We start from the raw sequence: 72,089 nt of genomic DNA on the forward strand, positions 1-72,089 counted from the left end.
GGGAATGTAAATTGCTGCAACCATTATGGAAAGCAGTATGGTGGTTTCTCAAAAAACTAAATATCGAAAGAGCATGGGCCCAGTAACTCCTCTTCTAGGGATTTACACAAAGAAAACAAATTCTCCAATTCAAAAAGATATACGCACCAATATACTTACTGCTACAAATAGCCAATATGGGAGCAACCAATGTGTCCATTGACAGATGAGTACAGGAAGAAGATGTACATACGCACAATGGAATGTAGTTCAGCTATCACATAGGATGAAATCCTGCCATTACAGAACACATGGATGGATCTAGTGGGTATTATGCTAAGTGGCACATGCCAGGTGGAGAAAGACAAAAAACAAATGACTTTACTTATAAATGGAATCTGAAATCAAAACAACATAATAGCAAAAAATAGCAGCAGACTCATAGACACTGAGATGAGTCTGGTGGTTACTATTGAAGAGGTTTGGGTTGGACAGGAGATATTTGTAATGTGGATAAACAGGCACAAATACCTAAATCATAATATAAATTAACCATGGCAATGAAAGTACAGCATAGAGAATATGTTCAATAGTTCTGCAATATCTTTCTATGTTGACAGGTAGTAACTACACTAGTTGGGGTGAGGATTTAATAAATTTTGTAACTGTTGAATCACTGTGTTGTCCAATATAATATTGCATATCAACTATACTTCAATGAAAATATAAATAAAGAAATTATATTATTGAAAAAAGAGAAATGATATTTTTATTTCAGAATGTTTGTTCTGCAAGTCTACATTTAATTTATCTCTTGGCTTTGAGAACCCAGTTGGAATCTTGCAAAAACCTTCAATGAGTATTCCATGTAAGAATTATCTACACCCAATAGTTGAATTATTCTCCCATAAGTATAGGGCTGTTCATTTAATCTCTTTTGTGTGGAGTAAGGCACACACTCTCAGGAGCAGGTAAGAGTCCTCACACATGACTGGCCTCTTTTTCACCTGAGGGTTATTGAGTCAGGAGCCCAGTATCTCACTGACCAGTGATGGACATAGATTCTCCTTTACCTGTGTCTTCAGCTTGTGTTTGTGTTAGACATGAATGTGAATAAAGTAAACTATAACTTCATTAAACTTAAGGAGGTTATGGTCTCTACTCAGGGACAGTAATTACATAAATGTTATTTAAATTAGAATTTTGAAACAACTAAAAATGACCAATGAAACAAAATATCTGACTTTTCTGAAGACAATTGGTAGTAGTTTCTTCTACATAATCTCTTCCAGAATTAAACCTTTCTACCTCTTCATTTTCTGACATGTTGAATGTTAAATTTTAAAGACTCTTACCAACAGGAGGTAAAACAAAATGATTGACTTCTCTTTCTGTGAAGAGTTTAGAAGGGCTAATAAACTGGGATATTTCAGGAGGAAATTGCACATATCAAATACCTTGTATATTCTTGTAATCATCATGGAGGCTAATTATTATATTCAAGTTATTACAGTCCCATGTTCTGGCGCACTGTAAGATTAGACAACATGCCTTCCTGTGTGTATCCAACTAGTCTGGAACACAATGAAACAATAATTTTTCTATCAAGTTTCACCCTCACTAGTGGATGGAGCTGAGCTCTATGCAATATTCAAAAGCTGTCCAATATGCTCCAGACACCCCTGCCCACCCAGCTCCTATTTGACGTCAAAGTGAAGCTAGACCCACACAGTGGTCAGAGCACTGAGGGCCTGGGAGCTGTTTTTCGAGCGAATGGAGGAAATGCAGGAGGTGCCAGAGTCCTGGGCAAACTGCTGATGCACTTTGATAAGTTGGCGTGACTGTGCTGGAGCCCCACTGAACAGCCCACCAAGCACTCCTGACACGAGGACCTGCTGTCTGTGCCTGTGAGGAAACTGCCTCCCGGCTTGTCCCGACTTCCCTGCCCAGGTGATGGAGACTGACGTGGGTGGCTCAGTGTGTGTTTAACTTGCAGAATCATTGACGGCGGCGGTAGAATAATGAGCCTTGATTGTCTTGATTGAAAGCATCCCAGCAAGTTTTTAATGCTGCACCACATATAATGTTCCCCAACAGTCTAGGTCCAAATTTTTTCTTTTATCATATTACAGATCTTTAAAAATGAAGTTTTCATGGTAAGTGCCTAACATCCCAGACTACCCTAAGGACACTGCCTCAGCAGGAGTGGGACCCACAGTCTGTACCAGCCTCATTTCTGCTGGGTACGCAGGCCTCACTCCACAGTCTCAACAGGAAAACACAAATATGACTAAGACTTTTGTTTCAAGCCTGTAATTACCAGAAATAGTCCCCCTCAGTTAAATTAAGTCACTCTTCTTTTGCAAAGTTTCACTCTCATGAAGATGAACACATCATCTGGTAATATAGAAATCATATATATTGTTTTATTCCGTAAGAATTTGGAAACATATCCATTTCCACATATTAGAAATTATAAGATTTATGTAAAGTTTCAAAACAAAAAAGACATTTACTTTTCTCAATAAAACTAATGGGCAAAATAATTGAGAAAATAGCATCCAGAACTAATAGAATGGACAGAAGAATAAGCCAAGGATAATAATTACCCTTTTGTCCTGCAGTTCTGTCTGCCTGTCTGGTTGAACCCACCATCCAATGATTTTTCAGAGCCTCATGCACCTGGGCAAATAGAGTGTGGCCAGTTTAAGTGAATAAAGAGAAGGGAGATGACATCACCCCTTGTTTCATGGTGCCTGTCGGAGGAGCTGATACAGTGTGTGTTGACCAGTCCCCTTGGAACCTTGAGGAGGCATGCAGCCAACAGACCTAAGCAAGGCAATCAATATTTCAGTGGCAGTAATCTGGTTTTCTCCTTATGCCTTTTAAAAAGTCTCCTTTTGTTATTGAATGCAATGCATATGACATTTTAATCAATATTTAAATTTAAATTAATCTCAAAATCCCCAATGTTAATGAATTCTTATCTGAAATATATGACCTAGTTTACATGTTGGCTTTTGTTCTACAAAAGAAATATATATGTTTGAGATATGTGGACATAATCTCTAAAAATTGTTGAAATATTTTAAAATATTCTTTCTTATCATTCACAGCTACAGACTGAAGTTGTGAGAATAATTAGTGTATTCAAGAGAGCACCAGTAATTAGTACTGTGGTGGAGATTTACACTGAGGTTGTCTGCTTCATATCATTGTCTTTATCTATCCTCATGACATGATTGTACTTTTCTTCATTCACTTACAATCTATGCTATATTATGCATGTAATTTTCCATTTTTCAATTTGTCTTGTGGTAGACACACATAAACTATATCATCTCAACCATTTTAAGTGTACAGTTCAAAGGTATGATGTGCATTCATATGAAGAGTTGATATTTGTATATTTATTTATTTATCATGGGTCCCATTCACTAGAATATATGGTCCGAAAGATGAGATATTGTTGATGCATCTCTAGCTCCCAGACCAGTGGGTCACAACCAATAGTTGAATGCATGAATAAATTAATTAGTACAGGCTACTTTCTGGTTCTTCCTAATTTTCTATTCTATGTAAATGGAATCTGTTTTATGCAGATTATTTGTATTATATTTTCAGGCCTTGGTGTATAACTTGGTGAAGAATTATTTTGAATTTCGTACAATTTTGCAGTCATATTTACATTCTAAATAAGTCTATTTAAACTGAGTTCAGTGTTGACTGTTAGTGATAATATATAGCTTCTTCTTTATTCTTATTTCTCAATTTTGTTTCATCTATACTAATAATGGGGATGGGGATTAATATTTTCCCCATAACTCAACTCAAGTGTCTAACAATACTGACAATAATGTTTAGCAAACACTTAGCATATTCTAGATAATAGCTTGACAAGTTGATGTGAACTAATTGACACAGTCCTTGCATCTATGTTGTTTCCCTTATTACAGAGCAGATGGGGAAACTGAGGCAAAAAAGGTAAGTAAATTGCCTGCCGTACACATTTGTGCAGTGAAGAAAAGAGGAAAATATTCAAGAAGACTTTTTTCCTTCTTTACTCCTTCCTTCTCATTCTCCCTCTCTTTTTTCTTCCTTTCTTTCCCCTCCTCTTTCCCTTTGTTTTATATTGTTCTTCCTTAAAATAATTTACCAGGATACATGTAAGTGTATGTATCATTTTATTAGTGAAATATCCAAACACACAGTCTTTTTGTTCATTTTACATAATTTTCTTCTCTTTGATTTGCTATTAATTATCTTCCACTGGTGGAATCACTATTTGAAAAGCCAATGACTATTTATAGTTTGCTTTCATATTGTCATTATTCCATATCTACTACTTTCTTTCTTATCATTTAATCGCTGTCCTTCTACATTCCCAGAGAGCTAGTCAAGCTTTATTCTCCACACTTGTGATGCAGATTTGCACAGCCAGCACTGTTCATTCCCACCTCACCTGTACCTCCTCATCTTGGCACCGTGCTTTGAACCGTGATGGGTAACCTTTCCTTCCCTTCCAGGAAGTAGCCGTGCACTCACCCTCTCCTGGAGAGCCACCTAGCACTGTTGGTTTTCTTGCTCTCCTTGGATTTCCGCTGGGCCCCTACTGTTTCTGAAGGTCATCACTAGGAATTCATTAGACCAAGACCCTCTCCAGAGCAGCCCCACTGACATCAGACACAGCCTGAATAAGCCATCATCCTCTCCTTCCTTCTCACCTCCCAATCAACTCACCTTTCCCAAACTGGTGAGAAAACAGCAGTTATGTTTCAATTTTTGTTCAAAGATTAGGAAACGTAGAAGGGAAAAGGTTAATGTTCTAGTTGGCTTCTATTTTGCCTTGAGTCTGCCCATTTCTTACTGCCCTAAATCTAATCTCCATTCACTGTGCTGAGACTATGCCTCCAAACACCTCCCCTGTTGGTCTTTCTGCAAAACGCTATCCATCTTCTACACAGCTGCATGAGGAAATTATTTCCAGGTGGTGGGGCTGGGAATATTCCCCAGACACTACCCGTGAGTAGAGGCTGACTCAGTGAGGAACAGCCCATACTTGCACTGAGTGGATCATTGCCCAAAGGCCTCTTGAAATTTGGTAGCCAAAGCTAGAGAGACCTTTCCCAGCCAGTTAATAACTAGTATCTATCTTTTACCATTTCCCAAGATTATTTTGTTTTTAATATTTTTTAAGCTATGATCGATATGCACTCTTATGATGGTTTCACATGAAAAAACAATGTGGTTACTACATTTACCTATATTATCAAGGCCCCACCCATACCCCAATGCAGTCACTGTCCATCAGTGCAGCAAGTTGCCAGAGATTCACTGTGTCCCTTCTCTGTGATACACTGTTCTCCCCGTGATCCCCCACACCATGTGTACTAAACATAAAACCCCTTCAATCCCCTTTCCCCTCCCTCCCCACCCCCTCACACATCCCTCCCCTTTGGTAATCACTAGTACATTCTTCGAGTCTGTGAGTCTGCTGCCATTTTGTTCCTTCAGTTTTGCCTCATTGTTATACTCCATAAATGAGGGGAATCACTTGGCATTTGTCTTTCTCCACCTGGCTTATTTCACTGAGCCTAATGTCCTCCATCTTCATCCATGTTGTTGCAAATGGTAGGATTTGTTTCTTTCTTATGGCTGAATAGTATTACATTGTATATATGTACCACATCTTCTTTATTCATTCATATACAGAAGGACACTTGGGTTGCTTCCATATCTTGGCTATTGTAAAAAGTGCTGCAATAAACATAGGGGTGCATATGTATTTTGAATCTGAGAAGTTGTATTCTTTGAGTATATTCCAAGGAGTGGGATTCCTGGGTCAAATAGTATTTCTATTTTTAGTTTTTTGAGGAACCTCCATATTGCTTTCCACAATGGTTGAACTAGTTTACATTCCCACCAGCAGTGTAGGCGGGTTCCCCTTTCTCCGCATCCTCATCAACATTTGTTGTTCTTAGTCTTTTCAATGCTGGCCATCCTTACTGGTATGAGATGATATCTCATTGTGGTTTCAATTTGCATTTCCCTGATGATTAGTGATGTGGAGCATCTTCTCATGTGTCTGTTGGCCATCTGAATTTCTTCTTTGGAGAACCATCTCTTCATATCCTCTGCCCATTTGTTAATTGTGTTATTTGCCTTTTGGGTGCTGAGGCGTGTAAGTTCTTTATATATTTTGGATGTTAATCCCTTGTCAGATATGTTATTTACAAATATATTCTCCCATACTGTAGGATGCTTTTTTGTTTTGTTGATGATGTCCTTTGCCATAAAAAACTTTTTAGTTTGATGTAGTCCCATGAGTTCATTTTTGCTTTTGTTTCCCTTTCTCAAGGAGATGGGTTCAGGAAGAAATTGCTCATGCTTATATTCAGGAGATGTTTTCCTATGTTCTCTTCTAAGAGTTTTATGGTTTCATGACTTACATTCAAGTCAAATCCATTTCGAGTTTACTTTTGTGTATGGGGTTAAACAATAATCCAGTTTCATTCTCTTGCATGTAGCTGTCCAGTTTTGCCAACACCAGCTGTTGAAGAGGCTGTCATTTCCCCATTGTATGTCCATGACTCCTTTATTATATATTAATTGACCATATATGGTTGGGTTTATATCTGGGCTCTCTAGTCTATTCCATTTGTCTATGGGTCTGTTCTTGTGCCAGTACCAAATTGTCTTGATTACTGTGACTTTGTAGTAGAGCTTGAAGTTGGGGAGCATAATTCCCCCTGCTTTATTCTTCCTTATCAGGATTGCTTTGGCTATTTGAGGTCTTTTGTGGCTCCATATGAATTTTAGGATGATTTTCTCTAGTTCATTGAAGAATGCTGTTGGTATTTTGATAGGAATTGCATTGAATCTATAGATTGCTTTAGGCAGGATGGCCATTTTGACAATAATAATTCTTCCTATCCATGAGCACAGAATATGTTACCATTTATTCATATCTTCTTTAATTTCTCTCTTGAGTGTCTTGCAGTTTTCAGAGTATAGGTCTTTTACTTCCTGGGTTAGGTTTATTCCTAGGTATTTTATTCTTTTTGATGCAATTGTGAAAGGAATTGTTTTCCTGATTTCTCTCTCTGCTAGTTCATTGTTAGTGTATAGGAATGCCACAGATTTCTGTGTATTAATTTTGTATCCTGCAACTTTGCTGAATTCAGATATTAGATCTAGTAGTTTTGGAGTGGATTCTTTAGGGTTTTTTATGTACAATATCATGTCATCTGCAAACAGGGACAGTTTAACTTCTTCCTTGCCAATCTGGATGCCTTTTATTTCTTTGTGTTGTCTGATTGCTGTGGCTAGGACCTCCAGTACTGTGTTGAATAGAAGTGGGAGAATGGGCATCCTTGTCTTGTTCCCAATCTCAGAGATAAAGCTTTCAGCTTCTCGTTGTCGAGTATGATGTTGTCTGTGGGTTTGTCATATATGGTCTTTATAATGTTGAGGTACTTGCCCTGTATACTCATTTTGTTGAGAGTTTTTATCATGAATAGATGTTGAATTTTGTCAAATGCTTTTTCAGCTTCTGTGGAGACGATTATGTGGTTTTTGTCCTTCTTTTGGTTGATGTGGTGGATGATGTTGATGGATTTTTGAATGTTTTACCATCCTTGCATCCCTGGCATAAATCCTACTTGATCATGATGGACGATCTTTTTGATGTATTTCTGAATATCATTTGATAATATTTTGTTGAGTATTTTTGCATCTATTTTCATCAGGGATATTGGTCTGTAATTTTCTTTTTTTGTGGTGTCTTTGCCTGGTTTTGGTATTAGATTGATGCTGGCCTCATAGAATGAGTTTGGAAGTATTCCCTCCTCTTCTATTTTTTGGAAAACTTTAAGGAGAATGGGTATTATGTCCTCACTAAATGTTTGATGAAATTCAGTGGTGAAGTCCAGGAGTTTTGTTCTTGGGTAGGTTTTTGATTGCCAGTTCAATTTTGTTGCTGGTAATTGGTCTGTTCACATTTTCTGTTTCTTCCTTGGTCAGCCTTGGAAGGTTGTATTTTTCTAGAAAGTTGTCCATTTCTTCTAGGTTATCCAGTTTGTTAGCATATAATTTTTCATAGTATTCTCTAATAACTGTTTGTATTTCTATGGTGTCTGTAGTGATTTTTACTTTCTCATTTCTGATTCTGTTTATGTGTATAGACTCTTTTTTTTCTTTATAAGTCTGGCTAGGGGTTTGTATATTTTGTTTATTTTCTTGAAGAACAACTCTTGCTTTCATTGATTCTTTCTATGTTTTGTTCTTCTCAATTTTATTTTTTTCTGCTGCAATCTTTATTATGTCCCACCTTCTACTGACTTTGGGCCTCACTTATTGTTCTTTTTCTAGTTTCATTAACTGTGAGTTTAGACTGTTTATATGGGATTGTTCTTCTTTCTTGAGATAGGCCTGTATTGCAATATACTTTCCTCTTAGCACAGCCTTTGCTGCATCCCACAGATTTTGCGGTGTTGAACTATTGTTGTCATTTGTCTCCATATATTGCTTGATCTCAGTTTTTATTTGGTCATTGATCCATTGGTTATTTAGAAGCATGTTGTGAAGCCTCCAAGTGTTTGTGGGATTTTTCATTTCCTTTGCGTAATTTATTCCTAGTTTCATAGCTTTGTGATCTGAGAAACTGGTTGGTACAATTTCAATGTTTTTGAATTTACTGAGGCTCCTTTTGTGACCTAGTATATGATCTATTCTTGAAAATGTTCCATGTGCACTTGAGAAGAATGTGTATTCTGTTGCTTTTGGGTGTTGAGTTCTGTAGATATCTGTTAGGTCCATCTTTTCTATTGTGTTGTTCAATGCTTCTGTCTCCTTACTTATCTTCTGTCTGGTTGATCTGTCCTTCAGAATGAGTGGGGTGTTGAAGTCTCCTAGAATAAATGCATTGCATTCTTTTAATTCTGTTAGTATTAGTTTCACATATGTGGGTTCTCCTGTGTTGGGAGCATACATATTTATAATGATTATATCTTCTTGTTGGATTGACCCCTTATCATTATGTAATGTCCTTCTTTGTCTCCTGTTACTTTCTGTGTTTTGAAGTCTATTGTGTCTGATACAAGTACTGCAACTCTAGCTTTTTTCTCTCTGTTAGTGGCATGAAATATCTTTTTCCATCCTTTCACTTTTAGTCTGTGTATGTCTTTGGGTTTAAAGTGAGTCTCTTGTAGGTAGCATACAGATGGGTCTTGTTTTTTTATCCATTCAGTGACTCTATATCTTTTGACTGGTGCATTCAGTCCATTTACATTTAGGGTGATTATTGATAGGTATGTACTTATTTCCATTGCAGGCTTTAGATTCATGGTTCCAATGGTTCAACGTTAACTTCCTTACTGTCTAAGAGTCTAACTTAACTCACTTAGTATGCTGTTACAAACAGAATCTAAAGGTTCTTTTCTTTTTCTCCTCCTTTCTCTTCCTCCACTATTCTTTATATATTAGGTATCATATTCTGTATTCTTTGTCTATCCCTTGATTGACTTTGGGGATAGTTAATTTAAATTTGCATTTGCTTAGTAATTAGCTGTTCTACTTTCTTTACGTGGTTTTATTTCCTCTGGTGACAGCTACTCAACCTTAGGAACACTTCCATCTATAGCAGTCCCTCCAAAATAGACTGTAAAGATGGTTTGTGGGAGGTAAATTCTATCAGCTTTTGCTTATCTGGAAATTGTTTAATCCCCCCTTCAAATTTAAATGATAATCTTGCCTGATAAAGTAATCTTGGTTCCAGGCCCTTCTGTTTCATTGCATTAAACACATCATGCCAATCCCTTCTGACCTGTACGGTTTCTGCTGAGAAGACTGATGTTAGCCTGACAGGCTTTCCTTTGTATGTGATCTTTTTTCTCTCTCTGGCTGCTTTTAATAGTCTGTCCTTATCCTTGATCTTTGCCAATTTTATTGCTATATGTCTTGGTGTTGTCTTCCTAAAGTCCCTTGTGTTGGGAGATCTGTGGATCTCCATGGCCTGAGAGACTATCTCCTTCCCCAAAATGGGGAAGTTTTCAGCAACTAAATCATCAAAGACACTTTCTATCCATTTCTGTCTCTCTTCTTCTTCTGGTTTCCCTATAATGTGAATATTTTTCCGTTTGGATTGGTCACCCAGTTCTCTCAATATTCTTTCATTCTTAGAGATCCTTTCTTCTCTCTGTGCCTCAGCTTCTTTGTATTCCTCTTATCTAGTTTCTATTTCACTTATCATCTCCTCCACTGTATCCAACCTGCTTTAAATACCCTCCCTCATGCTCTTCAGTGATTGGATCTCTGACCTGAATTCATTCCTGAGTTATTGGATGTGTTTCCATACCTCCATTAGCATGTTGATGATTTTTATTTTGAATTCCCTTTCAGGAAGAGTCACGAGGTCCATATCATTTAAATCTTTCTCCAGAGTTATATTAATTTTACTCTGGACCAGGTTCCTTTGGCATTTCATATTTGTATAATGCACCCTCTAGTGTCCAGAAGCTCTACTATGAAGCTGCTCAGCCCCTGAAGCAATGTTTGGGGACACAGGGGAGTGGTATTGGTGCCTGGGGGAAGGAAAGAGCTGTTCCCTGCTTCCTGGATGCTGCGCCTGTCTCCACTGCCTTAACCAGTGGGCCAAGCACACAGGTATAAGCTTTTTTCTCAGAGCAGCCGGATATGGATCCCTGCTTTCCACAAGTGGCTGGAATCTCAGTCTCTCCAGGTATTTTGCCTGTACTAGCTTTCCAACCTGGTAATCATGTGAGTATCATGAGAGCACCATGAAATGTAAGTTTGTGCTCCCAGAGCAGATCTCCGAAGCTAGGTATACAGCAGTCTCAAGCCTTCCACTCCCTCCCTGCTCCATTTCTCTTCCTCCCACTGGTGAGCTGGGGTGGGGGAAGGGCTTGGGTCCCACCTGGCCACAGCTTTGGTACGTTACCCTGTTCCATGACGTTTGCTCTTTTCTCCAGGTCTATGCAGTCTGGCACCGTCCTCTTTCCTGTTGCTCTCTCAGGATTAGTTGTGCCAACTATATTTTCCAATTGTATACAGGTTTAGGAGGAAGCCTCTGTCTCTCCTCTCACGCCATCATGTTTAATCCTGAGTTCCATCCCTCCATTTCCCAAGGTTCTTAATGTTCAGCATTGTTGAGAGGTTAAGCTGTTTTTTTAGTTTCATGGCATGTAGAAATAAATTTGAGATGTACTCCGTGGGGAGCATGTAGGCATCAATAAATTATTTCTTATGTCCTGCCTCATCATGCAATGCTCTTACCTAGTGTCTTGCTGCACAGTGACTAGCCAGAGAATTAAATTTAGAAATGTGTCTCTTTCTGAAATGAATTTTCATAGAATCTAGTCTTCCATGAGTCCCAGTGTCCTGCTGAACATCCCTACTAACAAGAGTCAGCATTGCGACCACGAGGAATGTCCTGAGAGCCTGCCCTGTTGAGCGGCTTGGAAGACAGCACACGTGAGAAGCATGGGTCCCCTCTGCCAGAGCCCTGTCTGTGGTCCTACAATGCTGTGTGCTTATCCACATGTGCCCCTTCGGCTGTGTTTGCAGGGCATGGAGCATTGCCCATGCCGACAGGTTGTGTTTCTATAACACCAGAATTAGCTCACAGCCACAGCAGCTAATACTAGATTAGCATTTAAATATACTCAGCTCTGGTCCTCTGCACATATAATAGGGTTTTTAATCATCACAACAACCCATAAGGTTTCTGTGGTATCTTTAATTGTATATTAGGGAACTGGCACCACAGACACAGTTTGCTATCCAAAATGTTCCTAGGCCAGAAAACTGGCTGCCAATTTGATTCCATTATAACCACATAAACTGCCTGTCTCTGTGGTACAATAGCTCTGTGTGTGCAATGGTTAATATTATGTCCCAATAATTCAAAGCTGATATTTGGCCTTGAAGAATAATAAAACTAATGAGGAATTTTTGGAAAGGTTTCTCTTATTTTCATCGTCTGTGCAAGATACAAATTCTCCACCTCTGGCGTGGATGCCCCCCTTCTCCAAGGCTTTGAAGGATCTCCTGTTGTCCTCTAACCTACATGGTCCTTCAGATACTCCATCCATGCACATTAATGCTTATCACCACAAAAGTCAGGATACTCTGTTGTGTGAATTGAAACATGCTAAGCCAGATGAGCCTCTGAACAGGAGGCAAAACTTGGGCTTCCCCCAACAAGGTGTTTCCCCTCTTGCAAAGCCTTCAATGCCCACAAAAATGCAGAATCGATGGGGGAAGTCATTGGTTCAATAGCATAAAGGAACATCTACAAAAATCAGGATGAACATTTTTTTAAATGTGCAACCAAATGTTACAAGTTGTCAACTGCACCTCAATTCTACTGATGCTTAGAAAATAATTTTGACCTCCTTACTTGGTCCACATGCCTTAATATCTGACTTCCAACATCTCACTTACCCCGTCATTCACAATGCTGTGCCTGAAGAGTCCTGAATAGAGCAAGCTCCTTTCTGCCTTGGGGATCTTCAACTCGCTATTCATTCTTCAAGGACACCTTTCCCACAAATCTCCACATGGCTGCTATTTTGTCATCCATCATTATGCACATTAACCCTTTCCTCATGGCATTTATTAGCACTATTCAGAACTACCATCATCCTTTAGTTGTTTCTTTCTCCCACAACTAAAGCTGTAAGTCACAGGAGACATCTCTCTTTTTTTTACAACAGTATCCCAAGAGCGGAGAACACTGTACAGGTATCTGCATACAAATAAAATTTGGTGTGTGAATTATTGAGAAATAAACATAGAAGTGAAGGAACAAACAAGGGTGATCAATGATCAGATACACAATGCAATGGTGCAATTCATTATAGTTTATTATTGTTTTAAGCTGTGACTACAACTTAATGGTTATATCTAAATGAGACTGATCAATTTTAAGGTTGTTACAAAAATCCCATATTCAATAAATCAACTTACTGAATTGTTCAGCTATTTGAGCTGATTTTTCAAATAAAGAGGGTCAGCTCCCGGTGAGGAATCCTCTCTGGGGCTGAGATGATCTGCCATAATCAATGAGCTCCCTTAAACTAATCATCAGTTGCCAAACATCTGTTCCTCTTCATTCTGTGGAGACTTACCTTTGGAACTTCTCTTTAACAAGTAGAAATAGACAAGAATGAAGTGGCTGCAAAATTCAACCCACAACACAACATGCCCCCAAATGCTTGCTATTAGTTTTCTAGATAATTTTAGTTTAATAATGCTGAAACAGACGTTCTTAAATGATTTATTTTAATGTACTGAAGCTTTCATTAACACCACATTTCTCCTCACAGGCCTCCAGGTCCAGCTGTACGCCATGGATGGAGACAGCGAGACCTTCGCCAGGGGCCTCACCCTCGCGGCCCTGAGAGCCGACGGGTCGTGGCCTTCCTCGACTCCCACGGACCCTCCCCTGCAAGCCCCCACGTACTTCCCGCCCCACCACCTGTCCTTTATCCCATCCGCATGCTGCACACCACCATCCGTCGTGCGCAGACGCTGGCGCAGGGCCTAGCGGGCAGGGACCACCTCCTGGTAGGCCTGATCAGCTTGCACTCCCCCTGCCTCCCGCTGGGGACACCAGGCTCTTCCCGTGGGGCTCCTGGTCCAGGAGCGCCCCAAGGCCGTCCGCCTGCCGTGCTGTCCTGTCCTCTGGGGCCCTGGCCTCGCCACCTGGCCAGCTCCTGGCTGGGCGGTGCACTGCACGGGTCCTCCTCGCTCCATCGCCGCGGGCCTCCTGTTCTGCCTCCGTCATGGGCAGCCACTTCTTCTGCAAGGGGCCTGCCTGCCCGACGCCCCTCTGAGTGGCCGCTCCCTGTGTCCTCGCGGTGCTGAGTCCACCGTGGGCGGGAGGGGGTCTGGCCTGCTCCTCAGGACTGGCAGCGGATGGTGTTCCAGGGCTGTTGGGAAGGCGCCCACCCACCCCGACTTTCCCTACTGTTCTGAGGACTGCTGCCCGTTGCTTCACCCCAGAGAGGTCTGGCCTTGAGAAACCTTGAACACACAGTGTGCTGTGCCCATGAGCAAGGAGCTAGATAAGGGCCTTGACGGCCAAACACCTGGCCGTGAAGGCCACTCGCACTCACGTCTTCAGTACTGATGTAACCATGCATCAGCACTGCAGCAGTATAGAAAGTACAGCTTCATGCAGAATAAAGTGACCTGTTTGAGTGCACCCCATGATGATGCCCGCCTCCTTTTCTGCTCTTCACGTTGCCCCAGGACCTCAGCAGCAACCCCAGACCCCAATAGTGGGTGCCCTGCACACCCACATGCTTCCCCAGGCCCCCCCGCCCCATCAGGGATCAGGTCTTCTCTGCCTCTGCACCATCCTCACCCCTGTTGAGCCCGTCAGATGCTGCCTGCGGAGCACTGGCATGGCCCAGCCTGGAGGACAGTTTGGGCGAGAGGTCGGGCGCAGCCACCGGGGAGGGGCCCCGGGCACAACCCTCCAGGCCAGCTCGGGGCGTTGGTGCCCTGGGGTCATCGCAGGGGTGGCTTAGGTGAGGTCTTCAGTGGCCCACGCCACTGTGGGGAGCGTGCACCAGCGGTACTTTTGGCAAAAATGTGGAGCCATTGTAACACAAACGCGAAAATGCCGGCGTGCCACACACACCACTGCTGATCAGTGTGTGCTCGGGTACAGCCTTTCTGGCTGTTTTCCCATTCTGCTTCTTTCATTGTAATCGTCTGTAAGTGCCCCCAAATGTCTGGTTAATATTACACATGTACTCTATCAGTCTTCAGTGGCCTCATAAAATTGGGTGACTTTTTTATTATATTACTTAAATGATCTTTGGTGGAGTTTGTGGAAGGGTTGGGTGTATGGACATTTGAAAGAGCCTAAAATGACATAAAACTTCAAAGCACATGCTCAGCACAGAGTCCCGCCAGGATTTAGAACATCCAGGTATCTTTTCTTTGAGCAGCAATCGAAAGCATTCTTCGTTTATCTAAATTTGGAGCTGTAAAGAAAAAGAATTATGTGTTTTTGCAGAAAACCAGACTAATCTTCTACAAGGCAAGGATTCTATAATCTATTTGTTCTTTAGAAAATAATCATATCAGAAGACACAGAGGTAAGTGAGAAAGGAGTTCTCCATTAACACATAAATTCACTTATACCTTTTCAGCTTCCCTTCCAATTTATTAGCATTTTTAGGCCCTGCAATCCTTCACTAGCTATTGGTGGTGTGGATGTGTCTATCAACCCCCTTCTTTCAGTGAAACGGTGGATGGCACATCGTCCCTTCTCTGAAGCTATGCCAATCTTTGAGCTCTCACCAGTGTGCCAGACCCTGGCTGAGCTGAGTGACGTTTCGCTGCTGACAGACGTTGGTGATGGCGGGTGAGGTGAACATCGACCTTTTGAATTGTATTTTGAATTGTATCCCTTTTAATAGTTGTCCTGAAAGGGCTGCTGGCTGGCAGACAAAATCTTTCACCAAAGGGAACCATCAGCATGGGAAAACTGGGGTTGGGCTGACTGGTTAATTGGAAAGTGGACCTGCTCCTTATTCAGCAGGGTTATCAGTTGCAAGGCAGACTAGCCTTTTCACAGCTTTTTATCTGGAAAATATCTTCAGTCTTGTCAGACTGACCTAGAGAGCACCAAGTGCCAAGTGATGGGAAGGAGCTTTCCAACCCGGGAAGTGGTGATGTCTAAGAAACACAAGAAAGCAGAGGAGAAGGAGGGGCTGACCTTGTGACTTTGCATCCATTTCGACTCCACTTTTCGAGAACTTCTTTCCATCATGTAATGTGACTGAGGCTCATTTTCTCTTCTGTGAAATTTGAATTAACATATTTTTCCTTATAAGATTTTAAAGATCAATAAGATGTTTAAATATGATAAATACAATAAGTACTAATATTATTTTAACATTTCTTAGCAAATATAATTGCCTTTCATCCTCACAATAATCATGCTGTCTCTTTAATTTCCTTTATTTCCCTTTATCTCCCTATCCCTCATACACACAGTCATATTAATTATACTGGGTATGAAGGATTGATAATACATAAAATTAGTATTCCAAAAGATGTGGTCATTATAACAGCAAGATAGTGCTGTACACCTATTAAAAGGGATACAATTCAAAATACTGACAATACCAAATACTGGTGAAATACAGGAACTCAGTCACTGCAGGTGAGAATGCAAAATGGGAAGTTATTGTGGTAGTTTCTTACCCAACTAACTAAACATAGTCTAGTCAAGGTATCTAGCATTTGTGCTTTTGGGATTTACTCTACTAATTTGGAAATTTATGTTTGCACAAAAACTTGCATATGAGTAGCTGCAGCAGCTTTCAAAGAAGTCTGCCCCTATCCTCAATAGAGTAAGTGGAATGGTTTTCTTCTCAGAGGATATTTTATCATTAATTACAAGTCTAATACAATGAAAGGGTGATGTGCTTCAGACAATCACAGATGCGCAGAGATAGCGGAGAATTTTGAGGTCCTTTGGGGAATGTGAAATCAGCGCTTCCCCTTGTGATCCATTTAGCCAGGCAAGCAGACAACTCAGATTAAATATCAGTCCTGGAGCCCATGGAAAATGTTTTAGAATCTTGTGACTTTTCTGGTGGAAACCAACAAGTAAAAAATGTAACTTGTATCTATAGAAAAATAAGTAACAATTGGAAGGCTGATCGATTTATCTCAGGCCTGCCACTCTATCATTTATATGTCCTTGCTGCCTTGGCCCGAATGTCTCTCTAAATTAAATAGAGAATATTCCTGAAGAGGAGATTGCTGATTCCCTCAGAAAAAAAACAAAATCAGAAAAAACAAGAACCTTGCCAACAATCTCAGGAGTGCACCAACCCTTCCAGCAATTTGGGGAAGAACGTGCCAAAGCTCCAAACCTCTAGTTCTATTCTGCTACTTAGAATGCCGTGACTATACACCAAAAAAAAAATGCAGTCCTATATGGCACACAGAGTGACGTTTGGCCTGAGAAGGCGGTGGCCCCACTAAGGAGGACCGTCACAGGATGGGGTGCAGGGAGCTGGGGCTGTGGTGAAGGGCCCAGGAGTCTGCCAGGGCCCTTCCAGGAGGCTGCCAAGCAGCAGGCACTGTGCAAGGAGCTGTGGAAATCCTTCAGGCAGGAAGAGCATCCCAGGGAGCGAGTGAGCCTGGAGGACAGCTTGCCAGTGGCTGAGTGATGGGTCTACAGCTTGTGCCAATTTCAGGGACCACCAGCAAAGTACCATGGTGAGAATTTCCGAAAGAACAAGGACCACGTTCAGGTTTTGTGAGAGGAGTGGTGCAATCCCATCAGCCGGGATGGACGCAGGCGGGTTCCCGGGGCTGAGTCCCAGGGCATGAAGCGCCAGGCGCAGGTGCCTTGTACTCGTGATTCCTGACCTCATTCAGAGTGATCACTGCAGAGGTGAGGAAACGAGTCCCAGCCAGAGTTCTGGCTGATGCAGCCTGCTGGTGATGCAACGTTTGCACAAAACTAAGGTCTCCTGCTTCACATGTGTCCAGCTGCAGACCCACCACTCTCTGAGTAACCTTCACAACTATCGGGGAAAATGATAAAGTAATGAGGTACACACGCGCGCGGACACACACACAGTTTGTAAAGGATGGTCGCCAAGATATGAAATCCAGCAATCATTGCTGAGAGAAAAATCTAGATGAGAAGCAACTATAGAAGGATAATTCCTTACCGTGATGAAGTGAGTCTGCCTCAAACTAAGGGAAGGTCCAGGCATAATGAAAACATAACATATGCATTATTACCAAAGTAAAAACAAATGCAAGAAGGCCCATTCCCCCCATGTTGGTTGATAGAGTTTGGGAAATTCTAAACAACATAATGCAAATAAAAAATAAATATCTATGTTTTAAAGTAAAGGAGATTACATGTTTATGTTGTACTTTTGATGACTATGAAAAATAAACACAATGTGATCCTCTGCAAAAGTATTTTCAAATTAGAGATTGTAAATTAGCAAAATTAAAATATAAATTAATACTTAATACCAGCCCTCCAGTTGGCCAGAAGTAAACATTGACAAATACCAAAATATGGCAGAATAAATAGATAAAATCATTAAGGTAGCATTTAATTAGAAATATATGGACTAAATATAATGTGAAATATGCAGTAATATACAGAACACACATAAATATACACACAAAATACATAAGGCATAATTATCAACAAAGGAAGCTAACTGAACACCTAAGTAAACTAAAGGTTCTAATAAACTCATAGTTGAGAAAGGTAATTTTGTAAAGATGTAAATACTCATCAAATAAATGATTTGGCTAATGCTATTATTGTTTTCAAAACATAACAATGCAGTTCTAGACTTGTTTTTCTGTAGTAAACAAATGGGCAGTTACAAAATTGTTTAAAAAAAGAAAGATAAAATACCATTTTATTTAACACCCATAATTCACTGAACAAGTAACATCTTAAAATAATCCAACACTAAGATGGAGTTTTAAGAATGTGAAGGATCAGTAGATAACATTAGAGTCCTCAGTAAATATTTTTAAACATCTATTAAAGAAATTGATATTGAAACTCATTAGATAAAGGAAAAATTTGACAGTAATTGGCTTTACAATGATTGTATAATTATTCATAGACAATTCAGTAAATCTCCACTTCATAATTATACCCTTAAATTCCAGATTTTAAAGAGTTAAATTAAAACATACACATACAAATGGGAACTACTAAAAATAAAAGTATTTCTCATATTTGAAGCTAGTAGACAATTTCTAAATATTTTTGGAAGAAACTACAAGTATTGTTGATGTATTTTGCTCTGTAACTGTAAAAACTCTTGTATAACAAAAAAGCCATGAACAAAATAAAATAGAACAAAGAAAATGAAAACAACAGTTGAGACCTACATGATGGGCACATTGAAACTTTCCTATGCAAAGAAAAGGTTGTATAAGTCTAAAAGAATAACATTTCTAATAAATAAGGACATATGAAATGGGTGATTTAGAAACTAACAAATCCCAACACATTCAAGAAGATTCAACCTCACTAGACAAAGTATCAGTTAAATTCAGTTGTCTAGGCCAGAATTACCAGAGATGTGAATGTGTGTGTTCATTTATTTTTAGAGACAGAGAGTTGTGAATGTGTATCAGTGAAGTGGAAATTATCAGGGAGTTGTAAAGTGAACTGACAGTATTTCAGAAATACAACTTAAAAATGAAATTAAAACTTCAAAGGTATTACACAAGTTGCCTAAATAATCCTGATGGAAGAAAATTTGGCAGAAGAAACACTTTAAGACACACACTCAAAATTATAAGGGTGTTCGCCACCACAGGACTTTTTAGTGTTACAATTTAAAAAGTGTGTCATTGAAAATGGAGTATATGTTAAGTAAACTCAAACATATCTTAGGGTGTAGAATACCCTTTGGATAGTAAATGTTACATTTGGAAAAATATATCCTATCTGGAACACTTCCTATGAAGTCCTTTATGAACATTGGAAATTTTCAAATTATATGTTAATTCACACATATACATACAAATATATATGTGTTGGTTTATAAATGCTGTGTGTATATAGATATGGATGATATAGATAATATAGATATAGATATCTGCAGGGGAAGTGCAATTTTGTAAGGATATTTGGTATATTTTGCAAGGATATACAATTTTGTAAGGATATTTTATGTTTAGTGATTATGTGCAATTTTGTAAGGAAGAGCAGTTTTCTAAGGAAAACCATATGTATGATATGCTTTCAGTGGCTCTCTCTGTGTGTTACACATTTTAAATGTTTTCCCTGTTTTCCTCAGTGTATATATTTCCTGTAATGATTCAGATAAAGTGAGGATTATTAGACTACAAATAAAGTGCTAAAATAACTGAAATTTGGCTATTTGTCATCTTTTTTATGGCTCTTCACATTAGTTTGCACATTTGTCCGGGAGGAGTAATTTCAGGTGAAATGCTCAGGAAGTCAGGAATGTGCACTTTGGAGCCAGCACTGGAAACCCTTCTCTCTAGGCCCAGATGACTTTAGGACTCCCAGCCTGCCAAGCCATAAATACACGTCTAATTAGCTGCAGCCATTCTGTCTCACTGACGTCTGCTGAGATCCACAGGGAGGAGACCTGCTCTTTCCAAGAGCACGTGTGGCCTTCTCAGAAAACTATTTAAATCACGGCCCCTTCTCGCTCCGGGTGCTCCCCTTTGCCAGGAGTCCCAGACGCAGAACATCCAGAGGCAATTCAATGTATTTAATGTTCGGCTTCTTTGTTCAAGTATATTCAATTTTTCACAATTCTCTCTCTTTGGTTTCTAAGTATTTCCTCGTAAAAACAGGGAGCAGTGTTAACACTTTTCTAGAAGGCTAAAAAAATTGTATAATTTGTCCTATCAATGCAAAATGTTTCAGGGATTTTGGGGCATTTTTTACTGATTCTTCCTTCTACAGAGTTTATTACAAATAGCTCTTTATGACTTACAGCCTGTCTGTACGCTAAGTGCATCATCTGTTGCTAAGAATACCCCTCCAGTATGATTCAGTAAATCCAAGCTCATAAATCAAAATTAAAAACCTCTGTAGCTGATCTTCCGGAGGAAGATGTAGAGTTCAGCTGTGCACACAGGCCAGATCTTCAAGGATTTCCCTGTGCAGAAATTCATCTTGCTCCAGTGAACTTGGATGACCATCTCCACCATTGAATATCACGTTCTTCTCCGAATATCTGTCTGGAGGGGACTCAGCTCCAAGTAAGTGACAGACGTGACCTTTGTTAGTTGGGCCAAAGTTTAGGATAAAATTAGGCATTTGGGCAACTTTAGATATCAGTGAAGCGCATTCCATTTCCTTATGCACACCAAGAGGGGAGTGTAACATAGCTGCTTTTCATGCATAGCCTTCAGATTGCATAGATGAGAAAAGACTTGAGGATTCTGAGGTTATGAGGTTAACAAGGGAGGATATGGGGGAAAAATGAATAAATCACTAAGGCTTTTTGAAAAATTAAATGATCAGATTCAGTAGTTTGAGGGTGTGTCTAACAATGAAAAATGCTTGATTAAATTTAGCAATTCAATGAATCATCTTGCTGCATCGGCAATACTTAGACCAGCTCTGTTTATCCCTCTCTTCTGATGATCTTAACGAAAATTCTGGTCTTTGGGATCGTGCAGGAAGATACTGGGGATGAAACGCTGAGTCGCTTCCCAGCTCTTCCACTGATACTGAATATTTGCTGAATTAGGAAAGGACTGAATTTCCACAGCATTTCCGAGGGGTCTGAACGAACTGACCCTCTTTATAGACATAACGGGGACTTATGTGAGTTACATGTAAGGAAATGGAGGCAGGTTTTCCTACAGCTCATAGGCTGCTAACCTCAGGTACCTGTTCAGTGGGAGAATGGCTTCCCCACGTCTCCCACCCCAGGTGCAAGTGTGTTAGGAAGCAGACTGATTATTTCTGGGAATTTCTGGAGTAGGCATTGCAAATCTCTGGCTGTAAGGGTTCTAATGAGTGAAAGAGTGCAAAGAATCTTCTTGTCTATTAAATGCCTTTTTTTTCAGTAGGTGTGTAAATTTAGTAAACATTTTCCCCTTTTTACTTTATATTTTAACAATTAGTAAATGTATTTAGCCATAATATGTGTTTCTATTAAAATGGTGGCTTATTCTTTATTTTACATTAGACATTCTGACTTTGAAATCTTAATGTCAAAGGCTAACTAAAAATGCAATTAATTGCCTTGCCTGTCCCCCAGTTAGGGATCCGATCTCATTCAACCTTATAGATCTAACATGTAGCATAAGGTCCTTTTGTTTTTCTGTTCAAGATTCCTGTACTGGACATTATATTAGATATCTTCTTTTACATTTGTTACAGAATTCTTTGGTCTAATAATTTAAGCAAATCTTAACCTTGTATATTAGATGCAATAGGAACAATACTATTTGAAAGACTTAGATGGGTAAATGATAATACAAATTAGTCTTACTTTATAGGGCACAGTCTACAGGAGCCTTCCTAAGTGCCTGCCGATGCTGACTCCCTTCCCCACCACTGACAAAATTACCCTTGTTTCCTTGCCCTATTTTTACAGATAAAGACACAGGGGCTGCAGAATTGGAGGTGCATGTCTTTGGACGCACAGGAAGGCTCCTGCAGGCCCTCTAATGGCAAACCCAGGGCTCTTGCCTGGCTGTCGATGGTGCACACATTTTACAAATCACTTTTCCACAATAACTTTAAAGGTTTTTTCAGTTGCTGTCTGCCAGTGGTTCACAAGCATAGTTTTAGTGCCCTCTATGCCACAAAATGATTACCCATCAGAAACATTGGGTGTTTTTAGTTGTGGGGTTTCTGAATATGTGATCTCTGTAGGGATCCTGGCAGGAGGGCTATGTGGTTGACAAAGGATGTGGTTCTGGGTCACTCCTTGGAGTGATGTCCCAAACAGTACTGAAAATTTGTTGAAATTGTCATTTTATTATCTTTAACTTTGTGATTCTTATTTCAATTAGATTTTATTCTTAATGATTCCAACTTCTTGAAATACTGTGCAGAATTTAAGAATATAGAGAAGATTTAGGAATATGCATAAGGTTTTGTGTTTAGTTTCAAATCTACACAAGTATGCATATACCTGGCTTGCAAAACTCTAATGTGGAATGAAATTTAGTTGGAAGAGTTTTAATGTGCATATGATGTACCAACAGTGTGAGATTTCTGATATAAAAAGAGAAAACTAATATTCTACCATGTATTTTGCACCGGAACAGCTCCACCTAAAGTAATTGTTGAAATTGAGATAATGCATTTTAAAATAGATATTATGAAAGATCATCTCAAGTTAGCACCAGGAATTTGAACATTTGGGGCATGGAACTCATAGATGAATGCACACAAGAATCAGGAAGCATAACCCTGCACAGAGACAGGTGAAGAAGGACTCTTTAGTACATTCACATTTTAAAAGGCTAAATGTCGACAAGGGAAGAAATTGCCTCTGAGCAGATTGAGAGGGCAAGAAGGAGGTTTCTTGAGGCAACTTTTAAGCCAAGTGAGCACTATCAGTGGGGCTGCTGCACCCAGAGAGGGTGCAGTGTGCTCTTCCACTTGGCAGGAGGTTCACCAGCGGCCATCCAGGGAAACGCAGCAACTTACGCCTTAGAGTTTCCATTGCCCCTTGATTTAAAGGATGGGCTCAGTGATCCTGCAGTCCCAAGGGAATCGCATCCTGACTTCCAGTTAGTTGGGAAGAAGTAATTCCATCATCCCCATTCAATCAAATGTGCAACTTTAACAAAATTAGAGAGAATATTTGCAAATGTCAGGATTTCTCTTCACCAGTGGTGTGTATATGAAAAAAAAAAGTAATTTAAGACTTAAAGACAAATTTCAACCAGAAAATCATACCGATAGAATACAAAGACTTTTTTTCTTATGTTCTCATATGTTATAGGCCAAACATATCTATGCTTCTCAAAGACATTTAAAGGCTCTTCAGGCATAAATATCCAGATTTCTGAGAAAATACATTAATGACCATTTCCTTCAAGCCATGAGATATTTGAAAAAAATGTAAGGAATTTAAGACCTGAAATAATTCCACCAGAGCGTTCGGATTTATAGGCCTGAGGTTCAAGAGGTCTACAATTTAAATTCATAGATGTTAGTTGAATATGTAGACTGCTTAAAGGAGACACTGGGAATTCTCACACTCTTATCAATAGTTTTGAAATAACTAACATATGTGGTTATAAAATTGACATTTGCACTGTATGAAGTATATTCACCTAAGAATTTCTTATTTGACTTATAGAGCAGCCCTGAATATTATATTACCTAAATTTAATGTAAACAGAAACTGACACTCAGAAAGTTTGGGGAGAGAATCCAAGGTAACAAGTAATTAATACCATGATCACTAGAAGAACTTTGGGTCTAAATTTTGTTTTACTCTATTTCTACTCCATCCCTTCAGAAAAAATTTCAGTGTAAAGCCACAGAATTATTCCAGACATTTTCTGATTATCTTCGTTTGTATAAAACCATAGCAATCTATGCCCGAGAGCAATTCAACTGGGACAGGTCTTTCTCATTATGCTTCCTCATAGTGAGATAACAGATTATAAGATAACCAAATTGGGCTGCCTTTTGGCTAACAAGAGACCTTTTATGCACACATAGGAGAGTGAGGCCAGCCAGCTGCAAAATGGAGAAGCCTTTACACACTGCCTTTGTTATTGTCAGGACTGTAAGTGGGAGGAAAGACAAAAACTAGGACAGCAGATTTTAAAAAGATTTTGGAATGAGTGTGATGGGAGAGCAAAGAAAGCAATGACTTCGTAAAATAAACACCTGGTGGGAATTTAGGGAATGACAAAAGTTAGATCCCAAATGTGGGAGGTGTAGAAGTAGCTGAATTACTACTAATACTTAGGCTGCCATAAACTGGATGGTGTTTTCCTCTCATACACACACTTTCATGGGCTCCATTAGTGGAAACTAGAAAGGTAAGTAAAAATGAAGCAGATTGAAATCACACATGGTGTCAAGAAAATTTATGTAGCCTGGCATCAAAGATTCTCAAATTGACAAAAAATAGAAGGTAAACAGGAAAAACAGAGTTTGCTCCTAAAAATCAGCTGTCTTCATTATAATGATTTATGTGATTCACTCATTTATGATTGAATTTTACTAGTCATATTAATGATTATATGTAGTTAAAAATTAAACAGACTTATTATTGAGACATTTTATGTGACAATTACTGGAAGAGACTAGTTGTTTTTCTGGGCTGTAGGTAAGAGCACAAAAGGAGCTGAGACTGCCTGGTCCAAACATCCTACCACTAACAGCCTGTGGGGCCCTGGAAACATTGTGCACAATGCTGCTCTCAGTGAAAAGGGGTTTTATAGACCCTCAATTCTTAGGATTGTTGTGAGACTCAGTGAGTTAATAGATAGGAAGAACTTGGCACAAAGGAAACCCTTCAGATCATTGTTGGAACTATTCTTATTAGCATTTTTTTTTCCTGTGCAATGGACCCACATATTCATATTTTTAGAATATTTCATGGAGCACACACCAATTTGATCAATTTATCTCACAAACATATTGGTAAAACATATCTTGCTTTGACATATTTAACATTAAAGCACATGAAAAAGCATCCTTAACTTCAAACAGTTTGTTGTGGATGTTTTTACTTAGTCATCACCTGAAATTATATAAACTTCAATCAACTTTTCTTAATTATGAATGACTATGGAAAATTTTCAAATTCCAAAAATGGCAGTGAGTTACATCTCGGTGTGTATGTCCTATCCTATTTCCTCAGAATCCTAATTGTTAATGTTAAGTGCTAACAGCTGTTGCTCATGCTGATCATAATCCTAATGCTAATCCTAAATTTGAAATATCTTTCTTAATATATACAAATATAAATCTAGAATGGCGAATGCCGCTTGTATTGGATCGCCCTTCCATTGCTGAGTTTGCGAGAATAGTTTCAATTTCTCACTTTATTTGCTCCCATAAATTTTGCCTGTAATATGGACAAAAAGACACACACAAAAAAGTACTCGTAATATAGGCAGAAACTCTAGTTAAAATTATAGACCACCCATATTTGTGACTAAATGGAGAACATAAGCTACCCAGAACCAGTATTAAGATGTTTTGGAGATGATGGTGATGATGATTATTCATTTAATATAGTTGTATATTATTATATATTCATTTAACATATTCATATAATATAATGCACATATAATATATTCATTTAATAAAGCTATAGATTTAAACACTTTTAAGGTAGTATGTTCACACACATGCACACGTGCATGCAGAAACACATGTGTACACACACACGCACACATGCACCAGGCCAGGTGTAACTCTTACATACCACAGTATGCACCCTTAGGTATTTTTTATATGTATCCCTGTTAGCATCTGTTGACATCATCTTCTGGATTTAAAGAGTTATTGATTTAAAATAAAATAATCAATTTTACTTAAAAACATTTAGAACAGATTAGTTGCTGGATATCAGAGCCAAAGTCATAAAAAATTTTTTTTAATGTTTTCTTTCAAATTAAGGGAGCTTACTGCCCCCAAATCAACCTGTATGTTGTTGTATTAATTCCCTGCAGATACCATCATTTTACTTGGAAGATTCCAGATCACAGCGGCGCCACCATGGGGTCAATGGATAAGTACAACACATCCTCCTCGGGCTTCACCCTCCGGGGGCTGTTCGACAGGAAGGACGTTGCAGGCTTTCTTTTCATCATCATCTCCCTCATCTTCTTCATTGTGCTGGTGGCCAACGGGGTCATGATCTTCCTGATCCGCACTGACTCCCGGCTCCACACCCCCATGTACTTCCTGCTCAGCCACCTGTCCTTCATCAACATGATGTACATCTCCACCATCGTGCCCAAGTTGCTGCTCGATTACCTGCTGGGTCAAAGAACCATCTCCTTTGTGGGGTGCACAGCTCAGCACTTCCTCTACCTCACACTCGTCGGGGCCGAGTTCTTCCTGCTGGGCCTCATGGCCTAGGACCGCTACACGGCCGTCTGCAACCCGCTGCACTACCCTGTCCTTCTGAGCCAGAGGGTCTGCTGGGGCATCATAGCAGGGTCCTGGCTTGGGGGCTCCTTGGACGGCTTTCTGCTAACGCCCATCACCATGAGCTTCCCCTTCTGTGCTTCCCGGGAGATTAACCACTTCTTCTGCGAAGCCCTCATGGTCCTGCAGCTGGCGTGTGCTGACACAGCGCTCTACGAGACGGTGATGTATGTGTTCTGTGTGGTGATGCTGCTTATCCCCTTCTCTGTGGTGATTGCCTTCTATGCCCAAATCCTGACCACCGTGCACCGCATGAGCTCAGTGGAGGGCAGGCAGAAAGCATTTGCCACCTGCTCATCCCACATGATGGTGGTGACATTGTTCTATGGGGCCGCCATGTACACCTACACTCTGCCTCACTCATACCACAAGCCAAACCAGGACAAGGTCTTCTCCATGTTCTACACCATCCTCACACCGATGCTAAACCCGCTCATCTATAGCCTGTGAAACAAGGATGTGACTGGCGCTCTGAAGAGGGCACTGGCAGGCTCACGGCATGAAGAGCGGCGGGAAGCCTTGTAACAGCGGCCTCCCTCTCGTGCAGACTGTGACTGGCCACCCCTGTGGTCAGCGTGGCCGTGCACTTAGTGAGAGGTTAAACAGGAGAGGGCTCCGTTGTGCAGAAAAAAGAAAAAGGATCCATGTAAAGAGGGTGGCCTCTTGGTCTCCCTCCTTCACCTCTTCTTTCCTTTCTTACATCTCCCCTTTCTCTTGCCCTGTATTAAGAAAATTATCCCCCATGGTTTTTGGTCACATGAATTAAAATTACTTGCTAAGCACTTTTACCTTTAGGAGGTAAAACTCCAGGGATAAAACATGTGCCCAACCTGGGGCACATAAACCTTTCAAACCAAAATCAATCAAAGGGAGGAATCAAGTGGGAGAAACCTGTCTATCGCCTGCAGGTAGCTGTCTACTCCTGTTCTCCTGTGTCTCTCACTAGCTGGCTGCAAAAAGACCCCACCCAACCTCTCCGGTCCAGATATTCCCTTGTGCGCCCTCGTAATTACCTACTGATATGGAGATGCACTAAGGCCAGGCCGGAAATTCTGGAAATACTGTGATTTTACCCACAGGAGTTAAATTGCATGTGATTTTAAATGGCATGAACTGTGTCAAGGAGAGCAGGGGAAAAAATGGTACTTTGGGGAAGTATGGTACTGCCGTATAACCTAGTAAACCATCTAAAAATAAGAGAATTACCACCTTTTCTATTCTGAAGGGTAATACTCTGACCCAGACTTTTAGGAAGACAGTTGTGTATGTGCTCCAATTTGTCAGGTAGAAGACAAAGTCACTGAATATAATTTTCTAAAATAGCCATGTACTCAGTGCAATCATCACGTATTTGATACTTTTAAGAAGAAATACAGTATTTAATTTTGTTTGTCCGCAACACATTGGTGAATACTGTTTTTCAGGTAAGCTAATACTGATGGCTAAAAGCACAGGATATTGCTTAGGAAGGACAGCATAAGAGTACTGAATGCCTGAGTGTTTTTCAAAATGTTGGAGAAACATAGAGGAATATGGTTTGGGAGGATACTAAAATCATTTTTCAAATATGTAACAAGGTCATTAAGGTTAAGCATATACCATCAGGGAAGAGGAGTCAGCTCAGAGTTCATACCCATGCCCCCCACTTCTCCAACAATGGAGGACAGTAAGCATGGTCAACGTGCTGCTTGATTTTTTAAGGGATTAACTGAGGGATCAAAAATGAAATATTATCATCATATTGGTCAATATGCATAAAATTTAACAATTTACATGCTTTGCCAGATTCATCCTCCAAGAACCTAGTAAGAAATGCAGCACCTCTTATTTGTTCTAAATTATACATGAGAATAGTCAGGCTCACAGATGTAAGGGGCTTCTGTAGGGGAACATTTTTGATTAGTCCACCAGATCACAGGGTTTCAAGAAATGTGATGTTTGAACACTACACCTTTCAGATTCAGCTTCCTCCTCCATTCATCAACTTATTCGTTCCTGTATCATAGCTGTGAGCAAGACAGATAAAACACCTGCACTCAAGATGTTTACATCCCAATGGGGGAAAGACAATGAAAAGGAAAAGAAGCAAGCAAGCAGAGAAACCACTTATATCTCCACATCACACTGTACGTAGCAGCAGAGACTTAAGCTGAACATGTCTGCGCTCAGTGCCCCAGCAGGCGTACAGTCGGGTGAATTTCTGACAGAGGTGTTTGCATAGTCTTTGCCAACAGGTATGTGGTAACAGACAGAAAAAATCAGCTTACTGATGATAAAATGGGCAAATAAATTTTGACATATTATACAACAGGAGTGCACATTCTCTTACCACCGGCAACAATGTGGATTAATCTCAGAAACATGAAGAGGTACAGAAGCAAGTCACTGAAGATACACTGAGCCAAAGAACAGATGAAGCACAACATGGTTTTGGAAGGTCAGTGGCTGGCAGGCTGCACAGGTAGTTTTCTGTTTCTTCCTGTGAATGCAGATTATATGCTCAGTGCTCAGCTTGAGAAAACTGATCAAGTTCAACCTCTCTGTATATTGAATATTTTTTATGCTTATTATGCTTCAATAGGAAGTTAAATATAACACATAGCAGATACATACCTCATTTTCTTTACCCATTCATCCACCAGTAGATGCTCAATTTGTTTCAGTGTTTTAGTTAATGTGATGTTTGCTGCAATAAATACTGTGGTGCACATGTCTCTTCAAGACAGGGATTTCCCACAGTGGCTGCACCGACTCGCCATCCCATGACTATGTGAAACGATCCCCTCACCACTCTCATCTTGTGTCATCTTATTGATGACATCCAGTCTAGTATGAGGGTTTATCTCATCGTGTTGCACACCTTGAAATAATATAATGTTATAAGTCAATTTATCAATAAAACTGAGAAATAGGACTGATGATATAATGTGGTATATGTGAGAAAAGTGTAGCAGAGTGGGCTAGTGGAGAAAAGCGGAGTGCTGCTCAAGCTGTGGTGGTCAGGGGGACCCTCGGGGAGGCTTACATTTGAGCAGGAGAGAAAACAGGCACAGGAATGTCCAGGAGGAGAGCCTTCCCATCAGGAAGGAGAGCAGGTGTCAGTGTAGTGAAATAGGGAAGGTGTGTTCAGAAAGCTGCTCAGTGAGGCTGGTCCAAAGTGATGGGTAGAGAGACAAGTCTGGAAATGGGCAAGGGCCATAGCAGGAGATCCCCATATACCCCCCACACACATTGGAGCCTTAGTTACATTTTAATGAAAAGTCATTGATGGATTTCAAGTAAAGGAAAGCCAGATAATGACTGACATCATGAGAATACTACCCTGGCTGCTTTATAGAGAATGGACTATAGGAGAAAGCATTAAAGCAGAAGACCTTTCATTGTGTTCTGAGGAGAAACATCCTAGCATGAGTGTCAGAAGTGGAGGGGATAAAGCACTATGACTGGGACTATGTTTTGAAGGCATGGATGACAGACAGACAGAAGTCGGGTGTGGAGGACAGAGATCAAGAAGAGCCCCTGTAAGTTGGACTGAGCAGTTAAGCAGAGAGCTGGTATGTTTTCTGGAATAGACTAAAGCAGGGTTTGGGTTTGGGTATTTAATTAAGAGGTTTCTTTTGAGCATATAAAGTTTGAAATGTCTACTGACTATCTGAATAGCAATGTCAGATAAGAATCTGGGTATTTTAGTCTGGATATCATCTGAGTTGCTAGGTGGGAAGACAGGCTTATGGGGTCCCTGGTGTTCCCGTAGGACAGGAGAGGAGATTAAAAAAAAACAACTCGGGAGGGACTGTGTGGAGAGCTGAAGACCCGGTCTAGGAAATTGCAGCATAAAAACGTCAAGCCGTGGAAGAGTAAGTGGCAATAAATGGGTAGAAAAGATATACAAACCCAGGGAGTGTGGTGTGATGGAATCCTGGGAAAGAGTCTTTGCAGTAGAAGGGGTGGGTCCCCCATGTGAATATTGAGCATGATTCAAGTAACGTGAAAGAGAAAGCGGATCACCCGAGTAGGCAAATAGTCACTCATGTTATTGGCAAAGGGTTTGCAATGAGTAGTGGAGAACAGCCTCTGAAGCAGACGAAGGACAGAAAGAGGTTCAGAAATGGGAGACAGCTTCCAGACTTTGCTTTGAATAGCAGAAGAAAGATGAAATTTTATCGGGAGAGTTATGTGGGATTAAGGAGAATTAATTATCTTTTTCAATTCAGATAACATCAATGCTTAGCTGGATTTAGGAGTGGAAGTACTTCTTCACTAGAGGCGACTAGAATCACGTGCACCACAGTCGTCAGGTCCCTTCATACACCCACGTCCCCCTGGCTACTCGGTATGTGTTTTGTTTCCAGTCTTCAGCTAGTCTGCAGTCTTTTTTTAATTGAAGTCTTTGCATCTGTGTCCCCAAACTTATATGTAAAAAAATAGGTTGTCTACCTAAGTGAAATTGATGGGGTATAGTGTGCTCACATTAAAATCTACTAGGTGTTGGAAAAAAAATGGTGGTGTAGGAAGGCAAGACAAACTTTCCTCCCCACACACACCAAGGAAGCAACTACAGTGAATACAGCGGACCCTGAGGGCGACCTGAAGCCTGGAGGGCAGACCACCTGCACCCGGGGATGGAGAGGAGACCACACAGAAGGGGAAAGGGGAAAAGCCCTGACCGAGGCCCAAGACTGCCCCCCATCCCAGCCCAAAAGCAGGTGGGGGAGGAGTGGGGTGGGGAGGGGATACAGAGGAATCTGGCACACCTGGCACTGGAGATCAACTCGGGGAACACAAGTCCACATTGGACTTGGTGGCTAATGGGGCTGGACACCGGGGAGGCTCTCTTTGAAGGAGAAAGGGCAGTCAGATGACATTTTCCCAGCCCACCCTCAGGCCGGCTGGGGAGATTTGTAGCCAGCTCCAAACTGCTCCATCTTTTCCTGGTGGCTCAAAGCCATGGAGTTGCTTCCCTGCACACCAGCACACCTGGCCTGCTCAGCCCCGCACTGGTCTGACTTGGCTGACAGGCCGGCGGTGGGCAGACACTTTCTGGGTCTTGCTAGCCCTCGCTCAGCCTGACTGGTCGGGGCCCTCCATCTCCCACGCTGGCCGCTCAGCCACATGGTGGCCCTCACTGGAAGCTGCAAGGACCCTCCAACACGCCGCCCACCCACCCATTGTGTCTTGTTTTCTTCTCCCCCAGCTATCTTCATGGCTAAATTCTTTATCTTTTTAAGACTTTGTCAAATGCTATCCTCTCCAAATGGCCTGTCCTGTCAAGGATATTTTGAAAAAAAACAATCACCTCACTCTGAGCAATTCTTTCTCCTCTAAAATTCGACTATGTTTATCAGAGTTTGTAGTTAATTTACTTACTCTCTTTAATTTTAATGTTTGACTCCTTGCTAAACCAGAAACCCCACGAGGACAGGGGCTTCTGCCTCTTGCACACTGACACAGTCCATGGTCTCAAGAAACGGCTGCCTGCAGTAGGAACTTACTACATACTCATCAAATGAATTAATGCCTCATAAAATGCCCATATAACCATGGGTCTGTGTATAAGCTCTCTGTTCTATTTCCTTGGTTTATTTGTATCACAATATGTCAATTTCATATTGTTTTAACTATTATAGCTTTAAAATAAAAATTGGTTTCTGGAATGACAATTTTATCTGCATTGTTTTTATTTAACATTGTCTTGGATGCTATTGGTCCTTTTATCTTAAAAGAAGCATGTTTTCAAATAAAAATATTTATTATTTTTATTGAGATTGCATTGAATCCATATCTATTTTTAGCTATATCTCTACCTATTTCTCTATGTATCTAGGTCTATGAATCTCTATATCTGTATATTTCTATCTAATCTCCCAATCAAATAATTTTTTTTTAACTCAGTTTATTAATATGTTGAAATATCTTAAGATAAAGTACCAATTTCTTGAGATTCTACCCTAAATATATATATATATATATATAAATTTTGTTAATGATATTTTTATGTTGATAAATTCACAAATCTTATTGTAGAGCCTTATAAATTTTGACAGGTGTATACGTTCATGTAACCATCACCCAGACCAAGATAGGAAACTTGTACACTAATTTTTCCCTTTCACACACTCCTGCAATCCCTCATTACAGCAGCCACCACTCTGTTGTCAGTGTGTATGAGACCACATATAAGTGAAACAGTGTGGTATTCATCTTTCTCTGACTGACTTATTTCACTTAACGTAATACATTCTAGGTCCATCCATGCTGTTGCAAATGGCAAGATTTCTTTTTTATGACTGAGTAATATTCCATTGCATGCATGTACCATTTCTTTATCCATTCATCTATTTTATACATTCACATAAACACACATGTATATGTATATATCTCTTCGTCTATTGATGGTCATTTTGCTTTCATATCTTGGCTATTGTAAATAATGTTGCAATAAATAAAGGGATGTATATATCATTTTAAATTAATGATTTTATTTTGGGGGGTAGATCCCCAGAAGTGGAATTGCTGTGTAGTATTGCATTTCTATTTTTAGTATTTTTGATAAATCTCTATACTGCTTTCCATACTGACTGCACCATTTTGCAATCCCACCAGCAGTGTAGGAAGATGCCCTTTTCTCCACATCCTTGCCAACACTGATTATGTCTTGTCTCTTGATAATAGCCATTCTGACAGGTGTGTGATAATTTACTGTGTTTTTGATTTGCATTTCCCTGATGACTAATAATGTTGAGGATCTTTTCATATGAATGTCGGCCAATCTGTGTGTCTTCTACTGTATGTCTTTCTATTCAGGTTTTCAGATCATTGTTTTAGTTTTAGTTTTGTTTTGTAATATTTTATTTTGTCAGTGTTGAGCTGTATGGGTTCTGGGTTCTTTATATATTTTGGACACTAGCCACTTACCAGATGTATCCTTTGTAAATATGCTTACACGCAGTCAGTTGCCTTCTTGTTTGTTGCTTCCATTGCCACGAGGAATCCTTTTCATCAGGTATTGCTTCATTCTCTTTCATTTGGTTCTTCCTAAGTTTTGTTACATTCTGTTTCAAGCATATTCTTGTGTCTCCTCCTTTTGTTTGACTGTCTGTTTGTTTCTATAGGTTAGGCAAAAGGGCTGCCTTTCCCATTCTTGAAAGCACGGCCTTGTGTAGGAACATCCCTGGATAGATTTTGCTGGTGCCTTTGGCTGGCGGCCAGGTGGGCACAGCCCAGGTGTCTCCAGCCAGGGCTCCCAGGCTGTGTGCTGGGGACCTCCCGGGCAGCTGCCAGCCAGGCTCTGCTGGCAGGGGGCCATTGTGATGGAGCGCAGTCCCAGGGCTACAGTTCGGAGGTATCAGATAAGCCCACCATGCTGTGGCATCATCATGACCGTCCATACTCCAGAAAAGACAGAACTTCAAAGGAGTACATTTCACTTCCTTAAGGTATGCCATGCACAGCAAAGAGTTGGGGGCACTCTACATCCTGGCCAAAGGCGATTAAAGGGAAAGGCATACGTTCCTGCTTATCTTTTAGCTGGAACATGGATGCCAACTGTTCAGCTTTTAAGTTAATTAACCAGGAATATTATAAAATTAGAAAGTTAAAATTATCATAGGTAGCCATTTTCAGACTCCCAGAGTTAATGAAACTTTTGATACTTAGGGATTAGAAATTGTTTGGTGGTCCCTAGTATGTGACCAGCCTCTCTTGGATTCACAGTTATTCATCAGTGAATACTTTAATGAAAGGGTGGGCCTGAAATCCAGTACCTTTAGCAAAACAATACTTTCTTGGGAGAGCTGGATTTTTCTTTAACCCTTGAAGAGAGGAATTCATAAGGCTTGGAATTGTAAATAGGGAAACTTCCAAAACAATGTGTGATTTATTTGGGGGCAGTTTATTGTAACTCTCTGTAAATGAGAAGTTACATTTTCATGAAAAAAAGAGGGAAATGAAAGAGCTTATCACACATATATAAGCTGTGTAATTGTAGGCTAGGGACACAGTGCCCTAAGGACTGATATTCTGATGTCAATTATTTTTCCAAACTCTCTTCTGGCAGCCTATATAATGTAGCCAGTGCCTACTTTCCTTGCACTGTCTTTATGGGGCATTTAAGGATGCAGGCTGATCCATCTCTATATCCTTAACTTGTTTGCCTATCCCTGACTATTTAAAAATATTTCATGCTGGTTAGGGACTGACATTATCCTGCCAACAAGATGTAATCCCATAGCCAAGCCACTGTGCAATTCATTCTCTGAATATTCACACACTCCAATCTCCTTACTTCCCCTTTCTCCTCTTTGATTTGCTTACCTTCAGAATCAAGCTTTCAGTTCAAAAGGCCTGATTTATGCTTCTCACTTACCTACACTTACTAGAAACAAAGAAATGCTGAGTAATTCTATTACTTACATCAATTCTGTATGATTTTTCTTTGGACAGTAGATATTTAACCTTCATTTTAGACCATCATCTCCAGAGGAGGCTACTGTGGGAGGTAAGTGATTTGTGAGGACTTTTTGCCAATCATGGGATGGTTGAAGTATCAGATTCTGGACTTTTTTATTGGGAAGCTATTTCAAACCAGACACCTGTTAGTGTTCAGATGCCTCAGTATTCTAATTATAGATATCATGAATCTGTGTTACTCATGCAAATTTTATATCCTTTGATCTTTTTTCTTCTCTCAGCTGATATGATAGACTCAATTCTCTATTGGGAACATCAGAATGTAGGTGATTGCTCAAGAAACTGCTATACAGATTTATTTCAAAGCAAGCCTTCAACAAAATTTACATTGTTGAAAAAATATATTCACTTACATAATTTTGAAGTGTTTACAGGGACAGGAGTTTATCTAATTTGTTTACAGTATTCCACATCCTCAAGAAATTCATGGAGCCCTTTAAAGATGATTAAGCTAGGAAAATCCAACATGTTCTGCTTTATAGGAAACTACTCCACTTCAGTTTCTTATTTTACTCTTAAAAGTCCTTAGAGGCATATAGGACAGAAAATATGAGTGGCTTGCTAGACCTCCAGCTCATAAGGGATAAAAACAGGAAGTGAAAGCAGGTTTCTGATCCCAAATATTGTTTAGTATTCACACTATTACATACTAAATGCTGATGTAATAGGTTTCCATGGCAGAAACAGTGGAAGACCTCAGGTCGCCTTCTCTTGAGACCTAACTGTGAAAGGCACCCTGCCACTCCTGTGCTTTCAGAGTCAAGGGGGGCCCTTCACTTCTGTCAAAATTCCTCCACCGTTTAAAGAGTTTTATTTCTTTAGTAACATGGAGTTAAGTGGCTTCCAGTGAGGGTTACCCTTCTTCCCTGAGTGCCCAGGTCCTTCCACACTAACTCCAGTTATCCTCATGTCCTGTCTGGCTGGCAAACACCTGAGGTCGGGGTCACTAAGGCTGTGCCAGTCTTTGACTCAGAGCAGCATTTGATAGGAGAGTAACTATATAAAAAGGGAAAAGAAACTAGCTAGATGCTTTGGGATCTGTTATTTTTGGAGAGAATAGACATGGAAAGCACAGGGGAGATTCCAGAATGCAGCGGTCACTGGATTACGATTTCATGTATGACCAACCTAAGACCCACTTTTTATGCCGGCATTTATGCACATAATGTGGGTGAAAACTGAACTTGCCTATTATGATGTGTTCTCCATTTCAACAGAAAGAAGTGAGGCTATTCCTTATCCCTATTCCTCATTCACATTTCAGCTCTTTGCATCAGCCAAAATTAGGGCTCACTGGCATGGTCTGTGGGGAAAAGCTTATTTTACTTATGACCTTGTATAGAAACTCATAGTCTTAAAATTTCCAACAAAGAGCAACATAGATTCTATATTTATTATGATACTACACATTTTAAAAAGTATTATAACTGGATTAAAATAGAATTACATCTTAATCACAGACATCTACAAGGAATAACTGTCCAAAACAAACTCAAAGTTCAAGGGACAAAATAAATGTCTTAACTACATAACAGTGTAAACATTTTTGACCGAGAAGTCAAAAGTTACAGTTTGAAGTAATAGTTTGGATGAAATAGTCGCAATACATATCATATGCATAAGAATGCCCTTATTCCATAAAAAGAAATGCTAATTTTTGAGAAATCCCCAATTCAGAAAAGGGCAAAGGTTATGAACAATGGAATCCCAAAATAAATAATAGAACGACCACTATCTATGTGGAATATAGATATATAAAACAAATAGAAAGACTATACCACACACACCGTCAGCACCATGCCACAGTCATCCTTCCACTGTCATGGGCCATCAGCTGTATAATTTGGTGACAGAATTCAAAAGCCTAATAAGCCACTACCACAGCCTATCCCATAAAATTAACACACCGTATTGTACATTATAAGCATACTTAGAAGCAACAGGAATGTGCCCAATTGAGGAATAATTAAGTGTATGTTACATCATTCAACCATATGACAGTGTGTGTAAAATTGAAACTCTACATGGAATAGGTATACTTAAAGAGGACTTAATACAAATACGTATATAAACAATGTTGAACATATATTAAAATAAAGAATTATGCATAGACATAGAAATAGCTATTGTATGGGGGCATGGAGTGTCCCAGGTGATTCCTTTCCACTTTCTTATTTTCCAAATATTTTTAATATTATTTGGAAATAATATTAAACTACTGCCTTGTGGTTTTTTAAACACACTGCACAAGTCAACATGGACAGAGTGGGAGAAGGCTGCTTTTAAAATCTGAAGAATCGCGGAGCTGCTGAAGTTTCCTTTTCTCTTTGTGAGGAATGCGGGGCGATCTCCAGGGCCTCATTAGTGGTTTTCGGTGCCAGAACCATGCGTGGGCACGGCTGGGAACAGCATTCCCTGCGAGGGCTGTTGGGGCCCACCTACTCTTCCAAGCTTTAACATTCCCCATGGACCGACAGCAGTCACGGCACCCGGTCTCTACCAACCGCTGATTTCACGTGGGAGCAATGAGCAGAGGCCTCTGCGGGGCCCGTTCCCAGCGGACATCTGACCGACAGGTCTGAGCGGGCATCGCCCTCTCTCTCCATCATGCAGATTGCTGATGAGAATTGCTTTTAATTTCCCCAGTGCTTTATCACAGGGGGAGAAGAAAATAAAGGCAGCAATTGAACAAGGACACCCATCCAGAAACAGCTGGTGGGAGCCCTGTGTGAAGCTGGTGATATTTCAAGATTGAGATAGTTGAAAAATCTATAAAGATATGAGGTGGGTCTCATCAGTAAAAGTCTGTCTGTGAATTTACTTTTCATAGTTCTGGGTCCATATATCATGATAGATCTTGGTTGTTTTGGTGAAATGTACAGAAACCTTGGTATGAATTTCTTACGAACCAACCACTGGACTTTAGCTCATATCACTTCCATTGTCCTCGCAAAATTCTTACCTTTCCACATTCTCCAGGGAAATTAAAAACCCCAAAGTGCCTAAATAAAAAGTATTCTTAAGTGCACCTGCAGCTATACAACAGACCTAAATTTTCCTTAATTCTAAGCTCTCTGAAGGCAGGGGTCCTTTGTGTATTCTTTGAGGTCCTTTCAGAATTTAATACTTTGACCAGTGTGCCTCAGGAAATATCTCTAAAATGAATAAATTGATGTGTACTTTGGCTTATTAGAAAATGGCATGGAGCAATTATCTGCCACTGATTAACTAGAGTCACGTGAAATTGAGGAATTTCCTCATTTTTTTCATCTGTAGAACAGAAAAAAGCAACATGTAACATTTTGTTAGGGTGTTCAGAAAAGTTAATTTAAATAATATTTATGAAGCACTAAGCACTCTGTTAATGTGTTCTTACTGCTATTTTCAGGTGAGTCCATTTAGAGGTAACATCATTACATTTTCCAGCTTGCTGTTACACCTGATTTTTTTTGTCCAATTTTTTTTTTTCTAATTTGGGTTGTATTCAGTTCTGGGGAACTTGATTGGAGGAGCTATTTGAACTATAATATTCTGGGAAAGGGAAGCTCTCCTTTCGGTATTTTCCAGTAGAAATCTGATAGGGGCTACAGAGGTCATTTAAAATTTTCCAGAAGCCACATTAAAAATGTAAAAAGAAATAGATAAAACTAATTTTAACCTATGTTATTTAGACAGACATATCCAGAATATCATTTCAGTATATATTCCATATACATGTTAATGCTATATGTTGCATATCATTTTTCACACTGTCTTTGAATCATCAATGTAATTTTTGCTTATAGCACGTCTCCATTCAGAACAGCCACGTCCCAGGTCCCCAACAGTCCACATCACTGCTGGCTAACGTAAGAGACAGCATAGATCTACCCGATGCCAGTGGAAACCTTCCGTCAAATAACCTACCACTTCATAAGCGTGGTGAAATAGTATCTGAAATAGCTATAGAGGCACAAATCTAGTAAACTAAAATTCAGGTTCATGTAGGGAAGCCTCTCTTTTGGGAGGCAATGTCCTCCAGCATTATTTAAATCAGTTTCTTTTCCATTCATTTTTTCTATTTAAAAATTTATTCATTAGTTTTTACTACCATCTCACTAATTATGTTGATCAGTTGTATATTATCAGTATTCTGCTAAAAGAAGGAAAATAAACATTATCTGACCCCAAATTTTTCTCTTATTATCTTCTTTCTAAGATTTCTTAGATTGCCTCTCAAAGCTCAGAGCATTCATGTTTCTTAATCCAACAGGGAATCATTATTTTCAAATATACAATACCTAATGAATATATGCTAAGCACTCACATTTTACGATGTACAAGTATGGAAAGAATAGTGTAAATTAGGTAAAATTAGTCAAGGTTGTTATCTTTTCACAGGCAAAATATACACTCTGGAGAAATCTTCAGACTGATTTCCAATTGTGAGAACTGGAGTCTAGTGTAGGAGAAGAAGTATATAAGTCGGGAATTCCATCCTTTTATTACCCATCAGTCCATCCCTATCCAGTAAGACAAGTTATGTGTTTTCTCTTTTATGCATTTTCTCCTCAATGTAAGATTGCACATGAACAAAACAAACAAACAAATGTTTTTGAGCCCAAAGACACAAAGTTGTTTCATCATGACCTTCAAGTTCGGAAGTAATAGCAAATCAAACATATCAGCCTTGAATGGGTGATGGTGTGGGGTGACGCAGCCTCTCAGGCTGTCCCAGGCACTTCAAGTTCCAAACTTCATCCCTGGGGGTGGGACTTACTTAGGACCCAAGGGATAAAGACTAATTTCTCAAAGCAGCGCATTAGCTGGAATCAACCCCAGGAAGTATTAGAAAAAGGGGGAAGTTACATAATGAGATATGATTAATATGTCTTGCTTTGTCCATGGCTGTATGACAATACTTGAAGAAAAACAAATACTGATCTTTTGGGTCCAGCTTCACCCACCATATCCACCACTCTTTCATGGAACCTGCAGAGCCATGGAGCAGGGCAGCTATTCTATGTATGATGACTTTGTCCTCCTGGGAACGGCCGCTTTCCCTGGCTCCTTTTTGTCCTCATCCTCCTGGGCTTTGCCATTTCCATAGCCAGCAGCACCACCATGATCACCGTCATCCACCGGGACCCCCGACTCCACACCCCATGTACTTCCTGCTCCGCCAGCTCACGCTCCTGGACCTCCTGTACATCTCCACCATCGTGTCCGAGGTGCTGGTGGACCGGATGGTGGGCCAGCGGGCCAGCTCCTTCGCAGCCTGCACTGCCCAGCACTTCCTCTACTTGACCTTAGCAGGTGCCGAGTGCTTCCTGCTGGGCCTGATGGCCTATGACCGCTACGTGGCCGCCTACCACCCCCTCCGCTGTCCTGCCCTCATGAGCCGCAAAGTCTGCTTACTCATTGTGCTGGCAGCCTGGCTGGGAGGGTCCGTAGATGGCTTCTTGCTCACACCAGTCACCATGCAGTTCCCTTTCCGTGTCTCTCGGGAAATCAACCACTCCTTCTGTGAGGTCCCCACCCTACTGAAACTCTCCTGCATGGTCACCTCGGATTATGAGACGGCCATGTGTGTCTGCTGCATCACCATGCTCCTCATCCCTTTCTCCGTCATCTCAGCCTCTTACACAAGGATTCTCATCACGGTCCACAGGATGAGTGAGGCAGAAGGGAGGCGAAAGGCAGTGGCCACTTGCTCCTCACACATGGTAGCTGGCAGCCTGTTCTACGGAGCCACCATGTACACCCACATGCTGCCTCACTCTTACCACACACCCGAACAGGACAAGGCTGTGTCTGCCTTCTACACTATCCTCACTGCCCTTCTCAACCCACTAATCTACGGCTTCAGGAACAACGATGTCACAGGGACCCTACAGAAGGTGCTGGGGAGGTGCTTGCCCTCAAGAAGGACAACCACCTTCTAAAAAAACTGCATTTGCTGCTAAGTTTGAAGAGTGGATGTAAGACTTTATCATCACCTGTGGATTTAAATATTCTTTGCCTATGAACTTAACAAGTTACCCACATGCCAGCAACTATTGGGATCTAGAGTGCTGAATGTAGGGTTTTGAGGATATGGCCATTTTTTGAAAGGTGTGAGAATCAGATCAAGGATGGTTTGAGATGGAGTAGGAGTCAGGCTGGAGCCTCAGCAGGTACCCGTCTGCTCTCCACAAACCGTGCATCCCCTGGAAATCACGCAGTTCCGTTTCTTGCTGTGGTCTGTCAGGGCAGAGGAAATGCTCATCTCAGCTACTTCTCCAGCTGCTCACCAATGTTTGTCTTTAGACACTTTACACATTTACCACTTCAAAGAAATCAACTTGCCAAATGTTGGTTTGATTGTATTTCAAATCTCATTTCAATGTCTCATGAAATTTCCTATAAATGATGCTTTTGGTCGTCTACATTTAATTCAGTCAAGCCAGTATTGGTATCATCATTTGTTGGATGGTTTGACTCTGTGTAATTAATCTTCTCAGCTGAATTCCATCCACATGGCTTGTGGACATAGCAGCACATGCAAAATTTTGGAGAAGACCAGCCACTTAATTTTTGCCCCATAAAATTTTGCAAGATGTTATCTAGAATAATTGGTTATTCAGCTTTTTAATGTAGTTTTGTAAAGATAAATGATTTCTACCTGCTCGATCCTTCATTGTTCTAGCATCTGAATGATACCATTTAATAGAAACAAACAGGGTAATTTGAAATCACATGTTTTTCACTATACTTAAATTCTCTGGTGGCCTAATTTATTTCATTTTATAAAATTTTCATGTAAAAGGAATGTGATTCTTTTGAGAGTAAAGGTTTTTTTCTTTTTTAGAAAATTAATATACATTATTAATTTTTTCTGTTTTTATAATATCTTCATTTAGCTTAATTTATTTAATCTTTTTTTATAATTGTTTATTAGCCAGTACTCTTCTGAAGTAGAGAAAGTGCTTTTCCCCACTTGACTAAACTCCTATTTTATTTTAACTCCTCAGTCTTTGCATCTTCTTACTTTCCTATTGTGGAGTTTACTTACCACATATTTTGTTATCTTAAAAAGGGATATTGTGCATTACAAAGAACAATACATAATTTTATATAAGCTTGGTTTTTAAATTTTAAAGTATGTGGTGATTTAAATGTTTACAGACAAGTCAGCTGGGAGTTCATATGTGTTTCAGAAAATCCATTGCTTCTACACCCTAGAAAACAAAGGGAGAAAACCTTATTGTGGAGCTTTCAAAGGCACCTTATTTTTCTGTCTTGCATTTCCAAAGAGGACAGATGGGTGAAAGATAGCATTCTTATCCCTAAATATAAGCATGTATCCAATCTTCCCTCATTTATACCCATTGGACCCAGAACTTGGAGTCAACTTTTAGACTCCACCACTGTGTCCTGAACTCCGAGGATTCCTCAGCTCTACCCTTCACTTCCTTAAACTTTATTTTCTAACACCTGAGTCATGGAGAAAATGACTTACACCAGGAATAGGAATAGTGAATATGCCTTATAAGTGGATGCTGTAGGCAAAGAAGAGCGAGATTAGAAAACTTAAATCTTCATTGCAGAGACACTTTGCCATTATAATCCTTGTTAAGATCTAATTATAGTCAAATTTTCTATGTCATATGGAGCAAATTAATTTCTTGAACTCCTGTTTCTCAGTATATTAAAATAGGATATTCTACCTACTTTTTTACCTCAGAGGGATACTTTTAAGAGAAGATGAGATTCCTGGTGCAAAGCAACTTCGGCTCTGGAATGTACTACATGCCATGATGTATTACTATAAGTGACCCATCACCATAGAGAAGGTGCCTGGAAACTGGCCTCCCACACCCACTCCTGCTCCAGGAGTGATCACATTGCTCAACACTGCACTTCAGCCAGAGTTCATTCTTGCAGAGAGGAGGGTACAGAGGCACTCAGCGCCTTCGAACTCCAACATAAGGCCGTTAATAGAACATACAGACATGTTTCAAGGACTGCTGTTAGTCTGACTAATGTCACACACCCTTGATAAAAAGAGTCATTGGCTTCTAGGGTATCATGAGTGGCTGTTTGCCATAAGGTCACTTCATACAGATTTCCACCTATCTTCAGATGCTAAAAAAAAAAGGTAAAACACCCTAACTTAAAGGAAACTACCCAGCTAGCTGTGGGGGGGCTTGCCTCCCTCCTTTCCTGATCCAGTGAATGAAAGGAGGCCACATGCTTCCAGGCGTATTTCTCATGCATTTCTCTCCAGCTTAGTTTGGACATATAGTTGGCAGTAAAATAATAGAAATTGTATCAGTAAAATAAATATCACACATTCTTTAACACAGTTCTTTTCAGCATTACCCCATTCTCTCCCCACCAACCACGTGCTAGGAAGTCTATGGTATGTTTGTCATTAGTGGCGTCTGCCTTTCCCCCAGCTTACGCCTCTCCCCCTCCTGCTTCTCCTGTCCCTCCTCTTTCTAATCTGCATCCCTCCCTCTGCTGTTCCTAACTACCCCTGCCTCCTGACCCCTTTTCTCCTTTCTTCATCTGCCCGTTGCTCTTGCACTGTTCCCATTCCCACGTGTCCTGGTATTTCAACTGGGCTCCAGCACCCGCTGCCGTCTCCAAGGATACCGCTCCCAGTGGTGGTGGGGTTTTAATTAGTCTAGTTTAGCAGAGCATCCAGGGATGGGGAAATCACGGGTCTTTTAAAATGGGCTTCCAACGCACATCTGCAATGACCTGAGGAAAGGAGATGTGGCGGGTCTGGAGAGACTTGTAATGGAAACATATGTGACACATGTGTTTGTCTTGGTCACACAGGTGTAGTCAGAAAAAAGTTTGCATGATGAAAACATGAGGCAAATTCCTATCTAGTCCCATTATAGTGTGTTCACTAGGACTCTTTGGTTCTGGTGTAAAGAATTTCAGTGTAATCTAGATGGAATTCTCCCAATATTCAGCATCTACTCTTCCATAATGAGCCAGATAAGTATAGAAAATTTGATTCCCTAATTCTCCACCTGTGTTTGTGCTTTCTCCACCTTAGACACCTGGTTCTTCACGTGTGCTCCGGTTAGGTTCTGTCATCTGCTTTACAAGCTCCTTTGATGTTTGCATCAACACCTTTGCCTTAGAAGCTCGACTTCTAAGGATTCCAGTCTTCATTTAGAAATATCCCAGAGCACTTTCAATAATCTCAAGAGAAATGCTCCAAACATGATTTTCTTCCCTTAGTGATTTCATAGCAAATAAACAGATGCTAAGCCCGCATGGTAATAAGCATAGAATTGCTGTCGATTAAGTAAACATAATAAAGCAATAAGGGTTAAAATGGAAAGTAAGGAAACGCCATCTAAATTTGCAACATAGAACATTAAAGCTCAAAGTAATCTTAGAGATAATCGTGCCATACCTTTTTATTTAACAAATGGAAAACCAGCACTGAGACTGGAATTCTCTGTCCAAGGACACATGTAAAGGGGCACAGCTGCACCTGTTGCCCAGATATCCTTATTCCGGGTTCAAGGATCTTTAGCATTTCCTCTGAGCCTTTCAATTTAATCATTCCTCAAAGGATATGGTTGAATGATATGATTTCCAAGTCACTATTTAGATCCAATATTCTACCTGCTGTGAAATGTTCCTTCTCCCAGGTCTCAAAGTGTCTTCATGATTTATTCTTCCATGTTTGAGTCTCCAGTTATGGAACCACTGATATGTGTCTCTGTCTTTCAGGGACATGCACAGAGAGCTAAAATCTTTAGAAAACTAGAAAGAATGTTCTAAAAGTACATATTAATTTATGCCTCCTCATGGTACAAAGTGTTAACACTCTGGAAGGCTGTGGGTGGGCAGAATGATTTGAAATCAAACCAAGGCCTGGGAATGCAAACATTCAGGCTTAGAGCTGCTCTTTCAGAATGTAGGTGCCATGTCTGTTTCTACCTCCATATGAGCAATATTACTGGAAAGCCTGAAAGAGTTGAAGGAGAGGTAAAAGAGAAAGACGAGCAGGAGTCATGAAAAAGGGAAGTTTGCAGAGTCACAATATCTCTATCGTATATAAATAATTTGGACCCTGTGGTGTTTTTACAAGATAATTAAATTCAACACTAGATGAAAAATTATTATATTCCATAGGCTGTGCTATTTTCTTTAGCAAACTTGACAATGAGTTGTTATACCAGCACTAGTCAACCATTTTCATGGCACAGATGCCAAAGTAAATGGAAGCATTGTGGAACACGGTAAACCGAGGTGGCTGCTGACAGCCGCATCGACTCCCTGCTAGCTGTGGTTTGCCCAGGGGCTACAGACCCACTGAGGGCCGCGAGGGTCAGCATCTGGCTGGTACCCATTGGCGGATGTGCAGTGGGTGAGCCACATTGCACTGGACAGAGGATTCAGGGCAAATCAATCATACGCCTAATTGAAGAACTTTTATATTTATTTAAGATTCATGTAAAGTATTCCTCAAGAAGAATTAGTCACTGAATAGCATTCTAAATAGCTGGAAATGCATATTATTTTATCTGCTGGATAGAGGATTCTGTGTCTAGTGAAACTGTGGTAGCAATCATGTAAGCAATGTGCCTATCACCAGATGTAGTGGACGAGAAGTAGACTGTCACAGTATTTATTTTTGTTATCATCATTGTCATTATCATTACCCAGGTTGTTCATCTTCCCCAACAAGACTGCCTCCATTTTTGTTTACCTGTGTAGAGAAATAGAATGAATTTAAGTTTTAGAAAGTTTTGTTTATCTCACGTTTATACCTCTTAATATACTTAAGTTTAGTAACTTTGAGAAAATGTAGGGCTTCCTTTTCACTTCATCTCTTCCTTTCTCCTTCCTCTCTCCTCCCCCACCTGCTTCCTTCCCCCTTTCTCATCTCTCCTTGTCATGTCCCCTGTATTTCATACTGAATTTGAATTCCTTCTGCACAACTCACTAGATGAATAATTATGAAAAGCAGGTAACCTCTGTGTCAAATGCATATTTTAATATAATTTTCTCCAAGCAAAATAGGCCAAAGACATGGAAGAGGTGGATTTTTTAGTTTGGCATAGCTCTATTTAGAAACTGTAAGTTTTATTTTAAATTTAGGTTGAATCTTGGGGATGAAAATATAGCATAGAGAATATAGTCAGTAGTTCTGTAATATCCTTCTTTGTTGACAGATAGTAACTACAGAAGTTGGGGTGAGCATTTAATAATACATATAACTGTGGAATCACTGTATTGTATGCTTAAAACCAATATAATGTTGTATATTAGCATTACTCTAAAAAAGTTTACTTAAAAATCCTAGGGTAAGTCAATCTCACCCCTGGAACATATTTTATTACACTGGAGAGATACCAGGATTAGAAAAGTAGATCTATAAAGAAATATCAAGAAGTGATTACAGCCTTTCACTTGGGAAAAGAATGCACCCCCTGGTAAGAGGGATGGGCTCTGGCTGACCAGCCTCCCATGCACAAGGCAGACCCAGTAAACTCAAGATAATGACTAACCTGAGGATTTCTACTGTGGGATGCTGAAACCCATAGTTAATGAAAAGTTTTCTTTTGGCCTAGTCCCACCTCCATATCCAAGTCTTTAAGAAGTCTGCCATTTCACGGTTGCCTTACCAAGGCTTGGACTCAGCTGCTCTGAGGTAGGATCTTAGATTTTCGTGGAAACCAGACAAAATATCCCCAAACACTTGGAAGTTTTCTTTAGGCATCACTCTGTGATCATTAGGAAGTCTATTCAAGATCGAGAAGGATAAATGTGTGCGTTCACTCTTTATAGCAGCCTCATTATTGAAAAGGGGGTACTTTAACTTAAAATATGAGATACTAATGGAATCACGTAACAGTTTAGAACAGCATGACTTAATTTACTAAAGAGGAAAAGGGCTCATAAGAGCTGATTGGTTGGAAGAGACTGCTTAATATTTATTATGAGAAGTGTTCAGACAAAAATGGGTGAATGACAAGGTGTATATTGAAGAGTCCTGACTAAAGAGTCTGGGCATAAGCTACTCCATTATTTTAATGACTTCATTTTGTGAGAAACAGGTCACGCCTGCTCTGTGCATGGCCCGCTGTGCACACAACCCATGTCTGCGCACGGCCCACTTTGCACACGGCCCATTTTGTGCACAGCCTGCTCTGTGCAAGGCCCGCTTTGCGCGGGGCCTGCTCTGCGCCCAGCCCATGTCTGCGCACAGTCTGCTTTGCACTCGGCCCTCTCTGCACATGGCCCGCTCTAGTATAAAAAAGAATAAACTCGTACTTTGGCATCTCCACCTGCGCGTGCAAGACCCCAGCATGCTGGCTACCCAATAATCGCTCTTGCTTTTGCATCCACGCATCTCCCGGTTATTTGGAGGTCGATTACATGGACCCAACATTTAGGGGCTCGTCCGGGATCACACTCCCATAACCCACTACCGTGTGGAGTGTGCAGGTAAGTGTGAGTGTGACTGCAGTGTTTGATTGCCTGTTTATGTGCCGTGTGTCCTTGTATTTGTGCCATTTGTCTACAGAAACCTGATCTGGCGGTCCGGGGACTAGGTGGACGCACTATTTTTCCCTGCACCTTGGTGAGCACGGAGACGTCCCTCACTCATTTCTGTTTTTTGGACTTTATTTTTCAATCTGGCAGGAGAAGGGAGGTCGCTCCCTGACGGAGCCCTTTTACAGGAGAGGCCATTCTCCCACACCTGGTTTCTGTTTCTTTTCAGAGAGCGTGACGGAGCCCTTTTACGGGAGAGGCTGTTCCTCTTCGTCTGGTTTCTTTTTGGAAAGAGGCGCCCTTACATTGTGTTCTCTGTTTGTGTACTCATATTTGTCTGTCTTGTCTTCTTGTTTCTCTTCGGCATGGGCCAGTTGCACTCTACTCCCTCTACTCCCCTGTCTATCTTCATATCTTGCTTCAGTGTCTTTCGAACCCAGGCTAAAAATATTGGTTTTGCTGTCAAAAAGGGTAAACTTTCTCTCTTTTGCAGGAATGAATGGCGTAAGTTTGGGATCAGGTGGCCTGATGAGGGCACGTTTGACCTTCCCACCATTTTCAGGGTCAAGGACCTTGTGTATGGACATCCTGGGCAGCCCGACCAGGTTCCTTACATCACCACTTGGCAGACTCTAGTGGAAAGTCGACCTGAATAGCTGGCTCCCCTTCTTCCACCTTTAATGGTGACCCTCGTGGCCACTGCCTCCTCTAAAGCTCCACGCTCCTCTAAGGCACCCTGCAAGTTGAATCCCAATCCCTTGGTTCCTTCAGCCCCATCTCTTTATCTTGTCCTCCCCCCATCAGATCCCCTTTTGGAAGGTCCATCCTTTCCCCATCCGCTGTCATATGAATCCGCTCCTCTTCCCAATCCTCCTGAACCTTCACCAACGGAAGAGGAACCTGACCCGGAGGACCCACCCATGAGTCCTCCCCATACTCACTCTCGAGACTGACGAGCTCCCAAGAACAACCCAGGCACAGTGGCCCTACATTTGCGGGCAGCAGGCCCACCAGGCCCCAATGGCCAACAGTTCTTAGTTCATTGGCCTTTCTCCACCAGTGACTTGTATAATTGGAAAACGCAGAAACCCCCTTCTCTGAGAAACCCAGTAAACTTATAAACTTGCTAGATTCAGTCCTTTTTACCCACCAGCCCACCTGGGATGACTGCCATCAGCTTTTACAGGTTCTCTTCACCACTGAAGAAAGAGAGAGAGTCCTGACTGAAGCCCGGAAACTAGTCCCAGGGGTTGATTGGAGACCAATCACGGATTTAGATATTATAAACATCAGGTTCCCCTCAAGTAGGCCCGACTGGGACTTCAATACAGACGGAGGTAAGGAGAAGCTCACTGTCTACCACCAGATTCTGTTGGGGGGTCTCCTGGCGGCAGCACGCTGTCCCACCAATTTGTCTAAAGTAAATCAGGTGAAACAGGAGCCGACAGAATCTCCTGGAGCTTTCCTTGAGAGACTGCTGGAAGCCTACAGGACCTATACTCCCCTGGACCCAGAAGCTGCTGAAAACCGGTCTGCGGTAAGTTTGGCCTTTGTCAATCAATTGGCCCCAGACATCAGACGAAAGTTACAAAGATTAGAAGGCTTTGAGTGAAAATGGCTAGGTGAACTTTTGGCAGTGGCTGAGAAAGTGTTCAATAACCGAGACACCCCAGAAGAGCAACAGACCCGCGGGTTAACTAAGATTTTGTTGGCTAATTCATTAGAAGGTCCTGCCCTGAACCGAGAATTGAAAAGGCTGACTGAACAACGGGGCCCTTGAGATTCCAAAACCTCCCCAAAGGGCTGGAACTCTCTGTAAAAAGACCAATGTGCTACTTCAAAGAGAGAAGCCACTGGAAAAATGAATGCCCCAAGAGAGAAGCCAGGGAATAACCCAAGGTCCTCCAGATGAAGGCTTAGATGACTGAGGGGGATGGGATTCGGTCCCTCTTCCTGAGCCTTGGGTAACCCTGAATGTGGAGGGGAAGCCAGTGGAGCAGAACATTCAATTCTTAAGAACCCCATGGGGCCCCTTTCTCCCAAATAGTTCTGGGTACAGGGAACCACAGGATCTAACCAATATTCATGGACTACCCAAAGATCCATAGACCTAAAATTGGGATGGGTATCCCACTCATTCATGGTTATCCCTGAATGCCCCTACCCACTTCTGGGGAGAGATTTTCTGTCCAAGGTGGGAGCCCACATCCACTTTGAGGGTGACTCAGTTTCCGTAAATGACCAGAATGGAGCCCCTGTCAGCATTCTTACCTTATCGCTTAATGATGAACATAGACTTTACCTTAACCCAACAAGTGAAAAAGACAACTATGAGCTCCTCCATAAGTGGCTAAAAGAGATCCCGGAAGTATGGGCTGAGACGGGAGGCATTGGATGGGCAAAGCATCGGGCACCAATAGTGGTCCAACTAAAATCCACTGTCACTCCTGTCCATGTGCGGCAGTACCCAATACCCCAAGAAGCAAAGGTGGGCATTGCCCTTCATATCTGATGCCTGCAACAGGCAGGAATTCTAGTCCCATGCCAGTTGCCTTGGAACACCCCTTTACTGCCTGTTAAGAAACCAGGGATAAATGACTTCCATCCAGTACAGGACTTGCAAGAAATTAATAAACGGGTGGAGGACATTCACCCCACAGTCCCCAACCCTTACACCCTTTTGAGCTCTCTGCCACCTGACAGGGTCATATACACCGTCCTAGACCTAAAGGATGCTTTCTTCAGCTTACCACTTGCCGCCTCGAGTCAACCGCTGTTTGCTTTTCAATGGAGAGACCCGGAGGACGGATTGAATGGTCAACTGACCTGGACCAGGTTCCTCAGGGGTTCAAGAACTCACCGACCATCTTTGATGAGGACCTCCAAGAAGATCGAGTGAGTACCGGCATTTCCACCCAGAGGTGAGCCTCCTCCAATATGTAGATGATTTACTCATAGCTGCCCAGACAGAAATAGAATGTCAGGCAGTCACTAAAGATTTACTTATGACACCGGGAAAACAAGGGTACCGAGCATCTGCCAGAAAAGCTCAACTCTGTTTAGAAGAAGTCACCTACTTGGGATATAAACTCAAGGGAGGACGCTGATGGCTTTCCCAGGCCAGAAAAGGGACTATTTTCCAGCTACCAAGGCCAGACTGTAGACAGGCTGTCAGGAAGTTCTTGGGGACAGCAGGGTTCTGCTGCCTCTGGATTCCTGGCTTTGCTGAACTAGCTAAGCCCTTATATGAAGCCACCCGAGGACAGGAACCCTCCTTTGCATGGATGCCTGAGATGGAAGAAGCTTTTGTCAAAATCAGAGAGGCTCTCCTGCAGGCCCCAGCCCTAGCCCTCCCAGATGTCTCCAAGCCCTTCCACCTGTATGTAGATGAATGGAGAGAAGTGGCAAAAGGAGTTCTCACCCAGAAGCTGGGCCCCTGGGTGAGACCAGTGGCTTATCTATCAAAGAAATAAGACCAGTGGCCAGCGGATGGCCACCATGTCTCCGTATCATAGCCACCACTGCACTTCTTGTTAAAGATGCAGACAAGTTGACGCTGGGCCAGACTCTTGTGGTCACGACACCCCACGCCATTGAGGGAGTTTTAAAGTGCCCTCCCAACTGATGGCTGTCAAATTCGCGTGTCACCCACTATCAAGTTCTGCTCCTTAATCTGCCTCGTATCCGCTTTGCTGCTAGCAAAGCATTGGATCCAGCCACCTTGATACCAGATCCAAATCTAGATTTGCCCTCACACAAGTGCAAGGAGATCCTCAGCCACCTACAGGGAACACTCCCTGATCTGGGAGATGTTCCCTTGTTGGATCCCAATCCTACTTGGTTCATGGACAGAAGCAGCTTCATCAAAGATGGGGTAAGATATGCAGGGGCAGCAGTGACTACAGAGATGGAAGTCATATGGGCACCCCCCTACCCTCAGTAACATCAGCGCAGAAAGCAGAACTGATAGCCCTCACCAAAGCTCTTCAATTGGCAAAAGGTAAGCAGCTAAACATATATACTGACAGCAGGTATGCCTTTGCCACAGCCCACATACACAGGGCCATTTACAAAGAAAGAGGACTATTAACAGCTGAGGGAAAAACTATCAAAAACAAGCAAGAGATCCTAGACTTGCTACAGGCCATTTGGCTTACCCAGGCGTTTGCTATCATACATTGTCCCAGACACCAAAAAGGTGAAGGGCAAGTGGCCCAAGGAAATAATAAAGCAGACTTGGCAGCTAAGGAAGCCGCCCTAGCAGAGGCACCCAAGGCCCTGGTAGCAGCCAACCCCCCCGCCCAGCTATTTCTCCCACCTTACCAGAAGTACCAGAGTACACTCAGAAAGATCTGTCTGAGATACAGAAGCGGGGACCACATTATGCTCATAAAGATGAACAATGGTATCAGGACCCAAGAGGGGACTAAATTCTACCCTCTCTCCTAGCTGCCCAACTAGTCTCACACATTCATCAGGTCACACACCTGGGAGAGCGTAAAATGACAGAACTGCTCCAGAACTCACATCTCCGGGTCCATGGCCTCCGATTATTAGTCAATCAGGTAGTCTCTCAGTGTAAAGTTTGCCAGTTGGTCAACGCAAAGGGAGGAACAACTGAAAAGGGAGTCCGAGAAAGAGGTACAAGACCTGGAGCCTATTGGGAAGTAGACTTTACCGAGGACAAACCAGGAAAATATGGTTACAAGTATTTGCTAGTACTTGTAGACACCTTTTCCAGATGGGTAGAAGCCTTTCCAACCAAAAGAGAAACTGCTGTAGTAGTTGCCAAGAAATTCCTGGAAGACATTATTCCAAGGTAAGACCTTCCTGCTTTTATTGGGTCAGATAACGAACCAGCTTTCGTCTCTCAGGTAACACAAGCACTGAGCCATATATTGGTTACTAATTGGAAGCTACACTGTGCATATCATCCCCAAAGCTCAGGTCAAGTAGAAAGGATGAATCAGACCATTAAGGAGACTTTAACCAAATTAATACTAGAAACTGGCAGTGACTGGGTGACTCTCCTCCCCTTCGTTCTGTTCAAAGTCTGGAACATTCCATATAGACTAGGCATGACCCCATTTGAAATTCTATTTGGCAGGCCTCCCCTGATTCTTCCCAACTTGTGAGCTGATCTGTTAGCTGAGCAAAAAGATAAAACTTTCTTTCCTCCCTACAAGCTTTGTTTCAGATCCAAGAAGCCTTACATCAGAACCTACAGACAGTGTACTACAAGCCTCCCCCGGAGCACCACAATTTCCAACCTGGAGACTTGGTACTGATCAAAAGGCATCAAAAAGAAACCTTAGAGCCATGTTGGAAAGGACCTCACACAATCATCCTAGCAACTCCCATGGCGATCAAAGTTGATGGAATAGCAGCATTGATCCATCACACTCAGGTCAAGGCTGCTCCTAGAGATCAAGAGTCTACATGGACAATTCGAGCCCATCCGACTGACCCTCTGAAAGTGAAAATCACCCAACATGCGGCTGTTTCTAGTTCTCCAGGCTTTAACCCTGGAACTAATGGTGGCAGCAGTGGCCGGAAGTCCCCACTTCCCAAGGAGACTTGAGTGGATCATCATCAAGTCCGAGACTGGAGACATTATCAACTCTACAGAACAAGAAGGACACCCTAAGTCATGGTTCCCCGATCTGTACTTCAATGTTTGAAAGTTGTTTGGGATAAACTGGGGCTTAAGAGGGGACCCCGAGTATCCATGCCCAACCCAAGGAATAGGGTGTAGGACCCCAGGGTACTGAGACCTGACACATCAGCACAATTTCTATGTCTGTCCCAGACATGGTCGAAGTCAGTCTCAGCAGGCTAAATGTGGGGGCCCAGAACACTTCTTCTGTGCTCTCTGGGGCTGTGAGTCTACGGGAAAGATCGATTGGAAACCCTCTGTACAAGGTGATTGGATACAAGTTAGCCAATCTAAAGGGCCTACCTGCTGGAGTAACCCAGACTATAATCCGATCTGCGTTCACTTCACCTCCATAGGAAAAACTAAGTGGGAAGAGTGGAAATCAGGGAGGATTTGGGGCCTTCGCTTTTATGCAGAGGGAGCAGACCCCGGAACTCTTTTTACAATTGTGCTCTGGGAGGCCCCACTCTTAAATAAACCACCAGTCATTTGGGGACCGAACCCAGTGCCTCCACCTCCACTCCTGGAGGAACTTCAGAAATCTACTGCAGGACCTACCTACCCTTCGCCTAGGACAGGTCCAAGGTCAGATTCAAAGCTACACCACTTAACGTTCTCCCATCCCTAACTGGACCCAGTCTCTTCCACCTAGTAAAGGCCACTTACCAGGTATTAAATATCTCCAAACCAGAAGTAACCTGATCCTGCTGGCTTTGCCTAGACTCTAGAGCCCCTTTCTATGATAGCATTGCTCTAGTAGCCAATTTCTCTACTGAGATTGACTCCTCCAAATGCCGGTGGTCCCAAGGGAATTTTGAGCATGCTCCTAGAGTTACCCTACAGGCCCTCACAGGGCAAGGACTTTGTGTTGACACCAACCGACTGCCTCCTTACCCTCACTTACGTAGCCAGACCGTAAATGTTAATTCTGAGATCCAATCATACCTAGTAGCCCCTCCCAACACTTAGTGGGCCTGTAAAACAGGAATAACTGCTTGTATCCATGCTGACACCCTTAAAACTCATGATGATGTCTGCATTTTCATGCAACTCATCCCCCGGATAGTAGTGCACAGTGAAGAAGAAATAATTGATAGCTATTCCCTAAGTCAAAAGAGTCTAAGCAGGCAAAAATGAGAAATTATTTCCACCATAGTAGTCTCTTTCACTTTGGGTGCTGGGCTGGCTGGTGCTGGTAGAGGCATAGCATCTCTAGTCCTCCAAGATAAAAATTACAAAGCCCTCAGTGATGCTATCGACCACGATTTCCAAACAGTAGAACTTACTCTAGCCCAGCTAGAAGAGTCTTTGTCCTCCCTAGCAGAGGTTGTACTACAAAATAGAAGAGGACTTGACTTACTGCTCTTGCAACAAGGAGGACTATGTGTAGCCTTAGGAGAACAGTGTTGCTTCTATACCAATCACTCAGGTGTTATTCAAAATTCTTTGACTGAACTAAAAACTAGAATTCAAAACCGGCAGAGAAATAGAGCAGCCACCCAAAACTGGTATGAAAGCCTTTTCAGTTGGTCTGCTTGGCTAACAACTTTATTATCAGCAGTAGCAGGCCCCCTCTTCCTTCTGATACTAGCTCTTACATGTGGCCCCTGCCTTATCAATGCCCTCCTCAAATTTGTATAGAAACGGATCTCCACCATCCAGCTCATGGTCCTTAGATCTCAACACAGGCCCTTGAACAAGGAAGACCCTATTCCGTTACTTCAAATATTTGAAATAGAGCGAAACTCAAGGGGGGAATGAAGAGTCCTGACTAAAGAGTCTGGGCATAAGCTACTCCATTTTTTAAATAACTTCGTTTTGTGAGAAACAGGTCACGCCCTCTCTGTGCAGAGCCCGCTCTGCTCACAACCCATGTCTGCGCATGATCCGTGTCTGCGCACGGCCCACTTTGCACATGGCCCGTTTTGCGCACGGCCTGCTCTGTGCACGGCCCGCTCTGTGCATGGCCCACTTTGCGCTCGGCCCTCTCTGCACATGGCCCCCTCTAGTATAAAAGAAGAATAAACTTGTACTTTGGCGTCTCCACCTTGCGCGTGTGAGACCCCAGCATGCTGGCTACCCAATAAACGCTCTTGCTTTTGCATCCATGCATCTCCCGGTTATTTGGAGGTCGATTACACGGACCCAACAATATTACTAAAGGAAACTATGGGTTTCCCTCTGAATATTTTTCAGATAACTATTGCCCTCCTGGTGCACAGTTGGGGGTGGTTGAAGGTTGTTTTGCATGATGGAGAGATGAAGATATGCTGAAAGTCAGTCAGGAGCAGCTCTAAGAGGACACAAAGGAGAGGCTCAGGAAAACATTCATCACACTCCCAGGTCCTAGAGACCAGGTACAACACAGATGGCAGGGCTGAGGGGGAGAATCACTGGGTGGTCAGAGGTGGAGTGCAGGGAAAGCAGGAGCCCACAGCCTTCACTGGTGTTTCCTCTGGGAAAATAAGTCAGGACACTGGGAACAGGTTGACACTGACTTGGTTTAAAGAATTTCGTTGGGCTTCAGTGTGACATCTGGTTGCCTGGTACCAAGTTCTGGGATGACGAAGACAGATGATTAATTAATCATTAATCTTGGATGATGACTCGTGTCTGCAGGGTTACTCACGAGGCAGAGGAGGCCTGGTTCTGGACTGGTCAGTCTGCTTATCACAGACATGCGTCCAGCTGGGACCTCTGCTGCCCCAGGGGCCTGGCCAGCCCCGGGAGGAGAAGCCTCTTTATGGTTAGCAAGGCCTTCAAAGATGTCAAAGTACCATAACATTCAGAAAACGTGAAATATATACATACAGGGTACCAGAAGGTGTGTTTCAGGAGCTCTCCTCCTTGGAAAACCTTCTTCCTGGTAGAATATTGCCTCATCTCCTTTGGTGTTCTCTGCTTAAAAGGTGTCGTGAGGGACACAAACTGGGTGACTTTCATGAATTCTCCCAGGGCAACAGAAGGCACGTTGCCCTGAAGAGCGCAGCTGGCACCCCGCACAGCGCCCGTCGGCGCTCCCCTTATCTCTTCCTCCTCTCCACGTGGCAGAGCACAGGCAGCACCAACACCTTTATGAATCTCACCCACAACTTCCCAGGGCAGAGCCCCAGAGCCTGCTCATGGTGACCCCCACCTGCTGCACCTTCCCCCACGTCCGTGTCCCCCCGCGGGGGGATGGGTTTCCAGCCTGCCTGGGCGCAGGATACTCTCTGCCTTGAACAGCAGAAAGAACGTCGTCTGAAGTAATGCAGACAAAACGTTCTTCTGTTTTTTCTTCTTAAAAAAAAACAAAAGTAAAACAATACTCTAGTTCGGAAGGAAATGGCAGAAAACCTGAGAGCCTTGAGCCGCGTGGGTGATGGTGATGGGGGAAGGGGCGCCTGACGGGGATGGAGGCTGAGATCTCTCAGTGTGATTAAGAAAATTCGCAATTTACTTCCAGTATTAAAATTAGAGACTGGGGACTGATGTAAACAGAAGCAAATGGTAAAATATCATTGTGTCCCTAATGTAGTAGATACGGATTGTCATTGCTTGCCTGTCGTGCCCAATATCCCACTGTACAATAGCAGTTTTGCGTTTTGGCCATGGGTCACATAGTTTTATATATTTGATTCATCGACAAAAGGAAAAAATGCTCCTTGGTGCTGATCCCCTTAGTATGCTACTCCTTTGGCAGGGTCTGTTCCCTATGCTCTCATATCTTATCCCTTTATCACACACACACACACACCTGGGTCCAAATCAATTTTTGTTTTGCTTTATTTTTAATGCACCGAATATACCATTGTTATAAAAATAAGGAAGCTCATTTAAATCATATCTTTCCTCTTTCCTTCAGCTTTTGTATTCTATTATGCCAGGATCTACTCTAAGATGGGATCCAGGAGTTAGAAAAGTTTTCATTCCTTAAGGAGATTTGAGACAATGAGAGTGATTTGCTCTTTTGACTGTCTTGTTGGTTCCAATCTGAGTGTTTATATGCAGTGAGATTCCCTGGCCCATACTTTGATTCAAAAGCAACTTGTTATTTTCTTATTCAGTGTTCAGATTGTTTGGTTGTGTTTTTTTGTTATTTCAGTTCCTCACCATATCTTTAAAGGGTTGATTAGAAACTCATTCAACACTGTCCTAAAATGAAGTATAAAATTCACAATGTGTGTAGGAAACAAAGAAAAAGACTGTCAGTCAAGATAAAATTAATGCTGACCTACGTGGGTATTTGAATATACAGATAGTTATTGCAGAGACCTGTATACACAATTTTAATAGTAATATCTTATGTTCAGCCTCTGTATATGAATCAGAGCTGTGACTGTCACAAGAAAATTTAACACACTAAAGAAGGCAGAAATAATTGACTTTCACCAGATTTGTGGAGAATTGATATTTGATATCCAAGTAGGGTTTATTAGGTTTCCAGGCCTTTGCTTTTCTCCTCCCAAAGTGATGAGGTGTGATAAATTTCAGTTAATAAAATTTCATTTTATTTTCCACCTCTGGAATTTTACTTATTTATCTCGAGTATTACTCTTAATCCATTTTTGATGAACACTCAAAAGACAAAAAGGCTCTCTACTGCTCTGATGATTTTTGCTACTCAATAAAGGGTGCTTTTTTCCTGCTTGATGCTTTGGAGACTATATATTTGACTGTCACGGAACCAAAACATCCAGGTGCATTGGCAGTATTGGTGGCTGATAAATTTTACAGAAATATTTCTTCAGTAATTTTGTCTCTCAAGTGGGAAGAGGTATACACTACAGTATAATTAATAATACTAACAGAGATAATAAATAGGCAACTCACCCTTTAACATCCCTGAACATATCCAGAAAATGCATGTTTATATGCCTCAAGAATGAAAACTGAAAACTTTGGGAAGTGATCCCATTTTTTTCAAGGGAGTTTTAGTACTACTTTATCTTTTTTCCTAAACATTCCGGAATTTTTTCTCATCTGTGGTTATCTTATAAATATGAAGAGTAAGGTAACAGGAGAAAAATAAATAATAAGGAATGGAAAAATAAACAACTAGCAATAGATCCTAGGATACAATAATATTTTTATAGGTTCAGAATGTCACTCTGGGAAACAGTTTAGGAAACTGTTAACATTTTGGTTGAACAATAATTTAAGAGAAGCCTGGAGTACTACATAATAATAGAAGCCAGTATTAAGACATAAAATTTCAGCCCACTCCCTGATGTCTACCAGAAAGACCATCACAGTAATGAACTCAAAGCACTGCTCAGGAGTAAGTCTGTCTGACTGTGGAAATCCGCATTAGAGATCTAACACCCCAACTCATCCTTGAGGTGACCTGTGCCTGAAACCTCCACTTTGGCAGCACCTCTGTCCCCAGCCCACTGCACCCTGACCCTCAATTTGAATTAGCATTGCTTTGCTGATCTTGATGGTCCCACTATGCACAAAGCTGTTTAACAACAGAAGCCAAAAAGGCTTCATTTACCTGGATTTATTGGTACTGTACTTATTTTCTATCAATTTATGAGATCGCAAATGTGTGTCTCTATGTGTGATCTTAACAATGCAATTATCTTAATGGCAGAGAACAATTTAAAGACAAGCAGCCCATGAACAGTGACTTGGGGGAAATATGGAGAGGAAGGTGCCACTATTAACCTCAGAAAATATTCAGTCTAAATTGATAAGATCATGAAAAGGTATAGAAGGTGGTTAAGCATAAAAATAAACTCTGAAAGTCATGCTGTATGAGCAACATTTACATTTCTCATCCAGCCTGCAGAGCTATAGACCCACAAATAGCCTTTCAGTAACAAAACTGAGTTAGTTTACACATTAATTTATCTGTCCAAAGTCACAGAGACCATTAATATTGAAACCAGGATTCAAAATGATTCTTCCTTTCTCCCTCATTGCTTCTGACATGCCATTTTGGGTGGGTGCTCCTGAAATATTGGATTATGAATTAACCCCCAAACATTTTGCCTGTGGAGCCCTAGGAGCTACCAGGTGAGGCGGGCATGGAGGCCGCTCCCCAGAACTCCACTGACTTTACCCTCCTGGGACACGTCACCCGTCCTGCGTCCCCTGGGCTTGTCTTTGCCGTGATCTTCTCCATATTTCTCGTGGCCATAATGGCCAACGCCCTCATGATCCTGCTCATTCATGTGGACGCTCGCCTGCACACACCCATGTACTTCTTGCTCAGCCAGCTCTCCACCATGGACACAGTCTATATTTGCATCACTGTCCCCAAGATGCTGTGAGACCTTCTGTCCGAGGAAAAGGTCATTTCTTTCCTGGGCTGTGCACTTCAGATCTTCCTTTACCTGACCCTGATTGGAAGTGAATTTCTCCTTCTGGGATTCATGGCCTATGACCAGTATGTGGCTGTGTGCAACCCCCTCAGGTACCCTCTCCTCATGACCTGCAGGATTTGCCTGCTCATGGTGGTGGCCTCCTGGATCGGTGGCTCCCTGGATGGATTCCTGCTGACCCCCTTCACCATGAGTTTCCCTTAATGTGGATCCCGAGAGATCCATCACTTCTTCTGTGAGATCCCAGCTGTGCTGAAGCTGTCCTGTGTGGACACATCGCTCTATGAGACCCTGATGTATGCCTGCTGTGTGTTCATGCTGCTCATCCCTGTGTCTGTCATCTCTGTCTCCTACACACGCATCCTGCTCACTGTCCATCAGATGAACTCTGCTGAGGGCCAGCGCAAAGCCTTTGCTACCTGCTCTTCCCATATTGTAGTGGTAAGCATTTTCTATGGGGCAGCCTTCTACACGAATGTGCTTCCCCATTCCTACCACACACCAGAGAAAGACAAGGTTGTGTCGGCCTTCTACACCATCCTCACCCCCATGCTCAACCCACTCATCTACAGTTTGAGGAATAAAGATGTGGCTGCAGCTCTAAGGAAAGTGCTGGGGAGATGCACCTCCTCTCAGAGAATCAGAGCAGGGGATGCATCCAGTAAACACTGGTGCAAACACCTCTTATGTTCTGGCCAAAGGCACAATTATTCCAGAAAATATGTTCTTGGTTCTGAAAACATTCACCATCATTTTAATGATCATTAATTACCAACAGGTCATCTCAGCATTAGCCAACCTGTCTGAATTCACTGAAAAACATCTTTCAGAGACCATTCTCTTCGAGAGACCATCCTCTTCTAACAGTACTATTCATCATCCCAGACAGGCCAAGTATCCATTTGAAGAGTCCTGAATAAATGTGTTTCTATGTTACACGTGTTCATGTGTCCACTGTGTCTGTTTTGCTGACCAACTTTGGAATGAGACACACAGGGAGCAGTCATCATGTCCTTATGATTCAATGCCAGGCACCAGTACAAATTAAATGTTTTCTAATGGTAAAAGTGAAGCAGCTTTATTGAGGAAACATTTATTAGGACAACTCAATTGTATTTGGGGTTCTGTTTTCTTAGTCACCTTTTATGAATGTTTGTGTTCTCTAACTACTGAAATTAAACTATAGGTACTTACAATGCCCTTATTCACATAGCTAGTCTAATATATGCTGGGAAATCAAGAAACATATATTGATTAATTGGTTAATGTTTGACTTCTGTCTTAAGATAGTAACATTACTACAATCCTTCAAAAACTTCCATCCATACCTTAATACTGATAGATAAACATAAAATGAAGAAATCAAGATATTTTATTAGTTAACCCAGCTCAACTGGTCAATTCTCCTGTTCTCAGCCTCTCCCTCTGCTATACCGGTAGACAAATATTTCTTCTTCTAATTAGATTTTAGTTAAGTGTGGTGTTTTGATAGATGTAGGACACTGATAGAATATTAACTAAATAAAGACCACACTGACTGAGCCTTCTCCACCCATTTACCTAATTGTGACTTCCTCCTGCACCTGAGGTCCTAAAATATGACAAGCCAAAAAGAAGTTTGCATTTACCCAGTATTTATTTTCTGTATCAGTTAGAAGGCTATTGGGCATGTTTTGGAGTGATTTGCTAGTTTACAATGTCTAGGAAAGGTTACTCAGCCTATGTCATTCTGGTGCCAACACAGAGGGAAAAAATGTTTCCTCCACTGATACTGATGTAAGCAAATCATATTCTCTTCAATATGCTGCTCACAAGGCTAAAACATTTTGCCTTGGAAAACTCCTAGTAATTTGATCTTACCCTAAAATCAAACAAGAAAACAGAAAAGAGCTTGTAAAATGGCTTGGATGGATAAATCTCTTCAAGTGGAGAAACTACCCAGGATTAAACTGTGAAGCACCATCGATGTTGCTTCAATTCAGTTCCATTCTCTGCATCTCCGCACTGGTACTTCCTCTACTTCCTCCTCTCTTCTTCTCTTGCCTTTGTTAGCGCCTCTCCTCATCTTTCCCTCTATAAAATCCTTCATTTTGCAATTCCCATTTCCACTCTGCTCTGAGTACTTGTCTTCTTTCCCATTTCCTCAGAGTCCTGCCTACACCTGGGCTGTTATTACCAATATTAACAGGGCTTTTGTTCTTACATCCCCAAGATGAATCTTTTGCCCATGTAACAAGGACATTTTACACAGACAATTTTAAATATTTCAAATGTATCTGAGAAGCAGCAGGTACAGGCGGTGCATTCTGATAAATTCCTAGAGGTATCACAGAAATTAGTGATCAGGGCAGGGAAGGGGGGCCTATGGGCTGTGGTCAGGCGTCTATTCCCTACCTCAGTGGGGCGAGGGTATGATCACTTCACGGCGATCTGCCAACCTCACCACTTCTCATGGCAGCACTGTTCTGTTGTGTGCTATACTTTAATGCAATCAATTATTTTTTTAAAAATCACATCATATATATTGTGGTGTCTTCTTCCCTCACCCACAAGACTAGTTTACCTTACAGGGAAGGATCAGAGATTTTTTCCCAGTCACCATAACAAAATTCTTATATAAGGTAATTTTTGGTTACCAGATAATCCTCTTTATTAAAAATATATAACTTGGTAATGAAATTTTAAGTTGTAACAACTTGAAATTATTCAAAATTTTAAAAAGTGTCCACTCTGAAGATGTCAGGTACTGTTTTAGATTATGGGGAAAACAATGAAGGGAAAACTGTCCCTATTTTTCAAAGCATCTTCAACTGCATTCTCTGATTTTGATCCTGATCTTTACAAAGTCCTACCAAGTATTTGGAGAAGGAATCAGCCTGAGGGGAGATGGAGAAGCTGGGTCTGAGCGCAAACGACCGCCTCTGCAAGAGGCAGATGGCAGCTTCATAGCTTTGTCTTCTGACCTGCAGTCTTGTGTTTTTATGCCAATTCTTACTGTTAATTGATAGAAAAGAGAGAAGCATGTGGTGCAAAGTGCAGCTGCCAGCCTGTTAATCCTGCTAGTGACCTAGAGAAACAATTCCCTGTAGAGTAACATGCTTATAAAACTCCACGTTCATCTTCTGTGGGGTGACACTCGGCCATTCTAACAAGAGCCAGAGGCGAGACAGACCCTTGAGGGTCCTGTGTACAGGGGAGAGGTATGGACAGGAAACCAACTGAACTCTTCCTTCTACATCTTAATTTCATTTATTCTTTTTAAAAGCATATTTATAGAACATAAAAACAAGCAAAGGGAGAAAATAAAAAGTAATGGTCTATAGTATAAAATCTACTTGTTAGCTACTTAAGCTTGATTGAAAATCCAGGGAGACTTCAGATGAAGGACTGATCAAGAAAATGAAAATAATTAGATGACTTTTGATCATGAAGAAGAGAATTCAGTCCTCTGTTGCCTAGAAGTGAGAGTACGTCCCTGCCAAGTGAGGTTTCTCACTCTGCTCAAAGTGAAGTCCTGGTGAGTGAAGCCTGATAACAGTGTGACCCCAAGATGCTGCAGGGTCAGACCCTGACCTGAACAGAAGTGTTTTATGTTAGGCAGGACAATGGTAATAACGGTCAATGTCATGGCATTGATAGGTCATTTAATTAAAATGACAGGCTGATTCACAAAAATATAATTAGCTAAAACACAAACATTTTAAATTTATTTTTAGTTGGGATTTTGTTGGGGGGAGAGCTTGTTGAACCTGCGTGCCTGCCATGGTTTCATCACACATTCACCAGACAACCTGGTGAGTGCCTCCTTTACAACCCCGGAATTTAAAAAAATAAATGAGGTTTCTGTTTCCGCTATATTATTTTGTCTTGCACAACTGGTGTAGAATATAAAAGTGACTGATAAATACCCGTAGCATCAATTCTGAGGATCCCATATTGCTTCATTTCATTTTCTCTGATTAGATAGATCTTAAGCTTATTCAGTTTATATTAGATCTTCCTCTTCACATCAGCAAGAACAGGAATCTTAACTGTTTCGGTGCATCCGCAAACACCAATACTTTTCCTGATATATAATATGTGCTTAAATGATTAGTTCTATAAATAAACAAAAGGCATTTCATTTCATAAGGCTTAGCCCTCAAAAATATTTATTTTAATGTTTGTGTCCTTTTTTCTTTTTCTTTTTTTCCTGGGAAATCCAGGTTTGAAGAGTTGCAGGCGACGCTTGAAGTCTGAGCAATCAGGTGGCGAGGGCACGCTCATGCAGAACTGCCTGTCAAGTGTGAAGCTACAGCCAAAAGAACCTTACAAAAATTATTTCCAACTTCACCAATTCTGATGCCATTTCTAGTTAAGTATTCAGAAGCATGGTCCCTGCAAAGAAACATGTAAGTCATCATCATTATTCATTCTTCCTTTGAACAAATAGGAGTTAAGCAGCAGAGGCAGGCAGTGGCTCAGCTGCGGAGACAGAAAACATCATCTTCTGTACTGACTGAAAATTTAGATGTTAGAACCAGGCTTAGGAGGACATATATCAGTTGATACTGTCAAATTGTTCTTTTCCTGAATTTCCACAGTGCTTAACTGCAATGAGCAGTGGTTTTGAAGGGTAACCAATAAATTTAGAAAGATAAAATCAGGAAGCATGCTGCCCTGCATAAACTTGGCACACTTCCATGAAAGAAAGAAGTGACAGTACGTCCCTGCCAAGTGAGGTTTCTCACTCTGTACAAAGTGAAGTCCTGGTGAGTGAAGCCTGGTAACAGTGTGACCCCAAGATGCTGCAGTGTGAGACCCTGACCCAAACAGAAGTGTTTTATGTTAGGCAGGACAATGGTAATAACGGTCAATGTCATGGCATTGATAGGTCATTTAATTAAAATGACAGGCTGATTCACAAAAATATAATTAGCTAAAATACAAGCATCTTAAATTTATTTTTAGTTGGGATTTTGTTGGTGGGAGAGCTTGTTGAACTTGCTATAAATTTGACCAAAGTCAGGGCTGCCTGAAAATAGTGGCCCTTTCTAATTTGAAAGATTGTGAAAGTCTTTATCTTTGATTAATTTTATGAACAAGATCATAATGTGCATATATTATAGAGACCTAAGTCAAAATGACAAGGAATGCTTTTATAATATTAGGTGTGTAATCTAAAAAATGATCAATGACAGTACATTTCCTATAATGTCTTCTTTATATAATGGGAAAACTAGGGTTAAAAAGATTAAAGTAACTAAAACAAGGTTAAATACTGGTCATTTTCAAGTTCAGAAATTAATAACTTGATTTTTATATTCTAGAGTCTGTTTTATTTCCACAATGACTAAAAGTGGAGAGAGACTTACTTTGAGTGAGGGGGATCCTAGAAATGATGGACCAAGTCCTACCTTTTGATAACATAGGTGTCAGTACTGTTATGAGCACCTTCCACAGAATTCTCATAATGACATTCTGAGGTCAGGAGCTGCTCTGTTGTCCATTTTTTTAGTGAGGAACTTGGTATGGGACTTGCAATGTGTGGTAAGGTTAGAAAGTGACAGACCTGGAATTTGCACAAGGGCTGTTGAGGCCCAGATTCCATGTAAGGATAAGAGTAAATTGCCAAAAGAACAAAGAGTAAAGTGGCCCCACACAGTCTGGAGTGATTCTTAGAAGACTGGGAAATTTGCACCAACAGATTGGAACCTATGGGTGAGTCTGTACCATCTCTGAGGGTTTTGTTCTTTTATTTTATATTTTGTATATTTAGTCCTCCCTTTGCACAAAAAATTATTTTACTTCTGGTATATTAGGGTTTAAAAATTCATATTTGCTCTCATTTATTCTTGAAAGAGCTCTGCTCCTTGCCCCAGACACACATTGCAGAGGATTTCCCTCAGATCAGGATCCCCAGAGGGAGTGAGTGTCCCCTCCAGCAGCAGTGATGCTCTTGAAGGACTGGGAGCAGGTCTTTTAGGTGCAGAATTGTTCTCTCTGCTTGGACATGAGAAGTTACCCTCGGTGGTGGATGATCAGCAAGGATATTTGAGAGTCTGGTGTTTAGAGGCAATTTCTCAGGGTCCATTTGCTGAGGACTTTTTATATTTAATTTTTTGGGCATCAATGTGAATCCAGGTATCTGCAAGCAGGCCGGTGCTGACTGGACATTGCCCAGGAACTGGACAGTGTTTTGCATTTCTGGTAATAATTACATTAATCTTTTACTTTGTTGACCATTTTTAATTGGGAATTTAAGGTTTTCTTGAATGTGGCTATGGCCTCACAGCCTGTATTCGTTTGGCTCAGCTGGTTGTACACTCACCTGATGCCCAAAAGGACACTGTGCGCTTTGGGGTCAGCTGAGTGCAGAAGCAGAGGGCGTGGAAACCACAGAGCTCGGGGCCTGGTCCCGATTCCGCCGCTGCCCTCCCTGTGCCCCAGCCTCTCCAAATTTCAAATGGCAATGATGCCAGTGGCTGACCCAAAGAGGTGTTGTGAAAAGAGATTACCCCAGAACTGGAGAATGTGGGATGGTGCCTGATGATGACTGATTTACTATCAGCAATTTGCCTCAAGCATGTTTATGTTTAAAAGCTGATAAAAATACTTACTTGTGCATCAGTTTCCTATAGCTGCTGTCCCAAATTACCACAAATTCAATGGCTGACAGTAACACAAATGTGTTATCATACAGTTCTTGAGGCCAGAAGTCCACATAGTAATGCTGGGCAAAATTCAATGTGTTGGGAGGGCCGTGGTCCTTTCTGAAGTCTTTAGGGGAGGACCCCATTCAGTTTCTAGAGACCACCTGTTCCTTGCCTCATGGTCACTTCCATCTTCAAACCCAGCATCTGAGTCACTCTGACTTTTGCTTCCAATGTCCCATCTCCTCTGCATCCTTCCTACCTCCTTCCTGCCTTCCTTTTATAAGGGTCCTTGTAGGGCACTCCAGGAAGAGCTTCCCATCTCATCACCCCTAACTTAATCAGATCTGCAAATTCCTTTCTGCCAAATAAGGGAACATATTCACAGGTTCTGAGGATTAGGACATGGGGATCTCAGCAGGAGGTGGTGGGGAATTATTCTGCCTACCACAGTTCCAATAACACTAAGGTAAGGTATCATATGTTCACTAAATGTAATAAAATGCCAAATTAATAGAAGCAGGTTTTCAGACACGATTTTCCTGGTAATAGAAAAGAGATGGAAATTTGCTGCTAAGAAAAATCATGCATAATAATTTTCTGTCCTTTCATCTGCTTAACATAGGGTAAGATCAAACTACCTTATTAACATCCACAATGCCATCTCCAGATAGATAAGAAGATCTGAAGCTACAGGTATCTTTTATGCAATAATTGGAACCTAACTGAAACATCCATCAGAGCAAGTTCAGATTCAGAAGACAGAAAAAGGGGTATGTTCCTTGCAAGCTGTGAATTATGCTGACATCTGATTATGTCTGAGATAGTAAGCCATGGAGAGTGATTATCTCAAATTTATATATTTAGAACCTCAATAACTTAATATAAATTTTGTATTGCTGTTAGATCTTAGAGACCTGTGATATATCTCTGTTTCCTAGAACTAAGTTTCCTTTTAGAAATATAACTAGATCTAATTTTACGGCAATTTTATTTTTCATTGAAGAGTAACACAAAGACCTGACCTTTAAAAAATTGTTTCCCTTTAACACACTTATGAAAGACACGATAAGTATGTTAAAGTAATTCTTGTAGGAGTATGGTATCTTAAATGCATAAAAAATGGGTAAATTTTTATACATTACATGTATTTATTAATCATTCACTTAAATATTCACAAATATTTACCAGGTGGCAGGTGTTTTTTATATTCTGGGGATGCACAGTATAAAAATAGGCAAAAATCCTTGCTCATCTGAAGCTTATTTTGTAATGGCAGAAGACAAAAAGTAAAATGAATATATTGTCTGTCAGGTGGTCCTAAGAAATATGAAAAAACACAAAGTCATCAAGTATTAGCAGAATAGGTGGTGTTTGAGCAGAACCCTAAAGGCAGAGGCAGTGGCTGGCACAGATGTGGGAGGGTCCAGGCCTGGGGCACAGCAAAGCCAAAGCAAAGGGGTGGGGAGTCCCCCAGAGCATGGACGAGGGGTCAGCAGGAGGCTGTGGGAGCTGCGCTAGCAGGGCAAATTCCCTGGAGGGGGCAGGAGGTGCCTTCAGAGGATGGGAGGGTCACAGCACAATGGGCCTTCAGGTGAGATGATGTCACAGCCTCAGCGGTTCTGACTAGAGAATGACCTGGTCCGATGTAGGTTTTAGGAGATGGCATTGCTCTGCTGAGCTCAGACTAGAAGCGCATGAGAGAGAGAACAGGGAGACAGCGGAGAGCGCTGGAGTAACCTGGGTAAAATAGGAGGACGAGCTCACTCAAGAAGCCCCAGCCAATGTCCGACCCCTTTGTGATATTGTGGGATCACAAGAAATACATGTTTGTTCGTTGTCCCCATCCCTCCAGCAGAGGTATGAAAACACCTGTGTTTGCCTAAAATAAAAGACTTAAAGTCTCGTTTGTTGTTAATAACAAGGACCTTCTAACCACACCTGAGTTCTGTTAATGTGCCGATTTCTGGAAAGACCCTGAGGATGACTGCTGGTTGCTGAGGGTACCACACAAATGATTAGAATTTGGGAACTTTTACCTCCACCCCTACTCCCCGTGCCTCCCACCCCTGCCCTCAAGGATGGGAGAGGGACTCAGGAGTTAATATCATCACCAGGGAACAATGACTTGATCAATTATGTGGATGTAATGAAGCCCCTGATCCACAGGACAGGATTGGAGAGCTCCTGTGCTGGTGAGCATGCAGAGGGCCTGGTAAAGCAGCAAGTCCATGGAGGACAGGGAAGCTCCACACACCTGCCCACATGATTGCCCTTTGCATATCCCTAGCAGCTGTTCCCTAGTATTCTGGTAATTTTTTAAATAATAAACTTTTTTTATTATGGTATCATAGATAGATATACAATGTTAAGAAGGTTTCACATGAACAGCACTGTGGTTTCAACATTCACCCATATATTCAAGTCCTCACCCCACCACTGCAGTCACTGTCCATCAGCGTAGTAAGATGCTATGGAGACATTACTTGTCTTTTCTGTGCTACACTGCCTTCCCCATGGCCCACCTATATTGTGATTGATAATTATAGTGCCCTTTAATCCCCTTCACCCTCCCGCCCCAAACACTTCTCTTTGGTAACTGCTAGTCCCTTTTGGGGGTTCTTCGAGTCTGCTGCTGTTTTGTTCCTTCAGTTTTGTTTTGTTTTTACACTCCACAAATGCATGAAATCATTTGGTGCTTGTCTTTCTCTGCCTGGTTTATTTCACTGTACATAATACCCTCTAGCTCCATCCATGTTGTTGCAAATGGTAAGCTTTGTTTTCTTCTTATGGCTCCATAATATTCCATTGTGTATATGTACCACATCTTCTTTATCCATTCATCTACTGATGGACATTTAGTTTGCTTCCATATTTGGCTATTGTAAAAAGTGCTGTTATAAACATAGGTATGTATATGTCTTTTTGAATCAGGTATCTTGTTTTATTCTGCTAAATTCCAAGGAGTGGAATTCCTGGGTTAAAGGGTATTTCTATTTTTAGTGTTTTGAGGAATCTCCATGTTGCTTTCCACAACAGTGGAACCAATTTGTATTCACACCAGCAGTGTAGGAGGGTTCCCCTTTCTGCACACCCTTGCCAGCATTTGTTGTTCTTTGTCTTTTCAATGTTGGGCATCCTAAGTGGTTGAGGTGATATCACATTGTGGTTTTAGTTTGCATTTCCCTGATAACTAGAGATGTGGAGAATCTTTTCACATGTCTGTTGGCCATCTGAATTTCTTCTTTGGAGAAGTATCTATTCCAATCTTCTGAATCAGGTTGTTTTTTTGGGTGTTGAAGCATGTGAGTTCTTCATATATTTTGGATGTTAACCCCTTATCGGATGAGTCATTTACAAATATATTCTCCCATATTGTAGGATGCCTTTTTGTTCTGCTGATGGTGTCCTTTGCTGTACAGAAGATTTTTTTTTTTGTAGTCCCACCTGTTCATTTTTTATTTTGTTTTCCTTGCCCAAGGAAAGTTGTTCAGGAAAAAACTTCTCATGTTTATATTCAAGAGACATTTGCCTATGTTTTCTTCTAAGAGTTTTATGGTTTTATGAGTTACATTCAGATCTTTGATCCATTTCGAGTTTACTTTTGTATAAGGGGTTAGAAAATAATCTAGTTTCATTCTCTCACATGTAGTTGTCCAGTTTTCCCAGCACCAGTTGAAGAGGCTGTCTTTTTGCCATTAATATATTCACGACTCCTTTATTGTGCATTAATTGACTATGTATGGCCTCTCTATTCTGTTCCATTGGTCTGTGGGTCTGTTCTTGTGCCAGTACCCAATTGTTTTGATTACTGTGGCTTTCTAGTAGAGCTTGAAATCAGAGACTATAATGCCCCCAGCTTTGTTCTTTTTAGGATTGCTTTGGCTATTTGGGGTCTTTTGTGGTTCCATATGAATTTTAGAACTATTTGTTCTAGTTCATTGAATAATGCTGTTGGTATTTTTATAGGGATTGAATTGAATCTGCATATTGACAATGTTAATTCTTCCTATCCATGAGCATGGGATGTATTTCCATTTATTGGTGTCTTCTTTAATTTTTCTTAAGAAATTTTTGATTACCAAATCAAGGTATAAGTCTTTCACCTATACCTTGGTCAGGTTTATTCATAGGTATTTTATTCTTTTGATGAAGTTGTAAATGGGGTTGTTTTCCTGATTTTTCTTTCTGCTAATTTTTTTGTTTGTACATAGGAATACAACAGATTTCTGTGTATTAATTTTGTATCCTGCAACTTTACTGAACTCAGTTATTAGTTCTAATAGTTTTTTGGTGGATGCTTTAAGGTTTTCTATATTTTATATGTCATCTGAAAACAGTGACAGCTTAACTCCTTCCTTACTAGTTTGGGTGTCTTTTATTTACTTGTGCTCTCTGAATTATATGGCTACCACCTCCAGAACAATGTTGAACAAAAGTGATGATAGTGGGCATTCTTGTTTTGACCTTGATCTTAGAGAAAAAGCTTTCAACTTTTCACTGTTAAGTATGTTGGCTGTGGATTTGTCATGCATGTCTGTTATTTTGTCAGGGTATGTACCCTCTAAATCCATTTTCTTGAATTTTTATCATGAATGGGTATTTAACTTTGTCAAACGCTTTTCCAGCATCTATTGAGATGATTGTGTGATTTTTGTTGTACTTTGTTTTGATGTGTTGTATGATGTTGATTAATTTATAAATATTGTACCATTCTTGCATATCTGGGATGAATCCCACTTAGTCATGATGGATGATCTTTTTGATGTATTATTTAATTCAATTTGCTAATATTTTGTAGAGGATTTTAACATCTATGTTAATCAGGGACAAAGGTCTGCAATTTCCTTTTTTTGCTGTGTGTTTGTCTACTTTGGATATTGAGTGATGCTGGCCTCATTGAATTAGTTTGGAAGTATTTCCTCCTCTTCTACTTTTTGGAAAATTTTAAGGAGGATGTGTATTAGCACTTCTTTAAATATTTGACAAAATTCAGCAGTGAAACCATCTGGTCCAGGAGTTTTTCTCTTAGGTAGTTTTTTGATTACCAAATCAATTCATTTCTGGCAATTGGGCTGCTCAGATTTCCTGTTTCTTCCTGGGTCAGTCTTGAAAGGTTGTATTTTTCTAGAAATTTGTCCATTTTTTCTTGGTTGTCCAATTCATTGGCATATAATTTTTCATAGTATTCTCTAATGATTCTTTGTATTTCCATTGTACCAATTGTGACATTTCCTTTCTCATTTCTGATTCTGTTTATGTACGTACACTCTCTTTTTTTCTTAATAAGTGTGGCTAATAGTTTATCTAGTTTGTTTTCTCAAAGAACCAGCTCCTGATTTCATTGATTCTTTCTACTGTTTTATTCTTCTCAATTTTACTTAGTTCTGCTCTGATCTTTTTATGTCCCTCCTTCTACTGCCTTTGGATCTCATTTGTTCTTCTTTTTATAGTTTCATTAATTGTGAGTTTAGACTGTTCATTTGGGATTGCTCTTGCTTTTAAGGTAAACCTGTATTGCTCTTTACTTTTCTCTTATTACTTTCCTCTTATAACTGCCTGCACTGCATCCCACAGGTTTTGTGCTTTTGGGTTGTTGTTTTCATTTGTCTTCATGTAGTGCTTGATCTCTGTTTTTATTTTGTCATTGTTCCATTGATTACTTAGGAACATATTTCACCTCCATGTGTTTGTAGGCTTTTTTGTTTCATTGCATAATTTTTTTCTAGTTTCATACCTTTGTGGTCTAAGAAGCTGGTTGGTACAGTTTCAATCTTTCTGAATTTGTTGAGGCTCTTTTTGTGGACTAATATGTGATCTATTCTGAAAAACGTACCATGTACACTTGAAAAGAATGTGTATCCTGCTGC

The 72,089-nt window shown here is 41.1% G+C and overlaps 1 protein-coding gene and 2 pseudogenes across 1 annotated transcript; all 3 read left to right on the forward strand.

Moving 5' to 3' along the window:
• Positions 1 to 26,149: 26,149 nt before the first annotated feature.
• Positions 26,150 to 27,184, forward strand: LOC118912993 (olfactory receptor 2T1-like; annotated as a pseudogene).
• Positions 27,185 to 40,109: 12,925 nt separating this feature from the next.
• Positions 40,110 to 41,052, forward strand: LOC130680416 (olfactory receptor 2T27-like). Its single transcript, XM_057490886.1, is given in 3 exon segments — positions 40,110 to 40,152; positions 40,155 to 40,265; positions 40,268 to 41,052. Coding segments are annotated over 3 exon segments (939 nt in total).
• Positions 41,053 to 59,290: 18,238 nt separating this feature from the next.
• LOC118913007 (olfactory receptor 2T2-like) lies at positions 59,291 to 60,355 on the forward strand (annotated as a pseudogene).
• The last annotated feature ends 11,734 nt before the right edge of the window (positions 60,356 to 72,089 follow it).

Source organism: Manis pentadactyla, chromosome 13 (assembly GCF_030020395.1).
Source record: "Manis pentadactyla isolate mManPen7 chromosome 13, mManPen7.hap1, whole genome shotgun sequence".
NCBI classification, from domain to species: domain Eukaryota; kingdom Metazoa; phylum Chordata; class Mammalia; order Pholidota; family Manidae; genus Manis; species Manis pentadactyla.